The sequence below is a fragment of the Quercus robur genome, chromosome 11 (assembly GCF_932294415.1).
Source record: "Quercus robur chromosome 11, dhQueRobu3.1, whole genome shotgun sequence".
NCBI classification, from domain to species: Eukaryota; Viridiplantae; Streptophyta; class Magnoliopsida; order Fagales; family Fagaceae; genus Quercus; species Quercus robur.
The window spans coordinates 52,722,168-52,779,604 of NC_065544.1; the positions used below are offsets into that span (position 1 = coordinate 52,722,168).

Genomic DNA, 57,437 nt, shown 5'->3' on the forward strand with positions numbered 1-57,437 from the left:
AAAGTGTTAGGGTAAATTAAACAAATAAATTATACTTTTAAAAAAAATTGTCATTTTGATTCTATATAAGTTTCATTTTTATCAATTTGATTGTATAAGTTCACATTTATTTTCAATGTTAGTACTTCCGTCCATTACTCTTGTTAAGTATTAAAAAAAAAAAAACTAAAAAGCTATTAAAATTTATTTTTAAGAAAAGACAAAAATACAAATTATACTTATTAAGTTTGGTCACAAGTTTATTTTTGTCAAACACGAAACTTATTAAAGAATAGATAAATCACTTTTTTTTGTTGGGGGGGGGGGGGAATAAAAAATATATGTATATGTATAATATTAAAAAAAAAAAAAAAACCAATCTTAAAGATGCAATTTGTATTTTTTTGAAAAAACAAAATAAATATGCGGAAAGCCCTGTTGTCCCTATCACAGGAAGCCACCATAGAAATATATTTATTAACGAGCAATCTTTTGTTTACTTTTCTCTCATCCTCCTCGGATTACGGCGATCTTCACCACCACTCTCACCGCCGTTATCGTCAAGGTATGCCCATCTCTCACTCTCTCCGTGTCTTTAGATTTTCACCGACAGTACTTGCTTTTCCTTTTATAGTTCACCTTGTAATTTGTGTGCGCCTTATTATGGTTTTTTTGATTGTTCACCTTGCGCGTCTTCATTCTCGTTTGGTAATTTGAGCAGATTCCCAGATGGGTATTTCTTATTTCTTCGTTTCTCTTGGATTTTGAAGCGTGGCTATTTTTTATTTATTTATTTATTTTTGAGTGTGTGTAGTAATTTCATAAAAGTACTTTCTTTATTTTGTGATTTTAGTGATGGGTTCTCTTAAAGGCATTGTTCTTATCTCATAAAACATAATTCACCTAAAAATGCAGTCTTTATTTTGATTTTTTTTTTTTTTGAACTGGCTTGATTTGTTGTTGCTTTTCACTCCATAGAAACTAACACCAACTCAAATTCACCTAAAAAGTGTTCAAGCATAAAACAAAAGTAAGAATTCAAGTATATGCAAAAATAGAGAATCAGATATCAATGAAATCAAAATAAATAATCCAAGCAACAACTACCACAAAAGCAGTCTCAGTAGGTTGTTCTGCATAACTCATATTGCCACAATTTTGAATAACCTAAGTAAGGAATGAAAAATTTCATTAAGCTATTATAACTCATGTGACATTAAATGTATTATTTAGTTGGGGTTTGCAATTGTCTGAATGGTGCAATGATGCACATGCTTGTGATGTTTAGTTTCGAGTTTTGACATTTACATGATATGTGGAGTAGAAATGTTGATTAATTTATCTTGTTTACTATCATTGAAGTTAAACTTCATTTGTAGACTTGTAGTGGTATGACATTTTCATTGTTAGGACAACATTGTATCTCCTATTTAATCATGAAAATCCCAAAATCTGTTGTTGTAGTTCTTCCTTTTTCCTACCTCTAGCTATTTTGCATGTATTATCTTTCTTCTCTGGATGCATTTTGCTTCAGTTTCAGTTCAAAAAATGTCCTTTCCATTCTAATATATACACAGCAAACAGCCATGCCTTAATCCCAAAATTTTTGGGGTGTGCTATAGTTCCTCAGCAGCCTAGTCGGGGTCAGCCACTTGCGTTCCATCCTAATATATGCTTAATCCATATTCTGACATCTTAAAATAGTCTCAATAATTTTAAATAACCCTAAGAAACAAACCTAGGCAGCAGCAAGATGATGATTTCAATATATATTGGTTAGAGACCGATGCCCAACTCAGCACAACCAACCCTTAGCAAGGTCTCTAACAGCCCAAAAAATTGTTGTATTTCAAAACTGCCATGCTTTCGCCAGTCGTTTGGAATGTGCTGTGTTTTTATAAGTAATTATTAAAATCGAATATTTCTCACAAGAGCCCCTGTTTTCCCCTGATATGCAGAAAGAAGAAGATGGAGCTAGACGTGGTGAAAGCAGAGTTAGTGTTGCCAACCCACCTCAGTTTCAAGCAGGTTCAAATGTATGAGAAGTACCCAAAAGGCCAATCCAGAGGCAGACACTGGAAACATCTCAAGCAGATCCTTCAGGCTGAGAATTACCAGAATTTCCCTACTGACGAACCCACCTGTAAGTTTTTGGAATGCATGAAAAAAAATGGGGACTCTTTTATTGGCTTTCCTTTTCCAGAAAAGCCTGTATATTAATTACAGAAGGAACAATGATACTGTTGTAATGGGAAATAAAATTTGATGCACTATGCTGGACTTTGTATGACTCATGATGTTGAAAAGAATGTTACACTTGCTAAACCGACAACAAATGGGAAACCTTTTATTCATGAATTGATACATGATTGTCCTACATGGGAAGAGTGTAATTCCTAAGTTTGTGGTTGAACACAAGAGAAGGTGGGGCAAAAATTTTAGAGCTTAGAAGATTCACGCTTTAAATGACCATAGAATAAATGAATATGATTAATGGACCCATTTTGCATTGAGAATAAGAAGTCTATGCTTGGGGAGTCTTGGGAAGCTTAAAGCCCAATGAGGTGGGATGAAGGGTTTGCACCTCACTAAGTTTACATCAAGGATTGACTTTATGGTATTAGAGTGATTCTGGATCAATTTTTTTGTATGAAAAGAGGTGTTTGCTGGTATGACTAGAGAGCGTATTGAGAAATCACTTGTACTGTAGGAGGATGCTGATTGGTCAACCTGATTTGATTTCAGTCAAGTATCTTGAGACAAACTGGCCTGGATTGGCTGCTTAACTGTTCAATCATATTGTCAGGTTTAGAAAGATAGTCATCTGTTTGGAGTTTGAAATTAAATGTTTAAACTTGCAAGCTTTTACTCACTCTTTCTTTATTCTTCTTCTTCTTCTTCTTCTTTTTTTAAAAATAATAATAATTATCAGTTAGTAATCTTTATTGAGATTACTATGAATTTCCTTTCTAAGTTTTGATCCCTTGATGTTTCCTGTTCTGCAGATGTTAATATTGAGTCACCACCCTCTATGCATCCTTGCAAGAAAATTTGTGATATAACAGGATATGAGGTATGTGGCTCTCTTAATAAGATGTGGTATTATAGGTCCAATCAATATGAATATTTAGTTTGAATGTTTGATCCTGCTGTTAGGGGTAGATTTATTTCTATGGATATTTGCATCCCGCTGTTAAAATTTTTTACTTCCATTAAATCCAGTTCCATTGTATTAGTTCTCTGTTTTAGATCAATGCTAAGAGTTGAACCCACTCGTTCCTACCCACCCACTTTGTTTTAGGTCTGTGTGAAAACCTGGAAATCATAGAATTTTGGATTATTGTTGGTGCACATTTTGATTTGCCTAAGCTTGTACTCTGCCTGTTAGGTTTCTGACTTAACTTGGATGAGTTAATGAGTCTTATAACTTGACCCTTGTCCATCCAGCCTTCTATATGCTTGTTATTCTACAGGGCCTAATAGTTATAACATTCTTGTTGCCAAATAGATTTTGTTCAGATGCATTGAGAACAGGAATAGGTTGCAACTGCTGTTTGAAACACTATGATGAATCCATCAGTAACTGAATTCCATTATTTTTTTTTTGGTTTGGATTATGTTACCTACTTTTGTTTACTCGTGTATCATGCAGGCGCCATACTATGACCCTAGGACCAATCTCCGTTATGCGAATGCTGATGTTTTCAAGCTCGTAAGATCGCTTCCTAATGAGTATGTGCAAAGGTATTTGGCTCTGAGAAACGCAGCAGTGGTCCTCAAGTAGAATAGAGTAGGTTTTCTTATTTGAAATTAGCTCAGGATCCTTTGTGCCGATTGATTTAATCTGTATAGAAGGACATTAGAATGGAGTTTATTGTTTTCTGTTGTCACCAAGTCTATGGAATAAGTTTATGCATCTTCTTTGATAAGCACGTGTTCCCACTCCGTAGGAAAAATGTTCAGCATGCATATCTTTTTGTTGATGCAGTGATGTGTTTCTTTCCATCTTCAACTTGTTCACATCCAGGTTTTTTTTTTTTTTTTTTTTTTTTTTTTTGGTGTAACTCATTAAATCTCTTTTTCACAAGGTAAAATACATTATTGATCAAAATCAACAAATTACAACTCAAGAAAAAAAAGGTTTTAAGCATTGTTTCATTGAAACAATTTATTATTATTATTTTAACCTCAAGCCAGTTTATATTTATATATATATATATATATATATATATATATTTTTTTTTTTTCAATAGAAAACGATGGGAATTTTATTCAAGAATGGGGAGGGAAAATGAGGGACACTACTCTAGCCAAAAGAGGTCTTCCTCAACCCAGACAAAGCTTGGCAGGACAAAATGACCATCACTATATGACCCAAACATCAACCAAATAAGCTAACTCATTAGTACAATAGACTTTTGGGGACATCAGCTGCAGAAGCCAACTTGATCGACACAAAACTGCAATATTGCTCGTTTATGACAAGAAGCAAGTTATAGTTGAAACAGAATTAAATTTAGCTTACAAGATAAAAGCCCATCTGACTTATCAAACAGAACTTGTGTATCCAAATACAATTATTTAAAAAAGGCAAATAATCAGGAATTGATTTATTATGTTAAAAACAAATTTCAGAAAGAAAACCCCAATAGTTGTTTAGAGCTTTAGATCCTTATAACTTTATACTTAGAATGACTATAAAGCGGGTTAGGGACTAAAAAAAGCAGTCTAAACTCAAACCCTCAAGATATTTTAGATTCCAAATTTGCACAAAACCATAAAAAAATCTAAATTTCAAGATAGAAAAATCAGGTTACTGGTTGAACAATGAACAAAATTTTACAAAAGGAATGCTCTAACATGGATGGGGAGGAGTCTCGGTTGTTTAATGACAATTCAGGTTATTGGCTGTGCAATGAACAAAATTTTGGACACAAGGCTTGAAAGGATAGCGGCTAAAGAACTAGTATTTGACTGTAGAGGCAAAAGGCTTGGAAGTAGACTGGTAGAGGCGTGAAATGAGAGTTGTATAGTGTGTGGATTACAACAAAAATAGAAGCACACCTAGCATTGTGTAGTGGCAAAAATGGCTTGGTTTGGTACTCATTGAGGGCTTAACTAGGATGGATTCCTTGCTCCCAATAGATCAGATTTAATCCACATACAACTAGCTGACATAGTATGTGAGATATAAGTGAAGATCCAACCCTGCAAAAATCCGTCAATGGCTATCACAAAGAGAAACTACTGCAATAAGAAACTTAATGGCAACAAGAATGTAAGTCTTGTTTGGCATTTAGAAATGAAACACTTACCATTCCAAGTTCTTCTTGATGGCATGAGGTGGTACCATAAGAGAGACCACCTCAGGCCATCAATGAAGAATACGGATGGAAAAATGATCCATATTTTACAAGTGAGCGTTGGAGCCGACTATTGTAGTTGTAGTTGTAGTTGACAGACTTGCATTCTAGCTTGAAACTAAATCCAAACAGTTGCCTCATGTTTTACTGACTGTATTCTCTACGCTGCTTGGATTTAGCAACTGTTTGGATTTAGTTTTCAAGCTAGAAGTGAGCGTCTGAGGCCCTGAGCAGACCAACTGCTTATGTTTCATGTTCTACATTTTGCCTTATGGTGTATTGATGAGATGTGAGGATGGCACATGTTTTCCCCTATACACTGCTATGAATGTAAAGATATTTGGGGACATTCGGTCAATATGAAAAGTGGGAAAAATTTATAAATAAATAAAAAAACATTTTGACCGAGTAGTTTATTTATTTGGTTCAAATCCAAAAATCTTGCGTGTTGGTTTTATTCCCATCCAATGATCCAATCAGCAAACTGGGGGTCCCCATGTGATGTACCCCATCTGTTTGCATTTTGCATGAAAATGAATTGTTCTTTTCTCTTTTACTTCATTTCGTCTTTTTTTTCCTTCCTTTTTCATGTATAACTTACACGAAAAATGCTGGTCTCTTGAAAGCTGGATTGGAGACCCCAGTTTTCTCTAATTAGCTAAAGCACAAAGGACCTCACATAGGTGAGAGAACCTTTTCAAATTTTGTGATAGAACAACTGGAACCCCCTGTGATCAACACGAGCTTGCCAGAACCTCCATGTGACCCTTGGTTTAGATGGAGTGTTCTTATAATCTAAAAAAGGAGGGTTCAGATTCACGAGAATTGGTTTGAAGAGAAATCAAAGAGTTACGTACCACACTTGTGGACAGTTTTATAAGATTTTGACATCAAGCTGTCCGCCACATTGATAAAAGTATTATAGATTTTAGGAAGAGATTTTTCATCTTTTTGCTGTGCATTTCCTCACACTTGTTGCGTTGGTTGTGAGGCTCACAGGGGCTGGTGATTGCTTCTATTTGTGCAAGTTTAATTCTTACGCGTAGATCATATTTTTAGATTTATAAAGTTTACTTGGTCATTTCTGCTCATAAGGGTTTTGAGGCAAATGATTCCATATATTTTTTTTCCGTTGTATTTGAGGGCACCTGTCCATTTCCAAAATGGATGTAAACAGTTATCACAAAATATCCAATGTTGATTAACGTTGCCATTTCTTTAATATCAAATTGCCATGTGATTTTTGACATTTATAGGTAATCATCCTTCCAAATGCTATGAGAAACAAAATAAATGTAGTTTACTTATCAATAAAACCTTGCCATGTTCAATGAAGCAGAAGATTTGAACTCATTCTAAGGGCTATCCAAATGTTGAACTGATGAATTGGGATATAGGGACTGGCTAATTTGAGCAATAATATGCACCTCTTTTCGCACTTAGTGAGAAATGAGAATGACAAGGCCTTGCCCAAAAAGAGTAAATTGCAGTAGGCCTCTTGTAATTTTGATTTGAACAAAGCTAAGAAATAAATAAATAAACATATATACAGCGAGAAAATTCATAATGCTAAAAGCAGTTATTGATGGGAATATTTTCTGTTCAAATGATGCAAGGTTAGTATGCTATGCTGCCGAAGTTGCGTTCAATCAACCAATGTTGTAAACCATCAGAAGTACATGGAATCTGAAATTAAAAAGCCAAATTGGTCAACGTATTATGGATCTAATAGAAACTTCAACCTGAACACCACTACATTATATCTCTTCTGACCTGCTAAGCGGTATTTTTGTTGTGAATATCTCTCAATTGGTTCTTGATTTTCACCCGTCAAGGTTCCACCTAGTGGTGGGACTTGGGAGACTTGAGATAAATTGCAGACCTAGACATCCTGGTTTCAAATACCTACTAGGAGTTCTTTGTATTATCTGATAAATAGTTCTTGCGATTGGGGTCGTGTATCGGGGCTTACTCCCCAAGGGTGTATTAAAAGGGCCCAACCTTGAAGAGGTTCCACTTTAAGAAAAAAAAGTATGCTTTATTTTTTGTCAATAATCATGGGAACATGGTATGATTTTACAAATAATTATTGAACAATTGAGTTATAGGCCCGTGTACATGGGTGCCGCCCTTTCAGCCTTAATGATGAACTAACTAACTATATATGTATGTGTGAATGAAAAACCATGTATTTAGAAGTTAAAATGTTCACTCTCACGCACCTTTGGTACGATGGTCACTGTACAAGTATAAGTGTTTGTGGGATGGGGGGGGGGGGAGGGGAGGGGGCAAGGGTTGGGGTTTAAGTATCCAGAGGGAGCTTTATACACATATAAACTTAGATTATGTTAAAGTAGAATTTCTATCTTATAAAAAAAAAAAAAAAAAAAAAAAGAGGTAAAAATGTTCCTCATTTAATGTGATGCCTTAAAAAATATTTAGGAAATATATTAACAATGCCATAAGCAAGTCTCTACTTTCAACTACATTATTTGTAATTCTTAAAAAAAAAAAAAAAAAAAATCTATGTTGTAGTAGGTCCTTAAAAAATGGGCTTTTATACTTATATGGAATATAATTAGTTTGGAGAATGAATTATTGCTTACTTTGACAAATATTGTTTCAATTTCAACTCGTGATCAGGTGAAATCTTACTTTTTCTATGTTTCAATCTAAATCATGCTTACAAAGGTTGAGAGTAGAAAAAATGGTTAAAATGCCGAAAAACTGAAATTGATTGGAAAATTTGGTTTTCTCAAGAACGATATGTCGCTGGCATGTTACAATGTTGGATCAGGAGAAACACTTGCCCTTTAAATCAACGTGGTGGTAGAAAAAGATGAACACCGTTTAAGGTGGTTGTTGGAACGTAACTTTTTTGTTACCATGAGAGTATTCTACGTGTTATAGAGAAACTTTGTTACTCTTTATCTTTACTAGCCGCAAACCTGTACGTTGTGCGTGATAATCATTTTTATGGTGATTTTATTAATTTTTTTTTACAATTTAAACTAATTTAATAAAAAATAATGTATTTCATAATCGTATTTTTTATTTATTATAGGAAAAATCATAAATGTAATATAAAAACAATCATAAATCATAAATATAAATTTTGTCGTACCAAAATGAAAACAATACAATTTTTCTCAGAAATTCAAGAGGCAAGTTAATGAAAATATTCATTTTTTAATAAAAATTATTTATAAAATTTTGTGAGTCATTAAAAAAATATAAAATTTGGAATTATTCTTTTAGTTTTAAATAAACTTTCTCAAACCTTATTTTTTCTGTCTACAATCCAAAACACTAAAAAATATAACTAAGAAAATTAATAAACTTAACAATGATTAATTGGACCAATTAGGAAAAACAATTAGTTGTTGATAATCTATTAAGGTTATTTTCTTTTCAGAAATTGTAGTTTCATCCATTGAAAACACATTATCAAATAAATAATTATTAGCAAAATCTAAGAATTAAATTTCTATATATACATTGTTATAAAATAATAATAACAATTAAAGTAAAATTGCAAAAACTAAAATTTGTCATCCCATCTAATTATTTTCATTTGGCTAACCTTTGCTTTTCTTTAAATAAATGACATTATAGAGTACTTCTAATACAACTATTAAGAGTACTTTGTCCACCACAAATGATTAAAAAATAAACAAAAATTGGCAAAAATTGAGCACTATAAAAAATCATGATGTGTAGTAGAATGTAGGGGCCTTTTGTGCGTATTGTGCGTTGGGCTGCCTCCTGCGGTAATAGGCCCGAATGTTTCTGAGTAAGGGAGTTGGAGCCGGTCCAATTGTAACTAAACTTGGGCCGGTTTGTGCACAAACTTATGCCTTGTTTGCCAGGAGTAGGCTTACGGCAAGCAGAACTATTTCAGATGATTTACGGCAAGTAGATATAATAATAATAACCAAAACAGAGTATTCTGACTATTTAAATAAATGGCTAAGTAATCCCTACTTATAAAACATGATTACAGTCGTGATAATGTCATTCACAGAGAAAGTAAAGGAGAAAGAAAATAATATGAACTAATCAAGAATGGGCATAAATTAAGTTTTAAGTTTGGTCCGCTGAAGCAAAGCCAAAGAAAGGAGAACACCTCCTCTCAATGCAAATAATCTCCCAGGAAAAGATCCTACCGTGGGGATTAATGATTTTGAGGGAGTCGGACCTGAATGGCTATTGCCCAAAAGGAATCCTTGGTATGTTTTGGAAGAGAGCAGGATTTGAAGGGGGAGAGAGGGAAACCGGCCTACTGGTGCATGCCCATTGTATTATCTCTCTTTTTTCTCAATTCCCTCTCTTTTCTTTCTTATCCTTTTTTCTTTTCTTTTACTTTGTTTCTTTTTACTCTGTGAATACTCTGTTTTTCGATATTTTTCTCAGGGCACGGCAAGGGTCCTTTTATAGTGCCTGCCGTGGCCAGTTTTTACCACTTTGCCCTTTAACCGCCTTTGTCTGGTCTGGGCGTACTTACCGACCACCAAAGGTGTGTGACACTTACCCTCGCCAAAAAAAGGCAGGTTTGTTTCATTCCTTAGTCTACCGTAGCACTCTTATCTGCCACGGCATAAATGCTTTCTCTCTCTTTCCCTCAAGGCATGCACCCAACGGTTCCCCCCTCAACCTTGCCTCTTTTGGGTGGTCTGTCATCCCAGCAAGACGTATCTCCCAAAAGGGCTTGGGCAGGAGCCGCAAAATAGGTCTTTTCCCCTCTCCCCACCACCAAACCATACCCCCTTTACCTCTTACCTTTGACCCATGGTCCCACCACGTCCCATATTGGCTAGGTACAGGCTGGTGGTGCCTGGGCCTTGTGCGTGCTTTCCTTTCAGATATGTCCAAAAGTCTGCCTGCTGCTCATGCGTCTGCCGTGATCTGGAAACTCTTCGTTCGTGTTTTCTGACCTTTTATGTGGGCTTTTCTTTGGTTTTCCGCTCCATTCAAGAGCTGGACTTTGTTTGATGATGGACCTTACATTTCTTTGGCCCACTCTCGATTTTCTTTATTTCTTGCAACGTTGTACTGTTATTCCTGCCGTAATAACTTCATCTTGCTGGGCCTCTTTTGGGCCAGCCGTTTATTCCTTCTCTCAGTGGCTTGTTATGGCTATTGTTTTGCTTTTACTTATGGGCTCCTATGTCCCTTTGGGCATCCACGGCCCATTTACTTTCTTTGGGCTTCCTCGGCCCATTTGCTAATTCCACACTCCCATGGGTTTTTTACTAACTTCATTGGGCTTCCCTGGCCCAATAACCTTATTCTCATTCTTGGGGTTCATAGGCCTGCCATAAACCCCTTACTTTCTTAGTTTGCATTGCCTTGGGCCTGCGGCGGCCCTTTCTCGCTTTTCTTTCTCATACACTGCCCATGGGATGCTATTTCTTTCTTTCCGGGCTTCTTTGAGCCCACTTGCTCCTTCAAGACCCATTTGTTTATTTCTTGAGCCTGTGATCCATTATTCCTACCGCTTGAGCCTAATGGTTTTTTGCTATCTATTTTGTCAATTCCTTGTTGCCCTTAGTATTGGGCTTTCTTTCTGTCTGCCTGGGCTCTCACAAATGGCCCTCAACATAGAATAAATACCAACTTATCCAAATCATGCTATGTAATAGAATAATATTTTTTTTATGCGAATATTATATTTTTATATGCTATATTTAATTCTTTATAACGCAATAGGATAAAATTTAACAATCAAAGAGAACCAAAAAAAAAAAAAAAAAATTTAAAAAAAAAACTAAATCGCATTAACCTAAAGTAGAGTTTTAAAGAATTTAAAAAATTATCAACCTAAAGCAGAGATATAAGAAAAAAAAAATCCACCAAAAAATTGAGAAAGAGAGAGAGAATCTTTTTTTGTGAGGGAAAACTATGCATAGAATGGAAAAGATAGTGATGAATTTATAGTAAAAGGTTGTAAATAAGAAGAGACAAAAATAAAGGAAAATGAAGGGAAAGAGGAAGAATAATATTAATGTAGAGGGTAATGGGGAGATGAAAAGGTAAGAGAGTGAGAAATGTTGGAGAAGTAGTGGGGAGATGAAAAGGTAAGGGAGGGAAAAAGGTTGAAGAAGTGTAAATATTAAAAATATAAATGTTAAAAACAGTTATAGGAAAATTGAAAAGAAAAAAAAAAATAACATGGACGCTAATGTGGCTCAACTGCAATGTAGTAACAATAAATGTTACGCTTCAGTTTTTAGATATATATAGATATAGATGATCTTATTGTGCAAATGTTATTGGTAATGTATTATTAGGATGACTTTATGAACCTATTATTTCATCTTTAACTTGATGGAAAGTATGGAATCTACTACATATTTAGCATGTTGGGTGAGTGTCTCGTAACGTGAGTCTCCCAAAACTCAGCCCAAGTAAAAAACCAAGCCCCTGACCATCTTAAAACACTGTTGAGTTGTGAAGCAGCCTTTTGAAAAAAAAAAAAAAAAGGATTTCCCACCAAACATGCTATGTCCTATACTTTTTTCTTATGCTATACTTGTTAAATAGGTTGCTGCCTCTTATAATCTTATTAAGCAAAATAATAACTAAGTTGTACTCTTGTACTTATCAATTCTCCCTCTCTTTCTTGGAGGCCTAGCTCCCTCGAAGTAGCTAATACCTAGACTAACTCTCCACCTAAAGCAGCATTAACACACCTAACCCCACCAAAAATCTAGCATTGGGATACCTGAAACTTGATCTTATTCACAAGAAGCTTCTATGACAGATTTTGCAGAATCTGAAACTTGCTAAAATGGAAATAATGGAAATCATCAACAAAACCGGCACTCATGCATGGTAAACAAATTGGGTAATAATTAGGTACGAATACTAATTGGATAAGGTAATCGAATACTGGGTAAAATAATTAAGTTGCGTATGAGTATACCCGACCCATACTTGATCCATGGCCATCCCTACATGCACCTATCCAATAATCTCATTTTCGTAGTTTCTTCATCATCCAATTGGTTCCACCAGCCTCAGAGCCCACCAGCTCTAGAAAAATTTGTTCAAGTTCTGTCAATTGCCTTTGTATCGTCTCAAGTTCCTCTTGCATTTCCTTATTCTCCCTTATTAAATCTGGTCTCCCTTCAAAGATATTATCCTTACCACCACCCAACATGTTATCTATATCCTACTCACTTAATTCCTTTCCTCTGGCAGAACAATGCAAGACATCATAGTACTTATTATTCAGTCTTTCTTTGTGCACAATAACAAAGTATTTTTTCAAAAACTGAATGTTGATTATTCAATAAATGGGCCAATTTGAATCTTAAGCAATTTAGTCACCAAAATCCTGTATTCAACTAACATGGTACGACTATCTTTGTTAGACAAATCAAATGACACAAAATTTTCTTTTATAGATCTTGCTTTACAAAGGGCCACCACCGAGAACATATCAATTTGAATTCTTGTATTTCTAAGAACTTTAGTGTTGTGCAAAAAATATATAGCTTTCTATGGAATGGAGCCGATGGGCCTGTGAAAGGGACAAAAGTGGCTTGGAGGGATGTTTGTTGTCCTAAGAACAAAGCTGCTATCATGAGGTTCATATGGCTACTTATTACCCAAGTTGGTTCCCTTTGGCTTTGGATTGCTTGGTTTCTCTATCAAAAGTTTGGGCATAGAAATAGAGTATGATGCTGCCAAATCAATAAATGCTAAACTCTCTAGTGTGATTCTAGACAAGGCTCGGAATTGGAGCTATATATGCAAGGTCTGCTGCTCTTGTTATATTCTAAGTAAATTGCCATGAATTGCTATTGGTAAATGTGATAAGGTTGTATGGATTCCCTCTAAATCAGTTACTTTCTCTATCTCAAGTGCTTGGGACCAAATTAGACTAAGGAGGCCTACTATCAATTGGTGGCAAATTGTTTGGTTTGCCAAAGCCATCCCAAAGCATGCTTTCATTACTTGGTTGGCTTTGATTATCCACTAATGAATGAATAGTTAGTTGGGGAATAAGTTGTGACATTTTGTGTGTATTATGTACTAGAGAGAGCAAGCATTGAAAATAGAGAGGATTTGGAGGATAATTAAAAAGATGGTGCTGTCAAGAAGGCCTTGACGAGTACTCTCATCACCTGGGTAGTACAAAATTGGAAAAAAAAAAAAAAGAAAAAAAAAAAAAGCGAGTGCTGGTATTTTTTTTTTTTAAAAAGGCAACAACTCTAAAAACTGGTATTTTGGAATACGTAAAGATTGGTTCCAACTTTTAGACTCTGGATCTTCTTGTAATGGTGAAGAATCTTCCTTAGGTGGTGGCGGCGGTGGTAGTGGTGGAAGCAACACAAATTCAAATCAACTCACTGGTGATTGTACAAGGATATTTGGATCACGCAAACAAGTTGGTGGTGGCATTGGGTTTGGTAGATCACAGGGGCGACCCAACAAATTTTGAGGCCTAAGGCGATATATTTAAATGGGGCCTTTTTTATATTACTTAAATAATGTTTAACTAGTTTTTAATATCATAGTATTTTATAACAAAAATCCATTCTTTTTATCTTGTAATATGCTCTTTTTTTTTTTTTTTTTTTTGTTGTTGTTGTTGTTGTTGTTGAAGAAATGCCAAAGCTATAAAAAAATTTACTACAAAAAACTTACAAATGATGTAGCAATGAATGTGATTAGCAACACTTCAAGAAGATAATAAATGAGTATTTGAATGAATGATGTTAGGGATATTATAAATTTTACAATATGATGCTTATAAAGATGTATCATCAATCACAAAAAGTAATTTTATTTAAAAATGTATTTAATAGGTTGTTGACGTCCAAAAATCATATTAATTATCACATCAATTTGTAAAGGTTTTGAAGTAAAATTTATAGTATTTCTAGTATTTTCCTATTTGAATTATTTTTTGTGATTGGTGACACATATTTGTAAGCCCTATATATTTAAAGTTGTATTATCTTTAACATTACTCAATTCTTTGGAACCTCTTAAAAATAGAGGAAAAATGTAAAACTATTTTTTTTTTCTTATATCTCAAAAAAATATATTTCAATTTTGCCCCAAAATTTGGGGCCTTTATCTAGTAGGGGGCCTTAGGCGATTGCCTAAATGGCCTAGGCTTAGGGCTGGCCTTGGTAGATCAGATGCAGGATAAAGAACGGGCACAATTGACATTCTCACTACAAAAGATGAGGGATATAATTGTGTTTTTAAAATGCGGTTATAGACCATAAATACGCAGCTATAGCCCAATTTGGTCTAAAGCCGCATTTTCTATAGCCACGTTTGTATGTGCAACCTATATGCCACTACTATAGGTCCTATAGGTCTATAGCCGCGTTTTTTTAAATGCGGCTATAAGCTAAAAGCAATAGCCACGTTTTTAAAAATGCGTCTATAGATGATGTTTTGGTCGTGTTTTTAAAACGTGACTATAGGAGGCTTTGGTCGCGTTTCTAAAATGCAACTATAGACCTGTTTTGGCAGCATTTTAAAAACGCAACTAAAGCGTCCTACAACTGTGTTTAGCAAATGCGGCTATATATATATATATATATATATTTTTTTTTTTTGTCTAGAGCCGCGTTTCATAGGTTTTTTTTCCTTAGCTAGGAAAAAAACCTATAGCCGTGTTTCATAAACGTGGCTATAGACACCAAAAAAATAAAAACCCTATAGGCGTGTTTGCTAAACGCAATTGTAGTATGCTTTAGCCGCGTTTTTAAAATGTGGCCAAAACAGGACCTATAGCCGCGTTTGGAAAAATGCGGCCAAAACAGATCTATAGCTGCATTTTAGAAACATGGCCAAAGCCTCCTATAGTTGCGTTTTTAAAACGCGGCCAAAACATCGTCTATAGCCGCATTTTTTATAGACTTGTAGGACCTATAGTCAAGGTGTATAGGCCGCGTGTACAAATGCGGCTATAGGAAACGTGGCTATAGACCAAATGGGGCCATAGCCGCGTTTTTGGGGTCTATAGCTGTGTTTTAAAAACTCAGCTATAGCCCTCATCTTTTGTAGTGAGAAGTCCAGGCTGATATTTCAATCTAAGAATTTCAATGTCAACATTAGCTATGCTGCCAAAATACCCTTAAAATCAGTTTCTCTTGCCCTCAAAGGAGCTAATGTTGATGTAAATGTAAATGCTAATGCTTAGGATGCTTTAAGAGTCCTTAATATATTGAGGTAGCAAGTTGCTAATAGGTACCTCTGTCTACTTTTTTTTTTTGGTGGCATATCTTTTTATTTTATGTTATTTTGAAGCATATTCATATGCCATTTTAGGAACGAAGTCAGTCAAGCATTTAGTAGTGGAGTCAAGCATTTTATGATTTTTTTTTTCTTATAGGTGCTTGACTCTCCTCCTTTGCCATTTGCAGGAGTAGATAATGATGAGACCATAAAGGTGAGTAGAAGTGGTGGGGCAGATCCTAATGGAAATCAACCTGGTGATCTTGTGCATTCTTAGGAGAATGCTTATGAGCATATTGCCAAGAGATCATTTCTCATTACATAAGTGAAAACTTAATCCTAATTATAATATTTGTATCAATAAGATATATCTACTTTAATAACTAATGTTTTATGTCGTTAAATGGTTTCAATTTCAACTAATCTATATTTTTTGCCTTAATTTATTTTTCCTCACGTTCATTGCGTTTCTTTCTAGCAGCTTGGCTTGTATTAGTATCTGTAACGTCAGCATTGAATCCTTCAAGCTGCTCCAAGGAAGTTGAGTGCCACATATGGACGACTGTCATTTCAATTGGCACAAAACTTACAAAGTGGAAGACAAAGGGCCATCCGTGACCATCAGAAAGCAAATAACGCAATTGCTAAATACATAATAAGGCTGATAAAAAGTGATGCTGCATTACATATCATACTGACATATTACTACAATGAATTTCACTTTAGAATTCATGATTAAGAAGATGTTGAAGTAATTGAAGTGTTACATTCCTTATATCCACTTCATATACCTATTGTGGTGCACTGCTTGACGAACAGCCTGTCCCAAAGTATCATACGAAGTAGCTTGGAGATGGGAATGGCTGTGGTGTGCATTAGAGTAATTGGAGAAGGAGAGCATGCATTCAACCTGTATACCATTGGATGTTACATGCATTCAACTGCACCTGGATACATGCATGGATTCGCTTTAGGGTAGAAGTTAGGACCATTTTTTAAGCTTTAAGCTTTCCATAGGCTGTACCTAGATTTATACATGGATTTGTTTTTGTTGGGCTATACTTGAAGAGATAATAGTATTGGGCAGTAAACTTTGTACTTAGTTTCTAATAAATTGGTCTTCATATAGATACAATTTATTGCAAATGAAATGCATACATGCGGATATGCAGAATTGTAGATATGAAGTTTTCTACAGAATTGCATGGAATGTTCCTTTACCAAAAGCATCAATATACATATGAAATGTTTCTTTTTTTATGAATTCAAATCTTTTTTTGACAACTAATATTTTCTATTCTAGAGTTTATGTAGAATAACGTGAGCACCATATTGTGATTGAAGTGTTATAATTGGGAGCGGAGCATGAGCATAGGATGAGGATAGCTCAAAGGAGTAGCGTAGTAGATTCATTGATAGAGCCATTTTTGCTTATATCATAGAATAATGTTGTCCAATGCATATCCGAGGACCCCATCCGAATGAGAAAAATGAAACTTGACCCTTGTAGCTTTTGAAACTCCTTCAGCAAACCTATCTGGATTGAAGTCCTTTGCATCATCACCCCAAATTTATGCATTTTTTAAGCTTTAATGTATTTTATGGTCCTAGATGGCCTTTGCATTGGGTTGAAATCCTTGGTTTTTTATTTGTTAAATATGTATGTAATGTGACATGTCTTGTACATTTTTTATATTTGTTAAGCACTATTTTTTATAATGATTGCAATAGCTTATTGTTACGTTTGTGTGAACAGATCTTCAATAATCAAGATGATTTAAATTCATTGTCAATTTTATTTTCAACCAGATAGACTTTGTATCACTAATTGTACAATTACTGTAACCAAAATTTGCTAAAATAAGCAAAATAAAAGACATTTTAACAATTCTTTTATAGAATCAAAATTACATGAATACTTGTTTAAATTCATAGATAGGTCATGAATTTTCAAATAATACAAGCCAACTAATACTTCTGTACCATATAAACTAAAATTTGACATAAGAACAAATCAATTCAGAATAAAAACTGAAATAAAACCTGTCACAATTTTATTTAGAATAAAACCTGTCATGATTTAGAATACAAAAAGAGGATCATAGGATTACAAAGACATCTGAAATAAAACCTGTCACAATTTAATTTTTTTTTTAATAAAAGATTCTAATTGAGAATACATTCACCTGAAATAAAACCTGTCACAATTTTTTTTTTATAAAAGTTTCTAATTGAGAATATTTTTACTTGAAATAAAACCTATCACATTTTTTTTATAAGAGCTTCTAATTGAGAATACATTCACCTGAAATAAAACCTATCACAATTTTTTTTTTAATATTTTCTAATTGAGAATACATTCACCTAAAACAAAACCTGTCACAATTCAATTTACAAAATGATCATACGATTGACCATACATCTTGAAATAAAATTTGTCACAATTCTTTTGGGAAATTTCTAATTGAGAATACCTTCATCTAGAATAAAATCTATCATAGTTCAATATACAAAAAAGAGGACCGTATGTTGGGAATAAAAAAAAGAAGATGGTTCTATCCACCACAATTTAAATATTATATAACCAAAAATATTTGCTTCCCAATCCATTCTCCAAAACAAACACTATCCCTACCTATCCCAAAACCCATCAAATCTCAAATTAGTTTGGTATCAAAGCTTTTGTCTTGCATCAGATGCCTAAATTCACAAAATGGCAAAGGAGGAGAGTCAAGCACCTATAAGAAAAAAAAAAAAAAAAAAAAAAAAAAAAATCATAAAATGCTTGACTCCACTACTAAATGCTTGACTGACTTCGTTCCTAATACAACTCGCCTTCCTTTGCATGACCTGTAGATATACTTAGGTTGCGGAAAAAAAAATTAACTGGTATTAAATACTTAGAAAAACCATGAACTATTTATCTCTAAATAACAAACCAGTAAAAAAACTCAAAAACAATAAGGATATAAATATATAATATAGTAAACTTTGAACCAACCATCATACATAATCAACACAAATGGAAGTGAAAAAAACCACTTAATATCCATGCCTAATGAAGTCACTAAGATTCATGTATAGTACACTGGCATCAACTTCACCTGCAGATGAGCCCCACATCAACTTCACCTGCAATTAGCACGTCTAGTCATCCAGTATGAGAAGGCTAAAAAAATTATGTCTACAATTGTTGATCACTTTTTAAAAAGTCAGATTTTGTCATGCATCAGATGCCTAAATTCACAAAATTCCTGCAATTAGAACTTATACTCCTGGAACTTATACATTTCAACAAATACTCCTGGAACTAAATTAGAACTTATAAGAACTACAATCCTCCAAGAACTACAATCAGATTCATTTACAGGTTGAACCCTAACACTTAGGAATCTAATCAAAACCCAACAAGATACCAAAATACAACCAAAAAAAAAAAAAAAAAAACCATAAATAATTCATGAGGCTCCAAAAAAACCCATAAACCCAGAAAAACCCATTAATAATTCGAAATCCAAATTGGGGAAAAGGGCAAATCATGAAAAACAAACCTTTGGATCGTGGCTCACGGCGGCTCTGGTATGTTTTCAAGCTCCACGCACAGCTTTGGCGACCTGTGTGGTAGTGAGCTTCAGTGTGTGGTGTGGTGGAGGTTCGGGCAAGCAAAGGATGGAAGAGGGAGTTTTCAGAATTCTGAGGAAGCAGATGAAGTATGAGTGATAAGTACAAAAGGGTGACGTGACAAAATTCTATTGGGTGGCGAAAACACTGGTTTTACGCCACAACCTAACCCAATGTTTTCTCTTCTAAACTATACTTGGTGTGAGTTTGGATAGCAAATGCGGCTGGCATTTGCATTTTTCCCTGAGTCCCGTGCACTATTCACGGGACCCACAAGTACAGAATTCAGCAAAAAAAACTTTAAAACTAGGTCTCACGGGCACTATTCATAGTTTAAAAATTATTTTGCTATAGTGTTTTCAGTAATAAGTTTTCAATTTTCAACAATAAGTGGTATCAAAACAGACCCTTGGTCTATTTGGTACTTTATTTATAGGCTGTATTAGATGTAAGCTTAAATCACGGTACATAGAATGTAGTTAAGTGTACTTTAGTGCACTGCTATTCTACCACAGATTGATTATGATACTCTAAACCGTATTCTCTCATCCAGGTTATTGATTCTCCTTTTTTTTTTTTAGTGTAGCATATTTCTTAGTCTATCTGTTTACTTTCTTTCTAGTGCTAGAAAATGTTTTTCTTGTCTCTATTGTTATTGTTTATCAGGTGGTTGGCTAAAACTAATATTTTATTTTTCTTCTTTGTTCTTTTTCTCTTTATTCTGAATGTAGTATATATTTTTTATATTATTATTTTTAAATTTTGGGTAATGAACTTATTGACTATGCGTTTTAGTTTAGTATTTGGCTTTTTAAAAAATATAAAAAAATTAAAAATCCTAAATCCCTTTATATGCTCATTATAATAAAAAAAGAAAAAAAGAAAAAGAAAGGATAATAGTGTTTCATGTTGATTCATGCCTGTGGTTCAGCTCACTGGCCTTGTAAAATATACTTGATTTATTTGGTACTTTATTTGTAAGTTGTATTGGATGCATGCTTATGTGATCCTCTCAGAGTTTTAATGCTTGAGAATTAACTAATGGTGTAGGAAAAAGATAGCTGCCAATTATGACCTTATTAATGTTGGGAAAAAAAAGGCACCTATAGAAATGATTTTGTGTATGTTGGGTTTTGAATCTTTTGATTTTACAATGCCATCAGATATAGGGTCTTTTGGATCATATACTTTCTGCCAATAGCCCTTGGGGGCTCTAAAAATGACCATTGTTATTATGATTTTTCCCCTTTTCACTTGATTGTTATGGTCAACCGGCCTCGGATGAAAGAAGATATATGGTCAACATTAAGAAAAGTAGTGAATGAAGCTGTTGAAATTTGTTATACTGAAAACTTAAACCTTTTCATTTCTTCTTTATTGTGGTCCTTGTTCAGCTAATTATTGTAAGGGCGATTGTTTGAAAGAACATGGAATTTTCTGGTTATATCTGATATTGATTTTTTTTTTTTTGAACTTCGGCTATTGAATGAATGTACAGGGGCCGTCTTTTGGTAAGGCAGCCCGTTCATGACAACCCATGGGACATCAAAGATGTTAGAGGAGGTGTCATTGGTGTTCATGGCTTCCATTCCAGTTTCTGTGATCTGTCTAACGAAAGGTGGCTTGTCTCTTAATATGGTTACAACTTTTTTTTTCTTGGTTATTGTAAGCTTCAAGTTCATATTATTTAGCTATCATGGGTTGGTTAACATTGCTTCCGTTATTTATTTCTGCAGTTGCGTCTACAACAATGATCGTAAAACCTGAACCCGTGATTAATTTTATATTAGCTAACCAGGATATAAAGAGCATTTAAGTGCATTGACTTGGTAAAGGTAAGAATCGGCTAAACGTTGTGCAAAAGATTCCAGGTTTAGTTTTTAATCCAAAATTTCAATCTTTTTGTTCAAGTACAGGCTAAGAGAATGCTGAAAAATTTGCAGGATTAAGACAACGCACCAAAGCATAGAATATAAAATAATTGGCCTGAGTGATTCTCGATGCAAGGACCAGTTGTATGTGCTTTGTACCAAAAATATTTCCCCATCCTAATGTCCTCAGCCTATTACTACTTGAGAGTTGAGACAAAACCAAAACCAAACCCTATCATTGTATCAGAATTCCTTGATGGAAGGGCAATTCTATATATCACTCAAATGCCCATTGGTTCTCCTTCCGAACCTCTGCTTCTTCTTCTGGAGTGTAATCATTCTTGATGTGGAATGTCTCGCGAATCTCTTCTGGAGTCTTTCCCTTCATCATGTCTGCCACAGTCTTGCAAGTCAAGTCCAACAGCCCCTTAATGTTCAAATAGTTGGCCGCCTAAAAATTGGAACAATAGGAACACCAATCCTCCAAGTAAGACAATGAATACAAATTTAGAGAAAATTATAATAATGTCTTATAAACGAGTGAACGTAAATGAAACTGGTCAATACAACGTCCTACTAAGGGCATGCACACCACAAATACCAAAAGTTGCTAAAGCAAAACCTGCATCACAGCATAAAAAATACAAGAAATTCTAGGTTATAATCCTATAGTAGCCATTTTTATAAAACCAGGCATCATACATTGCTTGCTCAGTTTTTTACAACATGGATGCATGACTACATAGCAAGTAGCAATGACAGTAAAGTGTAATCAGTTTAGCTTCAAGGTTCTAAATACAATTTGTCAACAATCAAGAGCTGAGAGAACATATTTTCTCATCATAAAACTAAATTCCTTTGATACCCAAGAAGTAATCATACATATTAAAAGTTTAAAACCAAAAGCAAATAGCACTGATATCACTATCAAACTGCTACCCATTGTAGCAAACAATCTTTTGGATTTAAAATGACATCTAGGAACAACAATTTACAGAACTTCTACCTCTCAATCAATGTTCATTTGATTCACTATTTATAACAAAATAACCATGAGCTGAACAATACCTAAACCAACAAACCCAAATATATTGAATCTCCACAACCAAGCAAACAATTCATGAAACAACCATAACACAACAAAATCATTTACAACAGGACTGACAACATAATCCCATAACACATATATGCAGAACACAACTTAATAACATAGAAAAAAGATGGAAGAGGTAGAGGCAGAGCTCAAGATAATCAACATATCAACAAACAGAACATTCACCATTTTAACTTGTTTTCTCAGCATCAAAACACATTATTAGTGATTTAAAAAAAAAAGAAAAAGAATTATTACTACAGTAAAAAAAATATCCATTCAATGCATAACCCCACAAAAAAAGACACATACTAATCAAAGAAAAACAGTAAAAAAAATGAAGGGCAATATATCAATCAGCCCATTGAAAACCCAAAAAAAAAAAACCCTTTTCATTTGAAAAGTATAACATAACAGGACTCAAATTTCCTGTCTTTTTCTATTTCACCCTCCTGTTTTCTCAGCATCCAAACAGAGATCCGGAACAAAAATCTTTTTTTTTTTTTTTAAAACAACAACAAGAACAAAAATTGCTTAACAAGCCCAAGGACTAAAGCATAATGAAGGGCAAAAGAAAAATTCTGCTCATTGAAAACCCCAAAACCAAAAACTAAACATAACTGTACTCAAAGTTCCAATCTTTTTTTCTTCCTTGCTGATAGGTAAAAGAGCTAGTAATGGGTAAAGTTCCAATCTTTTTTCCTTGTCACCCTCTTGTTTTCTCAAGATCCAAACAGAAACTCAAGAAAGAAACTTTTTTAAAAAAATATTAAACTATTAACAAACCAAAAAAAAAAAAAAAAAAATCACAACACAAACAATCAATGAAAGCAGTAAAATAAAGCAGAAAGAATCGCCAAAAGGGTACTTTGAAAAAGGAACGAAAGGTGTAGTACGGACCAGAATGAGGTCGAAGAGAGTGTTCTGATCAACCTTGACGAACTCAGTGTCCCATTCAGCGAGTGGGTCGGTGGTACTGTTGGAAGTGTAAGGGGTCACAGAGGGCTCAGACTCGCCAGCAGCCTCTTTGTGCTTCTTGCAGTACTCGATGACCCGTGAAAGAATGCCACTCGTGACGTTTGGCAATGGTATCTCATTGTCGGCGCAGCCATCTTCGATTATGTGCTTTATGGTCTGTGACTCCGTAGCCACGCTCTCGTCCACCTCAAAGGACTCGCCGTCTGAGCTTTTCAGGATCACCTTCTTCGTGTTCTCCTTCTCCTTGTTACTCACCACCACGCTTGTTGAAGACGACGCCATTGTTGTTTTCACAGAGAGAGAGAGAGAGAGCTAGAGAGCTGTAGTATTGGGATGAGAAGGTGAAAGAGTGAAGGACAGTATTTATAAAGGAGGCGTGGGGCTTAAGAAACTGAGGCGGCGTGGTTTTTGTGTTGTGTACTTTATCCTTTCCTTTTTTTTTTCTGAGAAAGCTGTTGTGAACTTTTTTTTTTTTTTTGGGCTACAGAAGGCTGTTGCGAACTTAATAGTTAAGTTAATGCCCCACTAATCCTTTGTCCTCTTGGGTTTGGAGAGTTTTTGTGTGTGTGTGTGTGTGTGTGTGTGTGGGATAGGGTTTTTAAAAATTGTATTATTTTAAGGGTTCTCAGGTGAGTTTGGTTTTGCATATTGAAAAAGTTGTGCTTTTTAAAAGTGCAGCATGAGATTGAGTTAGTTTTTTTTTTTTTTTTTTTTTTTTTTTTTTTTTTTTTTTTTTTTTTTTTTTTTTTTTTTTTTTTTTTTTTAAAGCAAAGCATTTAGTAAAAACAGTTAAAAAATGTTTTTTTTTTAGAAAACTGAGTATTTGGCAACACTTATCAAAATTGTTGTTTGAAGTATAAATTAATAAAAATGACAAAATAATTTCACAACATTTTACAATAACTTTTTTTTTTTGGAGAAATAAACACACACACAATCGAGAGAGAAAGAAGATTTCAAAATAATTTTATAACAAATTTTAGATCGCAAGCTGTTATTGGTGGGTAAAAAATTTATGTTAGTTGTAGCCCAAATTAAAATTAATAATAATTTACCACCTAAAATTTCTAGAAAAAATATTGTGAAGGTTATGATAGTGATCAAGGAATCAGTTAGTTGAACAGCACGGATCACGATGATGTTGAGGGCCTGAAAGATAAGAAATAGAAGGTCAGAGGAGACTGGGGTTGGCCGGTCAAAACTCCTCCGATGATGAAGTTAGTAACTCTCCTCTTAATGGAAAAACATTGTTTGTAAAGAAGAAATACCCTCCCTTTTTTTGTCGGAGACTCATCTCTTTTTATAGGTTTAGGGGGAGGTTATCCAACAGCGGTTATCCGTTGGATAACCTCCCCCAATTTTACGGAGTCCGGAGCGTACAATTTGATAACCGTTATAGCGGTTATCTTTGTCGAAACTGCCTTGCCCTCGTCCTAAGTGCTTCCTGGACGAGGGATTGTACACCAGTTAGTACATGTCGTCCAGAGGTCTCTCTGGACGACAGTAATGTGGCTTGTGTAAAACTCTCATGGACGACGTTTATGGACGAGCAAGGAGTAGGCTTTTTTTAGACACCATCAGTTGCCCCCTCGTCCATATGTGTCGTCTTAAGGATAATTTGGGGGATTTTCAAAAATGTGTACTGTATGCCACGTGTCAAAATCTGACTGATGAACTGATGCACTTGGTTCAATTTTCGAGATCTATGCCACGTGGCGTACTTTGGTTGGCTGCGTCGTTTCGCATCCCAAAGTTTTCAGCTTATAAATAGTTGAATTCCTCCAGTGCCCTTCACATTTCTGAGATTTCCCTCCCTGAGCATCCTCGTCTTAGATCCTCGTCTAGAAGCATCATCTTGTCCTTAGTTCCCTCGTCTAGATTTCAGGTATTTCTTTACTCCTCGTTCTCAGATTTTAAGTTTTCTACAATGTCTGAGACCGTTCTTTCCTCGTCTAGCAATAGTTTAGGCAAAGCCATAGACGAGTATCATGACCAAAGTAGTTTTAATGGCTCTAGTGATAACAGTAATAGTACTAGTAGTGAAGGGAACACCACGGACGAGTATGTGTCCGGCGTCCCTGGGGTACCCTTAGAAGTTCTCCAAGGACTCAAGACGAGGAGTGAGTCTGGATCCCAGGCAGGCACAAGTGCCCCCTCGTCCACAGTTCAGGACGAGGTTGAGGTAGTGTATAGCTGTGCCATAGGAGTAGAGTCCAAGACGGACGATAGGAAGTTAGTTTTGCTTAAGAAGTGGTACCAAATCCCAGACGACCTTAATCCTAGGTTAGCAGTTTGTGGGGAGTGGTGTTGTCAACCTCGTTTTGGGATAGGTATTTACGAAGCCTATCTTTTAGGTGGACTTAGGTTACCTTTAAATGCTTTTGCCAGAGAGTTACTCGCTAGGTTAGGTATAGGTATTTGTCAGCTTAACCCCAATGCGTGGAGGTTAGTAGTCTCCATGCAAGTTTTGTGGAGAGAGGTCTTTGAGGGGAACCGTCCTCTGACTGTGGACGAGTTCCTCTACTGTTACAAGCCTTCTGAGATCAATCAGTCCCTTGGCTTTTATCAATTCACAGCCAGAGGGAAAGATTATAGATTGATTAAGTCCGTAGGTTCCTCGGATAGGAACTGGAAGACGGAGTTCTTCTTCGTCTCAGGTTTCTGGGCTGGACGCCCACACGAGGTTTCTCAAGACCCATTTCCTCCCTACACAGGAGAGTTAGGGAACCTTCGTCCTGAAGGTATGCTTGTGTTTGTCATTTTATTGTGTTGTATTTATCTTTGTAGACGGCTAAATTTTTTTTTTTTTTTAGGTGCTGGACGACCTCATCTGGACAGGTTTCATATAGAAAGAATCCAAAAGGTTCATCTATACACGGATAGGGCTTTCCATTCTTTGGTAACCCTCCATCGTCTTGCCACTTGGGGTTTAGGTCCCAACCCGTCCAGTGAAGCCCTTGCACAAGAGCTCACCATTCGTAGACGTAAGTCAGCATAATGGTTTCCCTTTTTTCCTCCTCTCTTTTTTTTACTTATTATTTTTAACACCCCTTCTTTTTTCAAGAATAGCTACAATGAAGGAAAATAAGGGTAAAGAAGTTGTGAACGAGGCTGCTGCCACTGGGCAGGACGCACCTCAGTCTCACCCGTCCGTAGGTGAGAAAAGAAAAAACTTATCACTGGGAGTTGACCTGGGCAATCTTCCCAGCAGGCGCAGGGAGAAAAAGGTCAAACATAAGTCGTCCAAGCCCAAAGACGTTCAACTTGCGCCTACTGTTCATGAGCCTGAAGACGTCCAAATCCTAGATTCTGAGCCCAAAGATTCACCCATGCAAGTCCCGTCCATAGTCAAGACGTTGTCCACGTCTCAGCCTTCTCCCCAAGCACCTCAATACCTCATTGGGAACGAGGATCTGGCTTGGGAAAGATTTAAGATGGCTGTGATTGATGAGGACGTGTTTGCCTGTTACAACATGTCTTTGAAGGACTTCGAGCATTCTGGGGTTCATGATCTTTTCAAGGTATGTATGTTATATATTTTTTATTTACTTATTTTTTATTTATTTTTTATTTTTTTATTTATTATTTTTTTTCTTTTCTCGTCCTCTTTGATAAGCTTCCTAACTCAACCATTATTCAGGCCATGTCCAAGTTCATTGCTGCGTCCAGGCAAGCAACTGATCTTGACAAGACGAGGATCTTGTTAGAGAGGAGAATCAAGGAAGTAAAGGACGAGAGCAAGCGCTGGGCTGAGGCAACTGCTAAAGCCAACGAAGGGGCAAAGGAGCTGCGAAATCAAATTCAAGAGATGAAGACTGATGTTGTGGAGAAGGAAACTCGTCTTGATCACTTGCAAAAGAAGAACGACGAGCTGAGTGATCTTCTCAAGAAGGCCAAGGAAGACGTAGTTGCAAAGTTCAAGGCGTCCAAGCAGTTCACTGATCTACTGGATACTAACTATGCGGCTGGGTTTGAGGACTTCAGGATGGACGCCGTCGAGAACTTCCCCAACATTGACTTCAGCTCTATTAAGCTCAATCTCAGTGGTGCTCCTACCAGCTCCCTCCTCCAGACGAGCTCAGAAGACGTTAATGTGGAGGATGATGCTACAACCCAGCCACTTCAGGACGAGCAGAACAAAGATGCCCCACCAGCCTGATGCCTCTTTATAATTTTAAGACGATGTAACTTTTTATTTATCTCGTCTTTAGTTTATGGACGAGTTATCATGTAACTTAAGGGTGTTTGGACGTTGGTCGTCCTCCCTTTAAACACTTGTATTTTTCTGTTTTTGTTATATCAAGGACGAAAATTATGCTTGCTTTATAATTTCTTCTCGTCTATGAAGGTGATCTTACGAAATGCTTGTAACTTTATACTCGTCTTGGAGAAATCCCAGATGTCAACATCACCCGTCTTGAGACTTCGCCTCTTTTTTTATTTTTTTTCTAGACTTTGCATTCGTCCTTGAGCTTAATTGCTCTGAAACGTTCTTGGTTAATTACCAGAACATCGTCCTTGCATGTATTCGTCCATGTGTGGACGTGCAAATCTCACGTTTCAGTTGAGCTTTGTGGACGTATTATTGTTCGTCCGTGTTGTGGACGTACTATCTTTCATCTCGTCTACTTCAGAGATGGATGTTCTGTGGACGTACCATTTCAGGGAAAATTTTCTCGTCTACACTTGGGCATGCATACATTTCCCTTGTTTGTCGAAGTTAAATCCCCGCGTCCGGAGATTTTACTCGTCTTGGGCTTTTCAGCCTTGTGGTGAGTTAATTGGAACGAAAATAACTTGGAGACTTAGAAATTTGCACATAACATAAACATTGTTTCTAGGTAAGGCATATACATATATTTATGCCTTTTTTATTAAGTACAAGCTCCATAAGTTCGTCCATAAACACAACATAAATAGTAAAGCCTTAACTTCGTCCACAACACACTAAATATAAATAGTGAAATAGTAGTTAATAACACAACATTAAATATTAGAATAAGTCTTCAGACAAGGTCCAGCCTCGTCTGTGGCCATACTTCCGTCTAGGCTGACTTTTACTGATAGTACCTCCTCAAGTGCTCCACGTTCCAAGGGTGCTCCAGTTTCCTCCCGTCCAGGGCCTCCAAGTAGTAGGATCCTTGCCTTTTACAGTTGATAACTCTGTAGGGTCCTTTCCAATTCGGGCCCAATTTCCCATGTGTTGGGTTCTTGGTTGCCAAAGAGACCTTTCTTAGGATGAGATCTCCTATGTTGAAACGCCTAGGCTTCACCATTGCGTCATATTGCCTAGCCATGAGGTTCTTGTACTTTGCTGTTCTGTATTCTGCGTCTGCCCATACCTCGTCTACCAGATCAAGGTTCAAACGGAGCTGCTCCTCATTGTCCTCATCTTTATACATCATCACCCTTTGATTGGCCATATGTACTTCCGCCGGTATGACTGCTTCGCTTCCATAAGTTAGCTTGAAAGGAGTTTCCCCCGTAGGGGTTCTCATCATCGTCCTGTAGGCCCATAGAACACCAGGTAACTCCTCTGGCCATACCCCCTTTGTCCCCTCAAGCCGGGTCTTGATGATTTTCAACAAGGATCGGTTTGCCACTTCAGCTTGACCATTTGCTTGGGGATGAGCGGGTGAGGAATAGTGATTCTGTATTCCAAAGTGTGCGCAGAAGTCCCTAAAGAGTGCGTTGTCAAACTGTCGTCCATTATCAGATACCAATACCTTGGGCACTCCGAATCTGCATACAATATTCTTCCACACGAAATGCTTAACATTTTGTTGTGTGATCGTCGCCAACGGTTCAGCTTCCACCCATTTTGTGAAGTAATCGATGCCCACAACTAGAAATTTCATCTGCCTTATGCCTTGAGGAAAAGGACCCAAAATGTCTAGTCCCCATTGTGCAAAGGGTCACGGTGCCATCATCGGGGTGAGGTACTCTGATGGTTGTCTGGGGACGTTGCTAAATCGTTGACATTGGTCGCAGACCTTAACATATGCTTTGGCATTAGCTTGCATATTTGGCCAATAATACCCTGCACGGACGACCTTGGAGACAAGGGACCTGGCTCCGGAGTGATTGCCACATGCTCCTTCATGAACTTCCCCAGTATGTAGTTTGCTTCGTCCGAAGCCAAGCACCTAAGATAAGGTTGAGAAAAGCCCATCTTGTATAACACTTCGTTCAGAAGTAGATATCTAGCCGATCTCACCCTCAGCTTCCTTGCTTCGTCTTTTTCTTCTGGTAGCTGTCCGTCTTTCAGGTATGATATAATCGGGGTCATCCAATTTCCTCTATTTTCCACCTGTTGTACTTCTGGAATATCTATGCTTGGCATGTACTGAATTTGGTCACAATCGTCCATAAATTCACTTGCCGAGGCTTCTTTCGCTATAGTATCAGCTTCCATGTTTTCCTCCCTTGGGATTTGGACGAATTCAGCTTTTTCAAATTTCTTCATTAGGCGCATCACTCGACTAAGGTATTTCCTCATCCGTTCCTCTTTTGCTTCATACATTCCATTCACTTGCCCCATGACCAACTGAGAATCACCCAGGACGAGTATAGACTTGGCTTCCACAGACTTAGCCAATTCTAGCCCTTTGAGAAGGGCTTCATACTCGACTTCATTGTTAGTCGCTTGGTACTGTAGACGAACCTTGTGCCTCAGTTTGTCTCCTTCTGGGGACTGTAAAACCACACCAATCCCACCTGCATACTTTGTGGATGATCCATCCACATGGACGACCCATCTATCATTGTCTTCTGTCTCTTCATGACTTGGGGTAAATTCTGCAATGAAATCTGCTAATGCTTGAGCTTTTATAGCATGCCTTGGTTGATATCTGATGTCAAATTCGTTGAGCTCGACGGCCCACTGAACCAATCGTCCAGCTGCCTCCAGTCTGTTCATCGCCTTCTTGAGTGGATGATCCGTCATGACATTAATGACATGTGCCTGGAAATAGTGCCTTAGCTTCCTGGAAGCAATGATCAATGCGAAGGCTAACTTCTCCATCTGTGGATATCGTCCTTCCGCTCCCCTCAATGCCTTACTCGTATAGTACACGGGTCTTTGCACTTTACCTTCTTCCCTTATCAGTGCTGAACTTACGGCATACGGGGTTACCGCCAAATACAAGTATAATTCCTCTCCCACTACTGACGGACTCAACAATGGAGACTTGGTCAAGTATGCCTTCAGATCCTTAAAAGCTTTCTGACACTCGTTGGTCCATTCGAATGCTTTTCTAAGAACTTTAAAAAATGGCAAACATTTGTCAGTGGCTTTAGAGACAAACCTGTTTAATGCAGCGACTCGTCCAGTAAGAGATTGGATCTCCTTTGTATTCTGCGGAGGCTTCATGTCTAGTATTGCTTTAATTTTATCAGGATTCGCTTCAATCCCCCTATGAGAGACCATAAAGCCAAGGAATTTCCCTGATGATACTCCGAAAGCACATTTACTAGGATTCAGCTTCATGTGATACTGTCTCAGCGTGTCAAATGTCTCCTGCAGGTCGTCCAGATGCCTTCCTTCGTCCTGGCTCTTTACCAGCATGTCGTCCACATAGACTTCCACATTCCGCCCAATCTGCTGTCGAAACATGTGGTTGACCAATCTCTGATATGTGGCTCCTGCATTCTTTAAGCCGAATGGCATCACCTTATAACAGAACAAGTCTTGACTTGTGACAAAGGATGTTTTCTCCTGATCCGCCTCATCCATCCTTATTTGATTGTATTCCGAAAAAGCGTCCATGAAACTAAGCAACTTGTGACCCGCAGTTGAATCCACCAATTGATCAATGCGTGGTAGCGGATAACTATCCTTTGGGCAAGCCTTGTTCAAGTCGGTAAAATCCACGCACATTCTCCACTTACCATTTGTCTTCTTGACCATTACAACATTTGCCAACCAATCTGGGTAGTACACTTCCCGGATAAACCTCGCCCCCATCAGTTTTTGAACTTCGTCTTTGATAGCATCATTTCTCTCAGGGGCAAACACCCTCTTCTTTTGCCGCACTGGCTTGGAGGAAGGGCATACATTCAGACGGTGGGTAATGACACTAGGGTCTATACCCGGCATGTCCTCATGACTCCATGCGAACACATCAATATTTTTCTTCAAAAAGTGGACGAGGCCCTCCTTAATCTTCTCTTCTAGATCTGCCCCAATCCTGGTACACTTCTCAGGGTTCTCTTCGTCCAGGGAAATGTCTTCTAATACTTCGGTAGGCTCAGCTACCATCCTCCTTTCCTCAATATTCATGGTTTGAATTTGCTCATCCATGGCCAGCATGGCCAAGTAACATTCTCTTGCTGCCAGTTGATCCCCTTGCACCTGCCCTACTCCGTGTTCTGTTGGGAACTTAACTGATAAGTGGTAAGTGGAGGTAACGGCCTTCCAACTATTCAAAGTTGGTCGTCCAATTATGGCGTTATAGGAGGACAGATAGTCTACCACAAGGAAGTTCACATCCTTGGTGACTTGTCGTGGGTATGCCCCCATTACCACTGATAAGGAAATGGTACCCACGGGTTGTACCTTCATACCACCAAAACCTACTAGGGGGGAGTTCACTGGACGGAGCCGGTCTCGTCCTAGCCTCATTTGTTGAAAAGTTGGATAATACAAAATGTCCGCCGACCTTCCGTTGTCTACAAGCACCCTTCTAGTTGTGTAGTCAGCAATCATTAAGGTGATGACAAGAGCATCATCATGCGGGTGATGAATTCTCTCAGCGTCTTCGTCCGTGAAAGTGATCGCTGCTTCGTCCGTGGTCCTTGCTCTCGGTGATCGTCCAAAAAGCTGGACACTCTGCACTACCTTCAAATATGCTTTCTTGGACTTGGATGACTGGCCCGTCGAACTTCCCCCTATAATGACTCTTATTTCTCCGAGTGGCGGCCGTGATGATTCTTCCATTTTTCCTTTCATTTTTTCGTCCCTGTTATCTCGTCCAAGGAAATTCTTCAGCTTCCCTTGCCTTATGAGATTTTCGATTTGCTGCTTTAAATCGAAACACTTGTTCGTATCGTGACCATGATCCCTATGGAAGCGACAATACTTGTTCCGATTGCGTTTATTGGAGTCTCCCCTCATTTTCTCCGACCACTTCAAGGAAGGATCATCCTTGATCTGCATTAGGACTTGCTCAAGTGGGACGTTCAAAGAGGTATACTGCTGGTTCCGTGCTGAAGAGCCCGACTTCTTAATGTCTCGGTCTTTCCTGTCTTCCGTGCGTCCCTTTTTTGGACGAGGGCCCTGTTCTAAGTGGCGACTGGGATTTGCGTCTACTCTCTCAGACCTCTTCCTCTTCTTAGCAATGATTGCGTCTTCCGCATTCATAAAATTTTGTGCCGAATGGACAAGTTCTGCCATAGACTGGGGCTCTTTTTCATAGAGTTTGTGAATGAACAGATCCGAATTCACCCCATTATGGAAAGCTGCCAACAAGAGCTTGTCATCTGCTTCGTCCACACTTAGGGCCTCTCTGTTGAAACGGGTGATGAACGACCGTAAACTCTCGTTCTCTCCCTGCTCTATGGTCAATAGGCTGGACGAGGAACGCTTATGTCTTTGTCTTCTTATGAAGTTGTTAACAAATAGTTTGCTCAACTCTTCAAAAGAACTCACTGAATTCGGGGGTATTTTACTGAACCAAACCCGTGCTGGGCCCTTGAGGGTAGTAGGGAATGCTCTGCACATTATTTCGTTAGGAACCCCTTGAAGATGCATGGTGGTCTTGAAGGTAGCAATGTGATCGAACGGGTCTCGTGTTCCGTCGTACGAATCCAGAGAAGGCATCTTAAACTTCGATGGTAGAGGATGACCGTTGATAGAAGCCGTAAAGGGGGAATCAGTTCGGTGGACCAGGTCTTCTATAGGATTTGTCCTTCTCATATTTTCTTTCATTTCCTCCATGACCCTTCTCATCTGGTCCATCTCTTCCTTCAAATGTGGCACCGCTCGTGAAGTGGTACCTCTTAACTGACTTCCAATCTCAGTGTTCTCTCTATCATCATGACTCTGCGTTTGTCCTCCACCCTCACGTTCTTCACGCGTCTGCCTCCTTAGATTAATCTCCATTCTTAATTCTTGGTTTAGGCGAGTCAACTCCACCACTGCGGCCGCCATGGATTGTACGTTTTGAACAGATGAATTCTGCATGACCGGTGCAGATTGGCGGTCGCGGTTAGGGTTACTGGAAGCATCTCTGCTTCCCTGACGGCCTGGGCTGGTAGCCCTCGATCTAGTCCGTACCATAAACTTTTTGTCAAAGAGAAGTATAATTTTTCCTCCCCACAGACGGCGCCAAACTGATAGTGATCAAGGAATCAGTTAGTTGAACAACACGGATCACGATGATGTTGAGGGCCTGAAAGATAAGAAATAGAAGGTCAGAGGAGACCGGGGTTGGCCGGTCAAAACTCCTCCGATGATGAAGTTAGTAACTCTCCTCTTAATGGAAAAATATTGTTTGTAAAGAAGAAATACCCTCCCTTTTTTTGTCGGAGACTCATCTCTTTTTATAGGTTTAGGGAGCGGTTATCCGTTGGATAACCTCCCCCAATTTTACGGAGTCCGGAGCGTACAATTTGATAACCGTTATAGCGGTTATCTTTGTCGAAACTGCCTTGCCCTCGTCCTAAGTGCTTCCTGGACGAGGGATTGTACACCAGTTAGTACATGTCGTCCAGAGGTCTCTCTGGACGACAGTAATGTGGCTTGTGTAAAACTCTCATGGACGACGTTTATGGACGAGCAAGGAGTAGGCTTTTTTTAGACACCATCAGGTTACATTACTCAAATATAATTATTCTATTTTTTAATATATTTATTCACACCCCTTACACCTAACCCAACACATTTCCCCCTTTTTTTGTGTTTTTTTTCCTTCCGTTTTTCTTTCAGCCACAAGTAGGGATGTGCAACAAATCCACCAAAATCCACTCGACACAACCCAACCCATCAAGTTGGGTCATTTTTTAGGGGCGGTGGGTTGGGTTGGGTCATTAATTTTTTTTAACAGTGGGTCAGGTTGGGTTTGGGTCATGAGATTTACAAACCCACCTAACCCAACCTAACCTACCTATATTTAATATATATATATATATATATATATATATATATATTTGGGTCATGAGATTTACAAACCCACCTAACCCAACCTAACCTACCTATATTTAATATATATATATATATATATATATATTTATTTATTTATTTATTTAAATATATATTAAAAAATATATTATATAATTTTGTTATTTATTTTTTCCCCTCTTCCTAAATAAAACCCAAACCCTAAGTTTTTCTTATATAGTTTGCGTTTGTTTGGTGTTATACTCATAATTATTTTATTATAATTTTTTTTTTTTTTTTTATAGTTTGTGTTTGTTTGGCATTATACTCATAATTATTTTATTATAATTTTTTTTAATACAAGATAGAATTTCTACTCTAGCCTAATCTAAGTGTATATTTATGTGAAACTCCCTTCTAAAGACTTGAACCCCGACCATTGCCCCCACACCCCACAAGTATTTATACTTGTGGAGTGACCACCACACCAAGAGTGCACAATGGTTTTATTATAAATCTGCTTTTACTTGTAGTGGTGTGGTTATAATACTCAATTTAATAATAATAATAATAATAATAATAATAATAATAATAATAGTAATTAAAAAAAATTGTCTAACCCAACTCGATCCACGTGAGTTGGGTTAGTTTGGGCTGAACTCCTATAATGGGTTGGGTTGGATTTTTTTTAACCCACCATGGTGAGTTGGGTTGAAAAAACTTCTCAACCTGACCCATGCACACCCCTAACCACAAGAACCAACCTTTCACTTTTTGAGAGTTATAAAGTGTAATTTCCTCAATAAAAATATTACCAAACTAAAGAAATTATAGTGCTAGTTATACCTATATATTATAATGAAAAGGTGCTGCCTGTATGATGTATCACACATCTTATTACTTAATAGAAAAACAAATTAGTTGAGGCATTTTATAATTCTAAAATATCAACTGGGCCATTCCAACTTCAGGTTATGACTTGTGATAAAATTAAGTTCACTAAAATTACAATCACAGTAGTAGTACTCATGCCTTCATACCTTCTTCTTCTTCTTCTTTCTTTCTTTCCCTTTTTTTTTTTTTTGGTGGGATCAAACATTATCCTTATAATAAATCCAATTTAAGACATTCAACCAAATATTGATAATAGATTTTCTCAGTTTTTTTTTTTTAAAATATATAAAGCACCTAGACTAGTCATAAAACTCCATATCTGTGATGAAGATGAAATATGATCTTAGGTCTATAGTATTTCTTTCTTTCATGTAGGTCACAAGGCAATACAGTTGCACGTGCTTTAGCCTAGAGAGCAAAACTTTATTTTTCATTACAAATCTAGTTGGAGTATGTTCCATTCGATATTTTGTCTTTTGTTTTGTCTGATTTTCCCTAATTCATGATTAATTATATATCATGTATTTCTTTCTTAAAAAAAAAGAAAAAAGAGGTCTATAGTACAGTGAAAATTTATTACCTCTCATTTCTTGTCATTTCTTTTTCTTTGGGTGGGAAACTAATTACCAAATAAGGGAACAAGGCAACGAGTTTTGAACTCATTAAAATTTTGGTGGGCTCTGATTGTCCTTGTTTAATCATTGGGCTTATTAAGGCCCAGATATAAAACCCATATTTTGTTTGTCAGTTTTCTTTCGTTAAATGAATTTCATTTTTGTCAATTTCCTTCAGTTATAAGTAGAAGTCATGTGGGTTTCAGTTAACTTAATTGGTAAAATCTCTGATAGTTGAATAAGAGATCTGGGGTTCAATCCCTACCTACACCAAAAATCAATTGGTGATTTTTTTTTTTTAGAGAGATAATTACAATATGCTACTAACCCTGTAACTCGAACCCTTTCCCCCTTAGTCCTCCAAGCACTTTTGTGCATGAGGAGGTGCTAATTCAGTTACAAGGCCTTTGACATTAGTGTCTTGAACTGATGATAAATAACTATTGTCAGGAGCAAACGCCATGAGTTAAAACTATCTCAAAAAAGAAAAAAAAGTAAAAGTCATGAACCCATTTGAGTATAGTTATTTTTACTTTTTAGCATGATTTTTTGGACTAATTTGATAGTTTTCCAAATATTAGTGCACCCCAAGAAACAGTTTTCTTTTGTTTTTACATAAAAATTGTAGCTTGACATTTTAATTGATGAGGAATTAATTAGTACAATGTCCATAGCACTTATCCAATTAGCATATAATGCAATCCTTTGTGCAACCCATGTATAATGCCTGTAACACGTATCTCTTTCATTGATTTTATTTCTCTAGTAATTTGAATCTTGTTTCTCATTGAGTTAAGAAAAAATTTGACCCTGGTGAAATGAGAGAGCAAAAAGCCCGGTTTTGAATATGAGACTCGACCCATTTGCGAGACCTTGACCACATGTAAGTCTTCTTTAAACTTTCAGCTGAGAAAGGCCCACACTAGTCCAGAGCATGTGTGCCAAACAGTGCACTTAGCAATTCAGGTTATTATTCTAGTTAGCCATAATAATATTCGAGCCATCTGTTTTTATAGTTATTAAGAGCTACAGTGAGCTACACCATGGAATTGATGCTTTGTTTTGGAATTTGATGTTTGTAAAATTAATTTCTCATTTAATACGGTTGAGATTGCAAAGAGTAATAATCTGTATGGATTGAGGTTTGAGGAGGAGATAGTGGGAGTAGAGTATAATTGACCCAAAATTAGTCTGTTTTCAGCTAACTCTACTCTTCTCCCCTCCACACCCACTTCCATCCAAATGAGTCTTGATGTGGCTATCTAAACCCCCCCCCCCCCTCCCTCCTAAACAAAAATTCAAGTTTTTCTACTAACATAAACCAATTCACTATTTTTGTCACAATTTTCCTATATGACAGATTGTAATTGACATTCTGTCATTTTTATATGGACCACTATCAGAGCCAAGAGCAAAACGGGGCAATTTGCCTTTAACTTGTTCTAAAAATCCTTTGAAGTATTGCTATATGTTAAATTATTTGTCCTTTTCTGACATTAGAGTAGAAAAACAAAGAAACAATTTCCCATTTTTACTGTAAACAAACCGAAATATAATAAATAAATAAAATCTCCCACTTAAGAAAGTTTAGAGACAACAAAATTTCATAATATTTTCATGCAACTCTTATTTTTAATTGGGGTAGTCCATGAATAATTTATTTTGACTTATGATGTACAAACACCTCAATTTATTGTGATAATATTGTGTGATTTTGTTGTGTTACTAAAAGAATTCCTCACACTTTAAACAAACCATGACACCAAAATAAATGCCACCAAGCTCTCATTTCGCTACTAGCAATTTTTATTTTTTATTTTTTTGAGAATCTACTCTCAACACTTTTAAATTGGTATATTTTCTTAATTTATTTTAGGAAATCGAATTATATGTCTAAACTTTATATATATAAACTAATCTTTTAATTGGTTTTTTACAATTGTTTACAATTTTAATAGATTTTGTACAATAATTATTGTTGTTTATAATTAATTTTTTTTTTACTTTTATTTTTTTATCAGGAATTTTTTACTTTTTTTTAAGTTGTATATTTAAGAAAATTTTAAAAGAACCCGTTTTTATTAATATCGAGTTCCGTTGAAAATGGTAGTTCAAAACTCTCCTCTTTTCTCGCTCTAGTCTCTCTCTCTTGAAGGCACGAGCGTCTCTCGTCTCTTCTCAGTTCTCAGTTCTCAGTCTCTCTCTATAAGTATATGAACAAATGATTGAATCGTATGGAATTTAGATTTAACAGTCTTGATATTTGTGATTGTGAGATTCATTACCTGCTTGATTTTTGATGCTTCTCTATATTTCTTTGAATATTCCATGCTAAAGTTATGTCCTCTAACTGAAGTATGTACTGAATCTTGCATCATACTGACATGGGTTCTTCATATTTTTCATGAATTTCACCACAAAATTGTTGTTTGGGGTAGTTGGTTAGTTGGTACTGTAATTTCATTTTGCCTTATATCAATCACTAGGTAACATCTGCAAGCTTGGTACAGGTATTTTTTCTCAAAATAGTCCTTATCTAATAGAACTAATGCACCCATTTCTTTGGATCTTACATTTCACCCAAACAAAATATTAACTATTTGAGTGTTGTCTATACCATGGGCCTATTTGTTATTTAATAGAATTGGGGATTCAAGATTGCCTAGGAGACTATCTATTGTTGAATCGTTTTTGTTCATACAATCATTGAAATATTTACCCCTTTCAAAAATCCTTAGAGGGGAAAAATTCCCCCCCCCCCCCCCCCTTCCTCTACCACCAACTGAAAAAGCTTTGATTCGATAAAAAAACTACGAGAACCACCCATACTGATCAGAGAAAGGAAAAAAAAGAACAAAATTTTCTGGCTATATTTCATTCATTATAGATAGTAACGTTTGCCATTAACTTGAATGTGTGGTAAGAACTATTGTAGTCCAGTTTCAGATGATCATTTCATCCTACTGTAGGGTTCTTTTTACTAAAAATTATATTAGAGTTTCTAATTGGCTTCCAATGGCGCATTTTTAATTTATTGTTATTGATGTTTTTGATAAGCATATTGTTATAGATGTTAATATGTGGATACATCCATAATAAAGTGATTCAGTTTTAAACTGGTTGTCAAACTACCTCCCTCCTTTTTTCATGCTTGGGATCTGTCATCAAAATACGACACTACATACATACATAGGCAGAGTTTTTGAACTATAAGGCTTGGTTGTTGTTGTTGTTGTAAATGTTAATTTAAAACAAATGGCAATATCACATGCAATGGTCTGATACACCTATTGATAGCATATAATTCTACCTTTTTTGTAGATACCAACTTCAACTGGCATGATATTGTGATGTAAAAATGTCTCCTGATTTGATTATGTCATTATACTAGTATAGGTTAGTTGATGTCAATCAACACTTATCCCCAAAAAAAAAAAAAAAAAATTAGTTGATGTCAATCAACTGGATATGTCATTTGGTAGCATATATATATTGCTGTGGAAAGTATTGTATCTTGTTATGCTTACATTCCATTACTTTGTTCTTTTTATTTCTTCTTCTTCTTACTTTGTCAACTTTGGTGATGAACAGGCTGCAGAAAAGCAAAAATAGGAAATGCAGAACATCAAAGGAAGAGGTTCCTGTGATTCATGCTCTCCCTGAATTCTAACACTTACCTGATGTAATAATGTAAGAAGAGATCCATATATTTCAGCAAAAAAAGAAAATGATCCATATATTTAAATCTCATTAGTGGCACTTCTATATCAGTTTTCCCCCTTTTATTTCTTTGTGGAAATACTAGCTCAGCATCCGCTTACTCTACGGAATTCTGCAGCTGCAGAAGAAGATTAACAGGCTCAAGGATTTCCTCCATTGGTGGAACAAGTGAGAGAGCATTCATATTTCTGGGCAGCTTTGGCTGCATCCTCATGACAATATAATAAGTCAATGTGTGGTTATGCTTGCCTTGGCTAAGCGCCATGTAAAGGGAGAACTAGTGTGTTACATGTTATGAACTGTTTCCTGTTGTTTATGGAAGCCGTTAGGGTGGCTCCATATTGTGTAAACCTATTTTTCTGTCTTAAACTTGGAGGTGCATGAATTTTCCTTAATTGTCATGTCTGCTCGTTGAAGTGTTAAATTGACTGCTTATAGTTCTTAAAATGGGATTAAATAAAATGCACGTGTTTGTGCAATAGGGAGTTCCTGGTTGTGGAGCTATTTACTTTTAAGCATTCGCCGATTTTCATTTCCAAATTCCTTTGTTTGAATGGACGACTTATGATATTGCATTGGTAGATTTCTAACAGCATAAATTAACTGTCTGCCTTCTAGCTAAACTTGAAAGTCAAGGCTTGCTTTAAGAATATACTACTTTGGATGGACTTATTTTATTATCTTATTTTGCTTTAAAAGTAAGTGAAGTAAACTTGCATGAAAATAAAATTTTAAAAAGTTATGGATAATATACTATTTATACGATTATAAATATTTTGCATTCTAATAAGATAAAACAAACACACCTCTCCTCTCCCTCCATCGGAGTTCCTATTCTAATAGAAACAAACAACAGTATGTAAATTCCTTAAACTAGTGGTAAACAGCCATTAATACCCATTGGCTATATATTGTTTTGTCTACAAGACTACAACCAAAAAACCATAATTTCCTCCCATACACAAACAAAGCCTTAATAAATAAATAAAAACAAAAAAAAGCAAAAAAAAAAAATTCCTCTATTATAAAAATCCAATATTCTCCTTTCCACCGCCACTACATAAAACCCTCCCCGTGTTCTAACTTCACTCAATCTCTCTCTCTCTCTCTCACTCCTAAAATGTCTGATATCGCTTTTAACAAACGCAAATACGATGGCCAGGCGGAGTCGCCCCCGGCCACTCGAAGGACCGGTTTCTCCGCTCCGATCGCGCCTCACTCTCCGTACTCGGCTCCTCCTTCCTACAACGCCGTCGCTCCTCCCATCGAAGGCAAGCAGCTCGCCCAGGAAGTCGCAGAGAAAGGCGCTTCTGGATTCAATTCTCACGAGTCTGGCTTCAGCTCCATTCCTCCTGGTTCCGCCTCTCTCTCTCTACACGTTTCGTTTTCTGTATTGAATTTGTTAGGGTTCTCGATGTATAGCATCTAGGGTTTTGGTTACTAGGGTTATTGATCTAGTTTTGTGTTAGTGTATTAGTTAGCTATAATTGATTCTAGGGTTTTGGTTGCTAGGGTTATTAATTATAATTGAATGTTTATTGTGTAATTATATGAATCTAATGCAAAAGCTCTGGTGACTTTGATTTGGTTGGATGGACAGATGTGAAGCCACACACAATGAGTAAGAAGTTCGGTATTCCAAAAGGAAGAGTTGGTCATATTATTGGGAAAGATGGGGAGACCATCGGAAATCTTCAAACTCAGTCTGGAACTAAGATACAGATCACTCAGGAGGATATGAATGCAGACCCCAATTCTGTCACCCTAACTAGGTTGGTGGAGCTCATGGGTACCCCGGAACAGATTGCCAAGGCTGAGCAGTTGATAATTGACCTTCTTGCTAAGATGGTGCTTATTGCTAACTCTAACTGTGCCCTCTAGCATTTTTGTGTGTGCGTGTGTTCAATGCTAAATTAAAATTTTGTGTGATATTAATATAGCCAGGTGGTTTTGGCTAGGCTTATCAAAGTTCGACTGGATGGTCTAAGCGTGTTGTTTTTGGAATGAAAATACGAAATAACAAGGTATACATAAGTTACTGTTTTTGCCAGCTCAAGCTGAAAGTTTTATTGGCATGTTTCAGGATATTATGTGATATGCATCTCATTTCATTGCTATCCGTGTTGCTCTGTTGAATTTTTGGACCTTTTCCATTCTATGTTGTTTATATGTATATATGTATGCACATCCTGTGGTTTTTTGTATGCGCATATGTTCCTAGCATTTTGGCTTATGTTCCTAGCATTTTGGAAAAGTTCGTCATGGTTATTTGTGGAAACAATTTTGTGCAGAATCGTGTTAAAAATCCTTCAATGGTTGGATGTTACCCTCAGCAAGGTTACCAAGCACGGCCTCCTACAGGCTGGGGCACACTTAGGGCTCTCCCCTTTCAACAACCAGGTTATGGCTATGTGCAGGTATATCCAAGCCCATCTCCCCAGTATAACATGTCTCAGCCTCCTTATTCAGGCTATCCTCCTCAACTTGCGTCTGGTGGATATGCCTCCAATTGGGACCAGTCAGCTGTCCCACCATCTCAACAGACTTCTCAGCGAGGTGGTAATGATTATTACAGTCAACAACCACATTCACAGCAACAGCAAACCCCTGGTGGTCCTGCAGCTCTGGCAGATAACTCTGGTTATTGTTATGGTCAACAACAACCTTCAAGCTATAATCAACAGGGACAGGGTTATACTCAAGATGGCTATGGAAGGTATCAGGCACAACCTCAATCTGGATATAGCCAACCACCATCATATGATCAGCAACAGGGGTATGCTTCTGCTCCTACCTATGGGAATGTGACTAGTCCAACACAAGGCGGGCACACTCCCTCCTATGGTTCCCAGGGGTATTCGACCCAGGCTCCACCTGTCCAGCCTTCTTCTATGGGCCAGCAAGGATACACTGGATATGGGCCTGGCTATGGAGCACCTCAAGCTCAGAAACCTCTTGCGAATCCCCCGGTTTATGGGCAGCCTATGCAGTCACTTGGTGGCACCCCTGGAGGCTATGGCCAGCTTGTCCCTGTGCAGCCAGGATATCCCCATTCTCAGCCACCAGCTACTAGTTATGCTCAGCTAGATTATGGTTTGCAACGTGCCCCGCCATCCAATTATGGTGCTGTAGTTGGTCAGCCAGGTCATGCAAAGAGAGAACATCAGTTGTGAGCCTGAGTAGCAAGAGTACATCTAAATCTAATATGAATGAAAAGGCATCAATGTTAGGGTTGCAAAGAGAACATGCTTTTTGAGCAAACTAGGAATAGGATATATATCATGATCTTTCATCAAAACAATTTTTGAGACAAGTAGAAAATTGCAAGCAATATCATCATATTAAAATCAATCAATTTATATATATTTGCTACACTGTAGCAGCTTTATAGCATATTTATTCTCGTTCGACTCCATGAATCAATCCTTGGAATTTGCTACAACAGATACATGCACCTTGTAATAGTTTCTTTCGTTTGGTACAAAACCCCTGTTGTTGTTGTTATATTCTTATTATTATTATTTTACTTTTTGTTAATAAATAATATTCTAAAAGCACAAGATAAAGTATATTTAATATTTTATTAGATTATATTTTATTTTCTAAAATTTTCTTTTTTAAAAGTCAAATTGCAATCGCTTTATATATATATATATATATATATATATATATATGTATATATATATAAGTTACACATTCACTTGATAAATCTTGATTTGATGACTTTATATTTTCACCCTCCACTAAATACTTATAGGGGGAGTAGGTGCCAATTGATCAATTAGAGTTCATTAGCATGCAAATATCAAGAAAAATCCACCCAACCACAATATATTTTGTGTAAAACCCAATAAATTGTTGAAAAGCATATTTTTCCTTTTAAATAGTATTATATATTATAATTCATAATTGAATATTTATTATTATTATAACATACAAGGCTCCTTTTTTCATGATTCTTTAACTTGTGGGTTATTAATACTTTTATCTCAATAAAAAATACAAATTTTTAAATAATTATCTTGATTATATATAATGATTAGTTTATAATAAAAGTAGTTTCTTTTTAAATAATATTATATATATATATATATATATATATAAAGTAAAATCCATATTTGATATTTCACAATTTACTACTTTAATAACATGGGAGACACATTTAAATTGTATTCTCATTTCCCTAGTTAACATTCAATTGCATTTGTTCTAATGATGTGTTGCAAAGTTCTCACAACTTACTAAATTTAACAAGAAGTGGGACTAATACAAACTGTGTTCCCCAATTAACATTCAATAAAATTAGGCCAAATGACAAAGGTCTTACGCATAATGCATAGGAGGGTGATTATGTGTTATTATATACAACACCAATGTCTTAGTCCCAAATTTTTGGATCAGCTATGGATACTCAATAAATTAGTTAAGATCAATGACATGTTTTCTCTTCCTCAATTCTATACTATCTTAAGTCATAATTTATTACTATATGCAGGTCCAAAACTAGGGAAGTTGCTTGCCCTATTCCTTGTATTATACAATTCAGGGGGTACGTGTATCATTCTAATTATTACTAGAGGTAGGATGATGGACCTCATATTCAAAACCCTATGTGATTAGGATGCCATGTGTCATGCTAAATCATTGACAAACACAGAGTGGTTCTTAGTGTTCACATGCTGAGCAATACTTATAGCCCAACTACCAAACCTGAACCCTGTAGCTTGGGTGTCTTTAATTGGGGCTATCACAGTCGTTCTATATTCTACTTTGATTTGGGCTCTCTCAATTACCAAAGATAGGCCTTTAGGCATATCCTACAGTCAATCTGACAAATTGAAATCTAACATGGAAAAATTCAGTGATGTATTGAATGCGCTTGGGATCATTGCCCTTGCATTCAAAGGACATAATGTTATCCTCGAGATACAGGTTAGAATCTCTAACATCCTTTCTACTTTTTTCTTTTTAGGTTCCATTGATAGTTTAATGTTGTTCATGTTAGTGATTTGAACTCCACCTCTTCCTCTCTCAATATTTATCTAAAAAAAAAAAAATCCTTTTACTTTTCAAAAAGTTTAGAATTAAACTTTTTTATTTTAATTTTAGTTTTAGGGTAAACAATGGTTTACGAATACATTATTCACATAGAATTCCATATCTAGATGAAAGCCTTACTACGTACTCTCCTCACTTCTAATACATGTTAACTTTCCCCCAAACCATTAATTTTTTGTGTTTGAGAAATTGAGAGTAATACATAAATATGAAATTATATACATAGTAGCTCGCATAACTTCACAATCCACATTCATCCCTCCCTTTTTTTCCCCTAAAATTGAATTCAAAATGTTTTACACATGCAATTAGCGTTATTTCATTTCAAAGAAAAATCCTTATTCACATGCAAGTAACCACAAAAATTATAAAATAACATTTAATAATTAAAACACAACTTATATAAATAATAAGACAGATATTCGAGTTTAGGAATCTAAATTGATCCATCCATAATATCATTATACAAGCCATATGTCCACTATTTAAAATAAATCTACCAACATATTTTCTTCATAACATAATTATTAGTATTATACAATCGTCGATCACCCACTACAGCAGCATCATAACTCATCATCACAGAATCTGAAATAAATTAAAACTTATGTTAATAGATAATAAATATATGCACCTTTAAAACAAAATCACAATTCAACTCGTTTACTTCAAATCTCAATAAAAAAATAAATAAATATTGTAAACAAATTTGTTAAAGAGAAAAAAAGATGGACAAGCCTTACCTGATTTTTCTACATAAAATACCTCACTTTTGGGCTTACTTGATTGTATCGGCTAACCTCTATATAGATGTCAATTAGAAAAGTTACTGTGAGTAAATTTTCTTTTTAAGGGTATCAAATAATGAGCATTCACATCCTACCCTTTGTATCATCTTTTAGACAAATTATTGATTAAACAAATTAAAAACACTATCTAAGTAAAATATCCTTCCCCTCTCTCTCTCACAAAACACAACCAGTTAGGGATATTTACTCATTTCCATCTCAAATCCTCACTCTCCTCTTCAAACATACACAAGAAATTTGTCCATGTTTTTGAAATAGGTTCAATTTACACTCTAGTTGTATTTGATGAGACATTGCATAATTGTAGAAAATTGGTTCCTAGACTAATTGTGCACGTTCCTAGACTCAATGGCATATATGTGGTCCAAATATTGATATGCAACAAAAATTGGATTTTTTTCAAATCCCAAAAATATGTTGTGGAGGTATGCTTCTGTTTGCCCCATTTTTTTTTTTTTTTTTTTTAGCATAAGCTGGAATTTTGGAATTGTGGATTCAGTCCAAGCCCAAGCTCAAAAATATTACTTGGAAAGACAGATTAAATAAATATTTTAATGAAGTAGAAAAGCATGGATAGTGAGATTTACTCAAAACAATTAAAGCATAAGAGTGAGATATGAGGTGTATTTTAAAAGGTGGTTAGAGTATTGTATAGTAAGAGGATTAGAAGCAAAAACATAAGCACAGGGGCAGAACCACATTAAAGCATGCCCCCTACCCGTTCCACCATAAAAAAAAAAAAAAAAAAAAAAAAAAAAAAAAAAAAAAAAAAAAAAAAAAAAAAAAAAAAAAAAAAGAAGAAAAAGCTCAAATACAAAAGCAATCAGTTTCTATAATAAGTAATCATTTCTCATAAATAATGCCCTTAAAACAAAACTAAAGAGAAACAAGGACAAAATACAAAAGCAAAACTTTCTTAAAAAAAAAATATGAAAGCAAAATATTTTAATGTAAATTATATAATTTAGAACTCTAACCTCTATGTCATGGCACGATGAAAAACCCAAATGGTTCCTGGATCAGATAATATTCAAAGGTCTTTGGAAGATGAGACCATCTACGGTGGAAGCTTCTAATGATTGCATCCAACATCTTTGCACAATATCCTGGGTACCACGCGTGCATGTGTTGATCCGCAACTGCATGGCTATAATATCCAGGTCTCTATTATTCAAAACATCAAAAAATTTAGTGGTTATCAAATCTGTATAATAATAGGCAATTTAAATAAATAAATAAAAAAGCAAGTTCATAGAAAAGAAAAAAAAGTTTACCCGTTGCTGCAAAAAAAGATGATGGGCACATCTAATGCTTATGCTCTGCTATCGATGCCTTTCAACCTTTTTTTTTTCTCCCATCTTCACTGTTGACTCTTGCTGTTATTCAGCGTTTCAATTTTTTCATCCTATATTTTACAATGCTGAAGATCGCGTTAAATTTATCCACACATTGCACTACAACAAAAAAATGTTTATTACAACAAAAAAAATCGTTGCAATAACATCGAAGTCATTGCAATAGTTTATGCGAAGTGTTGCAATAAAATTTGAGGTAATAAGTTTGTGCTACAAAAAAATTTTGTAGCAATAAACCTTAAATATTTTAATGAAAATTTTGATGTAATAATATATTTGCTATTGCAATAAACAATTTATGACTTCAAATATCTTGTAGCAATAGGCTATTATTTCATGAATTCTGTTACAATAAATTGTAAAGAACTGACAAAATAATTTGGATTCAAATTATTGCAATAGTATATTTATTGTAATAGTTAAATTTTTCATATTTTTTCTTACAATAGATTGTAAAATAATTGGAATTAGGTCATTGTAATAATATATTCATTGCAGCTTCATGGTTGTCATTGCAATAGATTGTAAAATAATTGATATTTTAGTTATTGCAATGTTAAATTTGTTGCAATAAGCCATCTATTTGAAATTTCGATCTATTATAATATATCGCAAAATATATAATTGCTATCAAGTTATTACAATGGTTTCTTCAAATTAAGTTATTAAAAAAAATTGATTTCTTCAATTTAAGTTATTGCAAAAAAATTTCTAAATTCAATTTAGTATTAAAATCTCTATTGCAATTGAAAATTATAAATTATTACAACTAATTATTATTAATGTAATAATTTACTATTTTTAAGTAATTATTGCAACGACTTTTAATTTTTAGATGTGATATTATGTCTAATACCACTATACTAATTTTGTTGTATTAACACTTGATGTAATAAACTTATTTTGGTGTAGTGTTGGAAAACTATAAATCCTCAAAAGAGTTAGCCTTCTATTCCTATTTTATACTTGAAGCGGTGGAAATCTATGGTTTTCGAGAATGGTGGGAGAGAATTAATTATGGGCCACTTTATAAGGTCTATACCAATGGGACTGAGGTTCATACTAGGTTTGACGATGCTAATGGATTACCCCATTACATTAGATGTGCCCATCATCATTTTTTGCAGCAACAGGTAAACTTTTTTTTTCTTTTATATGCACTTGCTTTTTTTTTTTTTTTTTTTTATTTATTTATTTATTTAAATTGCCTATTATTATACAGATTTGATAACCACTAAATTTTGATGTATTGAATAATAGAGACTGGATATTATAGCCATGCAGTTGCGGATCAACACATGCACGCGTGGTATCCAGGATATTGTGCAAAGATGTTAGATGCAATCATTAGAAGCTTCCATTGTAGATGGTCTTGTCTTCCAAAGACCTTTGAATATTATCTGATCCAGGCATCGGTATAGACCTTATAAAGTGGCCCATAATTAATTCTCTCCCACCATTCTCGAAAACCATAGATTTCCACCGCTTCAAGTATAAAATAGGAATAGAAAGCTGACTCTTTTGATGATTTATATTTTTCCAATGTGTGGATAAATTTAACGCGGTCTTCAGTACTGTAAAATATAGGATGAAGAAATTGAAACGCTGAATAACAGCAAGAGTCAACAGTGAAGATGGGAAAAAAGAAGAAGTTGAAAGGCATCGATAGTAGAGCATCAGCATTTGCGATTGGAAAGCATCTCATAACTAGCAATGCCACAATTCTCCTAAAATGACTGACACGTGGCATCTGGGATTATTGTTGGACTGGATAGGTTCAAAGGGCAATTCTGCCAGGAGTTGGCCACTTGGATTCAGATGAATTCTGACCTGGCCTAGCAGGTCCCCAACAAACCTTTTGCGCAGGTGGTAACTGACAATCGTGCGGGCAAGATCTAAGAACATCCGGCCCACATAGAAACTAAAACCTAAGAGCTGTCCTTGTTCAGTTATTTCCCATAATCCAGCGTTGGAATGGTCCATTTCTAGATATTGGGAGAAAGTCTGGGGAAAAAAAAAATCTACATCAGAGACTAATAATAATTAGTTAAATTAAAACAATTATATTATATCACTTACCCATCCCGCAACATGTACAAGTTTAGAGAATGCATATCGAGAACGAGGTGGGTTTCTACTGAAATCGTTGTTAAATTCTTGGAGTCTGCTTAGGTTTGTCAAAATAGGAATATTAGGTAATCGATTGACTTGCATTGTATTGTATTAGTGAGATTGATTAGTGGGTTTGCTTTTACAGATGCAGTGGGTTGCTCTTGAAAATTTTTGTAAAGCTTGAGCTGAGCACAACAATGGTAGAATAACAAAAATCAAGAAAGAGTGAGAGAAAGAGAGAGACTGAATGAAATTGGTATATTGCTTGACTCACTAATACATTACTCTGTTTGAGTATTCATACACGAATTCAAGAAATGTCCAAACTAATAAAAAATTCATTTTAGTGAACACGGCTCCATCAACGTTCACCTTATAGCATCCTGCCTATGGAGGGACCCACTTATTGACCTGGCGGGGGTGGGTGTGGTTGTACGGGATGGCGTAGGACAAGTAAACTTTCTTGTATGGCTTGAGGAATGCCCTGGGTGCATTGAACAAGCGTGCATGCATGATGTACTATCCACGTCCATTTCTGAATAAACATATTATGAGCTTTCCTATCAAAAAATAAAAAAATAAAAATTCATTTCGAACGACCCAATCGATGCGGTTGGGAGGACCAGTAAAACTCTTTCAATTCCAAGAAGGCAAAGCAGGACTAAAGAAAATTAATGTGGTCTTCAGAGATAGTGGCTTTAATTGAGAGAATATGGGGTCCGTGAGAAATTTTCAACGATGCGTTGATGGCAGAAAAAGTATCTGAAAATGTGAAAAAGCTTTGAAACTCATGTAAGGGGCATTGAATGCCATATCAGAATGTGAGATCACCCACGACGGAATTATGTGCAAAGAGTGGGAATGTGGATGAGGATGAAAACGAGTGGTTGTGGGAGCCTGGCCTGGTTTGATAGTACAACAGAGAAGAAAAGCAGAGATGCTTTGCCAAAAATGTGAAAGGTTTTGAGGAGATGCTTTCTTCAATGAAATGAAAACATACCCAAAATAATGAAAATATGCTTTCACGCACTTATTGCCTCTGAAAAACATATCTCTTTTATCTGTACTGCAATATCAAACTATGAATGCAAAGAATCTTGACCTTGCAAATGCAAAAGAGACAAAATCAATCACGTGTCGAAGATGAGTATGAGAGAGAGCTTGCAGAAGATGCTGGTGGCGTGTTTCAATGAGTTTGGAGGTACTCAAAAGTAAAGTTGTTAATTTGGGCTGGCTATTATTATTCATGAGGAACATGGTACATGGGAAAGATTAACATAGATTAGGTACAAAGCCATGGGAATAATTAGATTTAGTGAAAAAAGTATTATGCTTTGCCCAAGTTTTTAACATCCCTATTTTGTTACCATAGTCATGGGCTAACCAAACAATTAACTTGTTAAGAAGATAATAATTCATAAAAAATATATATAAACGGTGCCCCTAATGCACAAAAAATGACTCTTGATTTAATAGAGAAAATAGATTACCTTCTTTTTTTGCAAGCTTTATACATCAATCTTTATGTAGTGTATTGCAATACTAGATATATTCAAGTAGTTGATGGAGTAGTAGCTTTATACATCAATCTCTCTCTCTCTCTCTCTCTCTCTCTCTCTCTCTCTCTCTCTCTCTCTCTCTCTCTCTCTCAGCTAGTATATGTTAACTTGATATTTGATAACACAAAACTGATGAACCTCTTAGAAAGTCGAAATGTGCAGATAAGAGCTCCAGTATGGTTAAATATTTACCTTGCTGCAAGAAATCAAGAGAGTAGACCAAGGCTACAAATTTGTTGCAGATAGATGGAAGTTCTACTAAAATTACATACTTCTCAATGTCCAATTTAAGCAATACATTGATTTTTATTTATTTATTTATTTTAATTTTTATGAATCAGATATTTTATTGATATTGGAACAAGAAATACGATCTATACAGTATACAAAGACCAAAACATGAATAGCTACCAAAACTCCTAAGCCAGAAACCCGTTCCACCAATAAAACCTACCAAAAAGACAAAGTTAACATGTACATTAATAGCACAATACTAGAAGATGGTTTTGAATCATAGATGCACTATCCAGTAAGATATTTTCAGTGATATTTCCAAATAATTTGAAAATAGAAATAATTGTTATTATTTTATTAGCTAGAGTAAGATAGATATAATATATTTTATTGGTTAATAGGATTTTTTTCCAATTTAAGCCTTTAACGGCCATAGGCCATTGCCTAATCTATATATCTATATACTAATATTTAAAAGCTAAAACATAATATTTATGGTTGCTATGCTCCTATTAAGCCATATCACAACAAAATTTCTGTCCAATTCGGTCCAGTATAATTTAATTCGGTCTATTTCGGTCCAGTTTAATTCAATTCGGTCCATTCTGTCAACTTCGGTCCAGTTCAGTCCACTTCAATCTAGTTCAGTCCAATTAGGTCCAGATCGGTCCATTCAGTCGAATTTGGTCCTTTCAGTCCAGTTTAGTCCACTTTGATTAATTTCGGTCTAGTTCAGTCCAATTCAGTTCACTTTGGTTCATTCGGTCCACTTCATTTCATTTGGTCTATTTTGATGCATTCGGTCCAGCCTAATTTAATTTGGTCTATTTCAGTCCAGTCTAATTCAATTCAGTCCATTCGGTCAACTTCGGTCCAGTTCAGTCCTTTCAGTCCAGTTCGGTCCACTTTGATAAATTTCGGTCCACTTCGGTTTACTTAGATCTACTTCGGTTGATTCGGTCCACTTCAGTCTATTTGGCCTATTTCGTTCCATTTGGTCCAATTCGGTCCATTTCCTTGATTCAAGTAGAACTAAATTATTTCTTTGTGGTATCATGTTGGATTGCACTATATATATGATGAGAGTGGAATTAATCAATGATTTTCCAATACATGGATAAAGATTTTTTTTTTTTTTTGGTATTCTTTATTTAGTTACATCATGGATTCTAGAAAAGTTCCTAAAGATATCTATATGGACCACAATATAAATATATATATATATATATATATATATATATTTGAGAAACAAACACACACACACACAATGAAGAGAAAAATGGATTATAACACAAAAGTACACCACAACTCCAATCAAAAGCCATTGTAACTTTTAAGGGAGGGTGGGATAAGTTATATTACACACAACACACTCTCTTAAGAAATATGAAACAATTACCCATTCTTTTTTTGAGAAACAAACATACACACAAGGGAGAGGGAAAGGGATATATGGACCACAATAGATTCAACTTTTTGTATATACAAGCTATAAGAAATTACCCTCTAATCTTTATAGGATATGCAGTAATTAAAATTTCATTTTCTTTTGGAAAATTTAGTTCTTGAAAATTGATATCTATAAAATAAATGAAATTATCTCTTTTAAAATATTGTTAGAGCGCATTATGTGCTAGTTGACTTAATGGTTGAGCTGTTACTTGCGAGTGAATAGGAGACTCAAGATGATGAGGGAGCTATTAATGTCCTCATATGATCACATTACTCCCTTCAACTTGAAAATGAAACCAATATTCATTCAACCACTATATATATATATATATATAATGTTTTTATTTAATATATGATTTTTTCAATTTTCCAATTCATTGTTATAGTCCATGAACGAAATCATTAGCGAAAAAGGACAATCAAAAGAAAGAAACATCCATGTCGAATTATCTAAATGGTATATGTGGGGCCCGGCCCAAAAATAATGAGCTATTCCAAATTCAGGCCCGTCCGAGGAGCGTCCTGTTCGAAGGAAAACCACATATGAAGCCCTACTCAATCCCAATAACGTCAGGGAAACCTGTCCGAGGAGTAACTCCTCCTCGGACATCACGAATCCCAGACGAGGAACTCTCTCCAGCTATTTCAGTTCACTCTCCCAACATATAAAATGAATAAAATCCAAAATATCTCATGGAAAGCTACCGCCACATTAATTGCGCCCCAACCACCCCCTTGGCCGCATTAATGAGGAAAAGATACCTGAACAGTACCGCCTTGGCCTCTGCAACTCACAAAGGGACTGATGAGGGCGTCTGATGGGACAGGTGCTCAAGTAAATGCTTAGATGATCAACAGGTGTAAGGTTGAGATGAGAGGAAGAGAACTATATAATGTAGTGGAGTCCTTCAAAGGAGGGACGAAGAAATCTGTACTGAAAACTGAAGAAATAGAATCAGAAGAAAAAGATCCATTCTGGTGTTTTTATTTCTCTTTGCAAATTACACTGTCCATGCATTAAACCGAATAGGTTCACTGAAGCTAAGTTCTTTGACCCATCCTCTACAAATATTTATTGTGTGTTGCGCTTTGGGCCAAGGCCTGATCAACAGAAGTTGGGCCAGAAAAATCGTGCAACTACAATTGGCGCCGTCTATGGGAAGAACTAAGGCATCAGCTAGTACAACGGTCGAGCATGGCAGAGCTAGGCCTGCACCAGGAGGATCCTCACCAAGCTGACTCCTAACGAACACAACCCGCCGAGTCCCAAAGGCAAAATAACCCAACCAACCCAGGCGGCAGGGGGAATCGTGAGGGAAGTGTGCATACTATCCAGACGAGCCAGAGTCACACTCAGACAGGAAGTCACGTGTCTCAGAGGCGAAATAGTCACCAGGCCATGTAGCGAGAGATAGATGACCTAAAAAGGAAGTTACGACGTGTACAGCGAAGACGATCTCCCTCTGACTCAGGCGAGTCTTCTAATGTGGAGGACATGAGTTACAGACGAAGGTCAAGGACCCCCCTAAGTGAGACATTTTCTTACGAAAAGGAACCACGCCCAGTACGGAAGCATGAGAGCCCATCCAGCAAAGGTTCGGGGAACGACGCCATGAAGAAGGCGCTGGATCAGGTCTCGAGGTCACCCTTCACGAATAGAATCGAAGGGGCTAAGCTTCCCAGACGCTTCAACCAACCGGTATTCGCCATCTATACCGGCAGAACAGACCCGGTAGAGCACGTGAGTCAGTTCAACCAAAAAATGGCGATCTATTCACAAAACGAAGCCCTAATGTGCAAGATCTTCCCATCCAGCTTGGGATCGATGGCAATGAGGTGGTTCAACAGCCTGAAGACAAACTCCGTAGGCTCCTACAAGCAGCTCACTCAGGCTTTTTGCTCCCGTTTTATTACAAACACCAGAGTCCCTCGACCTCTCAGTTCGCTACTGTCCTTATCAATGCATGAAGGAGAAACCCTGAAAGCATACTCGGATAGGTATTGGGAGGTGTATAATGATTTAGATGACAACCATGATAATGTTGCTATCAGCACGTTCAAAAGCGGTCTCCCTACCGAGCATGGCTTAAGGAAATCCCTCACCGGAAAACCAGGTACTGACGTCCAACAGTTAATGGATAGGATCGACAAGTACAAAAGAGTAGAGGAAGATCAGCTGCAAGGGAGGGGAATGGAGAAGGTTATCCATCCCAAAGCAAATGATATCAGGTCGGAACGTCACAATCCTGGTCAGCCGAGGAGAGACTTTCCGCGACATGTTGGGCAGAGCAACCCGCAAACAGTGAACGCCGTGTTCAGAGAGCCAGTACAGCAGGTACTGGAGAAAGTAAGGGATGAACCCTATTTCAGGTGGTCGGGAAAGATGGCTGGAGATCCTTCCAAGCGTAACCAGAACCTGTACTGCCACTATCATCAGGACCATGGGCATACTACTGAGGACTGCAGGAATCTGTGGAATCACCTAGACCAATTGGTCCGAGAAGGAAAGTTACGCCACCTGCTGCACCCTTCGAGTGGCCATCCCGGCCAAGCAGCACAAGAACCTCGAAGGGACGTGTCTTTAAGACCCCCCACCGGGACGATACATGTCATCCTCGCCGCACCAGGAAGAACCGGACCACCCATCCCCAGGGTATTAGCTGTTGATCGGCTCCCCTCCGAAGGCAGGCAAAGGGAGCCCAAAAGGCCAAAAAAGGGAAGCTCCTTGATACTGGGATTCTCGGATGAGGATAAGAGAGGAACTATTCAACCTCACGATGATGCCTTGGTGATCACATTGCGGATTGGGGGCTTCGATGTGAAAAGGGTGTTAGTAGACTCGGGAAGTGCGGTGGAGATAATGTACCCTGACCTATACAAGGGGCTGAACTTGAAGCCAGAAGATTTGACAGCTTATAACTCCCCCCTCCTCAGCTTCGAGGGAAGGATTGTCACGCTAAAGGGGCAAATCCGACTGCCCGTACAGACTGGGGCGGAAGTGGTGGAGGTGAATTTTATCGTGGTAGACGCTTATTCACCCTACACCGCGATAGTTGCAAGGCCATGGATCCACTCCCTAGGGGCCGTGACCTCCACACTTCATCAGAAAGTAAAATACCCATCCAGAGGACAAGTGGAAGAGATCCGAGGAGATCAGGCCGTGGCCAGAAAGTGTATGGTGGCAGCCATCTTACATCGGCCCTTAGTCGAGTCCTCGGCCCCAGAGAGCTTATAGCAGCCAGCCTCCTCGGCAAGACAAGACGGTGGGCTGGCCGAGGAGATAAGGTGTGGAGGTTTAGATAAGATTGCTGTCAAAGATGACCCGGAGAAGTTCTTTCAGGTCGGCTCTGAATTGCCCTCTCAAGAAAAGGAGGAACTGGTCAGATTTCTCAGAGAAAATGTCGACGTATTCGCATGGGACGCCTACGATGCCCCGGGAGTTGATCCTAGCCTCATCTGTCACCACCTGAACATCAACCCCTCTTCCATTCCGAGGAAGCAGCCACCACGACGCCCTTCAAAGGAACACGTTAGTGCCGTAAGGGACGAAGCGGCAAAATTGAAAAGAGCAGGGGCTATCAAAGAAGTCTTTTATCCTGAATGGTTGGCGAACACAGTGGTGGTAAGGAAGAAGACGGGGAAGTGGAGGGTCTGCATGGACTTCACGGACCTGAACAAGGCGTGCCCCAAGGACCCATTCCCCCTACCCAAAATCGATCGATTGGTGGATGCAACCGTGGGGCACCTTCGAATGAGTTTCCTGGACGCCTTCCAAGGCTATCATCAGATACCCCTTGCGCTAGAGGACCAAGAGAAAACGGCTTTCATGACGCCCGTCGGAAATTATCATTATAAGGTGATGCCGTTCGGGCTAAAGAACGCGGGCTCAACCTACCAAAGGATGATGACTTGGATGTTCGAGCCACAGCTGGGCAAGATCATTGAAGTTTATATAGACGATATGGTTGTGAAGAGTAAAAAGGTGTCCGAGCACGTGAAAGACCTCGGAACAGTCTTCGCTATCTTAAGGGAGCACCGGTTGCGGCTGAATGCCTCCAAATGCTCATTCGGGGTCGGGTCTGGGAAATTCCTAGGGTATATGGTCACCCACAGGGGAATAGAAGTAAGTCCCGACCAAATCAAAGCCATTAACAGCCTACAGACTCCTAGGAACCCGAAAGAGGTGCAGAAACTCACTAGCATGATTGCGGCATTAAACCGGTTCATATCGCGATCGGTGGACCGATGTCGGCCTTTTTACCTCCTGATAAACAAGTGGAAAGAATTCGAATGGTCGGAGGATTGCGCTCAGGCTTTCCAGCAGCTTAAGGACTACCTGTCCCGACCACCCATCATGTCCAGTCCTGAGGTAGATGAGGTGCTGTTTGCGTACATCGCCGTAGCTCCCCACGCTGTAAGCCTGGTACTTATACGGGATGATAATGGGGTGCAGCGACCGGTGTACTATGTGAGCAAATCACTACATGAGGCCGACCCTCCGTCATGGCTCCTTGGACCACAGACTTGGGGGAAATTAATACTTAAGGTAACTAACCATAAGTTTTGGACAGAACCAAGGCCTTGCGTGGTCCTCGGACTCAAGCCTATGGGGAAACCAAATGCACGAAAGAAAAACCATAAGTTTTGGACAGAACCAAGGCCTTGCGTGGTCCTCGGACTCAAGCCTATGGGGAAACCAAATGCACGAAAGAAAAACCGTAAGTTTTGGACAGAACCAAGGCCTTGCGTGGTCCTCGGACTCAAGCCTATGGGGAAACCAAATGCACGAAAGAAAAACCGTAAGTTTTGGACAGAACCAAGGCCTTGCATGGTCCTCGGACTCAAGCCTATGGGGAAACCAAATGCACGAAAGAAAAACCGTAAGTTTTGGACAGAACCAAGGCCTTGCATGGTCCTCGGACTCAAGCCTATGGGGAAACCAAGTACACGAGAACAACCATAAGTTTTAAACAGAACCCAAGTCCTGCATGGCTCCTCGGACCACAGACTAAGGGGAAATTAATACTTAAGGCAACTGTTCATAAGTTTTAAACAGAACCCAAGTCCTGCATGGCTCCTCGGACCACAGACTTAGGGGAAATTAATACTTAAGACAACTGTTCATAAGTTTTAAACAGAACCTAAGTCCTGCATGGCTCCTCGGACCATAGACTTAGGGGAAATTAATACTTAAGGCAACTGTTCATAAGTTTTAAACAGAACCTAAACCCTGCATGGTGCCTCGGACCACAGGCTTAGGGGAAATTATTACTTATGATGGATTGGGAGATTATTACTTGAAGGAAATCATTTTAATACATGCGCACAGTCTAGCACCCTTGTAACCCTCAAATGCGTAGCCTAAAAACTCTTTTTTTTTTTTTTTTTGACCATTTACCTGTCTACACTGTTGCAAATGTT

At 37.0% G+C, this 57,437-nt stretch overlaps 3 protein-coding genes and 1 long non-coding RNA gene across 5 annotated transcripts; 2 read left to right on the top strand and 2 right to left on the bottom strand.

Moving 5' to 3' along the window:
- Positions 1–386: 386 nt before the first annotated feature.
- On the top strand, positions 387–3,908 carry LOC126706649 (protein EIN6 ENHANCER-like). The gene is made up of 4 exons (XM_050406184.1): positions 387–544; positions 1,938–2,122; positions 2,985–3,052; positions 3,632–3,908. Exons 2-4 carry the CDS (start codon positions 1,948–1,950, stop codon positions 3,761–3,763), a joined length of 375 nt encoding a protein of 124 aa, XP_050262141.1. The 5' UTR covers positions 387–544; positions 1,938–1,947; the 3' UTR covers positions 3,764–3,908.
- A 17,126-nt stretch (positions 3,909–21,034) lies between these two features.
- LOC126707054 (SKP1-like protein 1A) lies at positions 21,035–23,546 on the bottom strand. Of its 2 annotated transcripts, none has more exons than XM_050406642.1 (2): positions 23,067–23,546; positions 21,035–21,491 (listed from the first exon to the last, which is right to left on the bottom strand). In XM_050406642.1, exons 1-2 carry the CDS (start codon positions 23,391–23,393, stop codon positions 21,318–21,320), a joined length of 501 nt encoding a protein of 166 aa, XP_050262599.1. In that variant the 5' UTR covers positions 23,394–23,546; the 3' UTR covers positions 21,035–21,317. The 2 variants fall into 2 exon arrangements, with proteins under 2 accessions (XP_050262599.1, XP_050262598.1); XM_050406641.1 differs by having other exon boundaries at positions 23,034–23,546.
- Positions 23,547–40,508: 16,962 nt separating this feature from the next.
- LOC126707050 (uncharacterized) lies at positions 40,509–42,830 on the top strand. The gene is made up of 4 exons (XM_050406638.1): positions 40,509–40,792; positions 41,038–41,285; positions 41,396–41,461; positions 41,729–42,830. Exons 1-4 carry the CDS (start codon positions 40,558–40,560, stop codon positions 42,608–42,610), a joined length of 1,431 nt encoding a protein of 476 aa, XP_050262595.1. The 5' UTR covers positions 40,509–40,557; the 3' UTR covers positions 42,611–42,830.
- A 2,043-nt stretch (positions 42,831–44,873) lies between these two features.
- On the bottom strand, positions 44,874–45,514 carry LOC126707060 (uncharacterized). The gene is made up of 2 exons (XR_007648797.1): positions 45,239–45,514; positions 44,874–45,083 (listed from the first exon to the last, which is right to left on the bottom strand). It is a non-coding gene; the product is annotated as an uncharacterized LOC126707060 (long non-coding RNA).
- Positions 45,515–57,437: the final 11,923 nt, after the last annotated feature.

Bases quoted from the DNA above. Each gene is read 5' to 3' on its own strand.
- LOC126706649 (XM_050406184.1), top strand. From the start codon at position 1,948: ATGGAGCTAGACGTGGTGAAAGCAGAGTTAGTGTTGCCAACCCACCTC. The intron at 2,123-2,984 runs GTAAGTTTTTGG...CCTGTTCTGCAG, and splicing joins CCCTACTGACGAACCCACCT to ATGTTAATATTGAGTCACCA. The intron at 3,053-3,631 runs GTATGTGGCTCT...TGTATCATGCAG, and splicing joins GTGATATAACAGGATATGAG to GCGCCATACTATGACCCTAG.
- LOC126707054 (XM_050406641.1), bottom strand. From the start codon at position 23,393: ATGGCGTCGTCTTCAACAAGCGTGGTGGTGAGTAACAAGGAGAAGGAG. The intron at 21,492-23,033 runs GTCCGTACTACA...TCCAATTTTTAG, and splicing joins CTCTCTTCGACCTCATTCTG to GCGGCCAACTATTTGAACAT.
- LOC126707050 (XM_050406638.1), top strand. From the start codon at position 40,558: ATGTCTGATATCGCTTTTAACAAACGCAAATACGATGGCCAGGCGGAG. The intron at 40,793-41,037 runs GTTCCGCCTCTC...TTGGATGGACAG, and splicing joins CTTCAGCTCCATTCCTCCTG to ATGTGAAGCCACACACAATG. The intron at 41,286-41,395 runs GTGCTTATTGCT...GGTTTTGGCTAG, and splicing joins TTGACCTTCTTGCTAAGATG to GCTTATCAAAGTTCGACTGG.